This window comes from Lolium perenne, chromosome 6 (assembly GCF_019359855.2).
Source record: "Lolium perenne isolate Kyuss_39 chromosome 6, Kyuss_2.0, whole genome shotgun sequence".
NCBI lineage: Eukaryota > Viridiplantae > Streptophyta > Magnoliopsida > Poales > Poaceae > Lolium > Lolium perenne.
Genome location: NC_067249.2, coordinates 22,215,160 through 22,268,929, shown reverse-complemented (window position 1 = coordinate 22,268,929; position 53,770 = coordinate 22,215,160). Strand labels below are relative to the sequence as shown.

The window sequence follows — 53,770 nt, the reverse complement described above, 5'->3', positions numbered from 1 at the left end:
ATACACCTATGTCAGCCTGTCAATATTTAGAGTAGTACCATTTGGTTTCCCAGCTAACACGATGTTCTGGAACTGCACATACAAGCAAACAATTTGCTTTTACTTGCAAACAAATTATTTCTACACTTTCACAGTGCATGATATACTTACAAGGAATGATCTTGACTTGTTTGAATTTACCAATGATGTACTGCCAGTTTCATTACCGGAAGTGCACATGTTTGAATTACTGAAATTTTCTCAATGAACTGGACTAGTTTTCATTACTGGAATCAAATAGTTAATTGCCAAAATATAGAGTGCCAAAAATGAATTATTGCTGCATGTCTATTGTAATTCTCAGTTAGTGCTTTATCAATACTATCAATGTTGCAAATTATTTCTTCAAAGTACCAGAAGTCTGTTCACTATAATGATTAGTTTCTCCTTTAATTGCTCACATTACATGCTGCTGTTGTTTCTTCACCTTTTTACTTCTAACGAAAAGCTCGGTTTCTATGATGCAATGCTATAATTAAATCAATCCTGCAACCTCCAGTTGAAATGCAGCAAGGAATTTCAGTTGTATCACTAAACTTGGTTAATAGAGATTCTTGATAAATGTCGCACTTCATCAATGACGCCATACTCTGAGCACAATTTGGAGTCCATTAACCCTTCACTATTATCAAGGACGTTAGCATACGACAGTCCCAGGTTCAGAGTTGCAGTATGACAATCTTGTTTTCTTTGCAGAGGAGAAGAACTGATGCTGCTGAAGGGCAGAGGAGTTGTGCTGCTGATGGCAGGTGAGGTGCTGTTGGAGATCTTGAGGGAGATTTCCTCTCCGTCCTTGCTTCGGTAGAACAGCCGATTCGACTATTAGGAGAAGATTTCATACTAGTACATGATCTGATTCGAGTTTCTTTGTGCGCCAAGGGTTTCGCCATGGCCGGCAAGGGCAGCCTGGAGCGCCTCCAAAATTAGTGGTACTACGTGATCTGCAAGGTTAGCTTGCCATCTTGGTTCGATTCGGTGTGGTTCAATTCATTGATGTGGGGATAACGTCCTGATGCGTATCTCTTTGGTTTGCAGGAGCTGCCAATGCTGATTGTGGATCGCCCGCTTGCCCAGCAACATGTTGGGAGTGGTGTAGTAGGTAGTTTCCCACGATGATTTTGATATATTATACGCTTTTTTTCGACGTCGTACGCAAAAGTTCTTGCGGTTTTACCATTTTCCAAAACTTTTTTGCAAAAAAAGTGAAAATTCAAATTTGTTAATTTTCCCCAATACTAGGTTGCATAACATACAAGAATCTGAAAACATTTTATTTTTTTGAATTTTCTATCATTTTCATTTGTATTTTACAAAGCAAAAAAAGGCGATCCACGGGGGGGGGGGGGGTGGAGGTGCGTGGGGAGCAGGAAAAACCTTTAGTACCTTTAGTACCGGTATTAGGGTACCTTTAGTACCGGTTCCTGTCACGAACCGGTATTAAAGGTCTGTGCAGTGCAACCGTACTAATGCATTCCTTTAGTACCGGTTCGTAAGGAAACCGGTATTAAAGGGTTGGACGAAAGACCCCTTTTTCTACTAGTGAGCTTCTAGAGTTTGTGTAGCTGGAGTACTAGGTGAATTCATATGCTCTTGATTAGATCATAGGTATTATTCGTACAAGAAAGGAGTAACTCCAAGCTACTACATAGCTACTAGCCTAGTACACTACGTACGTGCAACGCCCCATGATTAAGGAATCACATATGATGATTTGTGTGTAGCATAGGAAAATTGCATGGATTAACAACATCTATTTTTTAACGTGATGATTAACGCTGAAGGGAAAACCCTAGCCGCCTCCGGGTCGCTCTCGGGCGACTCCGAGGCGACCCCCGCGCTGCCGCCAGAACCCCCTCCTCCACCTCGCCCCCTGCCCCCGCCATCGCCGGATGAGGCCGCCCCGCGGCGGACGGAGGCGGCGGGGAGCACCTCCCCTGTTTGTTTCCCCCAAAATCCAAATCCCACCGTGCTCTACTCCCTTCTGTGTGCCCTGTGCGCCGCCGGCTTCGGTCGTGCTCCGCATCGGCGCCCCTGCTCCTCCGCCCCTTGGCGGTGCTTCCTCCCCAGGCCTGCTGCCGCTGCGCACCAGGAGGCCTGCTGCCGCTGCTCACCATGCTGGTGCGCATGGCCCCTTCCGCGCCGGCGGCGGCTGGTCTTGCACGCCGTGGCCACTCCTTCGTCCTGGCTCGGCGCCCTGCTGGGAGGCGATTTTGGTCCTCCGCCCCGATGGATCTGGCCGTGAAGGCCACGGGTCTGGACCAGGGCCTGCCGGCTGCCCACCCGTCCAGGTTGGACCCTCGGTTCGTCGGCTGCTGCCTGTCCTTGTGGCCCGTGTCCACCCTCGTGCAGTGGTTTCCTGAGTGGGGGAGGTCGGCCTGTCGCGACGCTCTCGCGGCGGACAGCCGTGTCTCCTGCCCCCTCGCCGGCCCTTGGCTCGTGTCCTTCGGGGCGAGGTTGCTGTCATGGTGGCTCAAACTGAGCTGCCTAGACGTCCTGGGGTGGCCTTGGCTTGTGTTGCCCTTCGACCACGGGGTCGGCACACCGGTGTCGTCGCCCCAGTCTCGGCTATCCGACGCCCTTCGACTGAGCTTGGTCTCGGCGGCACAACGCCCCTCGGCTTCGCCGACGGCACACCGGTGTCGTCGCACGGTCTCGGCTATCCGATGCCCTTCGACCGTGCCAGGTGACGCTTCTTGGTGTGCTCATGTCTTGTGTCCACGTATTCTGCTACCTGTTCCTTTTGGCTGCTTGCCTTCGGTGCTGAGGCTCTCACCGGAGATCCTCCCCGGCTGTCGGCTCGAGGCCCTCGGAGTGGCGTCTTGTTGTGACCTTGCTCCGGTTCGAGCCTTGTGGCGCGACTCGACTCTGCATTGCCCGTCGACCACGGGGTCGGCACATCGGTGTCGTCGCCCCAGTCTCGGCTATCCGACGCCCTTTGACTATGCTTGGTCTCGGTTCTTCAGGTCTTTCGTCGTCGCCCGTAGCTCGCCTTGCCAAGTCACGGTGGTCGTCCTTTGAGATGCTGGCCTCCCGGGGGCTTCGGTTGGCTTCGGATGCTAACCTCCCCCCTCCTTTGCCTCCCTTGTTTCTAGTTGCTTTTTTTCTGTTGTTTTGTCTTCTACTCCCTTGTATCCCCCTGTAATTTCTTGGATCTGTTTGTAAGAACATGGGCCTGCCAGGCTACTTTCGATGGAATACAACAAGCGGTGGGGTTTTCCCCCCCCCCCCCCCCCGTCAACCTCGAAAAAAAAAAAACGTGATGATTAACAACATCCTTGAATGGCCAGCACGTATTGTGGCTGAAAACAGAATTCGTGAATTACTTTCCTCGCACACCTCCATTTTTTCAAAGTATAGCTAGGCAAATGAATTGAGAGTCCAGGCGGAGCGGGATCATTTTTGGGCTAAACAGAATTTCCGGGGTGATTAGTTAGGTATAATAATTAATGTTGGTTTCTCGTTTGAGCTGCAGAGATTCGTTTCAACAAATAATCCGTCTTTTCTCCATAATTTTAGGTATAGTAGCTATTATTGTTGGGAGGCAAAAGCAGTAGTCAATGCCGTACCATAATCACCGTGAGCCCTTTTGCATGGATCAAAAAATTTGCCAAAACACAGCCCGAGAAATTAGCGCGCGCATTCCTAGTCGGGAGTAAGTTGGGACGCTTCGTATGGTCTCGTTGCAGCCAATCACAATACAGGATTTGCCTCACCTGGATCGACGATCTGAACCGTCCAGGATGATCCAGCGTGCAGATATGTTCCAAAAAAACACAAGGCATTTACAGCCAACAAATTAAAACGAAAATCACGCCGCCTTCTCCATTTACAGCCAACAAATTAAAACGAAAATCCCATCGCGTCTCTACCTCCTCACTCTCCCTCGCATGCCATTCCCCAACCACCGCCCCGTCGCCGCCGGCAAGCGCCCTCCGCCGTCCCCGCGTCTCCCCCACCACCGGCCGCCGTCTCCTCTCCACTAGCCCCTTCTCCCCACCATCCCTCGGCTCGCCACCAGCTCGCCCGGCCTGGATCACATCGACGCTGGTCGCCGTCTCCCTCCCCCCTGCACCAGGTCGACATGCCGCCACCGGCTTCCCCCACCTCCCAAGCGCAGCCCCATCCTCGCAGACGAAAGAGGATGCGACGCGCAGCAGCCACAACGGCGGCGTGACTCGCCTGCTCGTCGACGCAGCCTGTGTCGACGATTCGACGGCGCGCGCGGCTCCGTCGATCATGCCGGTCCGCGGCGTGGTGCTGCACGCAGCCGCGGGGCGCCGGCGACCAGGAGGTCGACCTGCTCGTTCCGGAGACGCCGCCGTCCTGGGGCTTGTCGGCGTCGGCCTCAAAGGTAGCAGCTTCTAGACTCCCTCTCCGTCCTTTCTTAGGTAGAGCACCTGATTCGACTACTACATGATCTGATTGGAGTAAATTTGTGCGCCTAGGGTCCGCAAGTTGCCATGAATTCTTGGAAAAACATGCAAGATATAGTATTCTTGTGTTCTCATGTCTCGTGTTATAATGTCTGTGTACTTCACATGATTTGTAGGTTTGTTCATCTCGATATATTTTCTTCTTAATATGTTCTTAGGCTGGCTTCAGATTCTGTTGTTGTTAGTTGTTCACTTCGACGAGAATACAGAGTTGTTTCTTTGGATTCAGGGGCCAAGGAGATCACAGCCATCGTCACCAAGAGAGTGCACCGCGCCGGAGTGAAGTTTCTTGTCTATCTTGCAAGATCTAGCAACTAACCTTTCCATAGCACTATTGTATATAAGATTTGCTAAACCAATTCAGATGTAAGGTTGATTCTTCTCCTATGATTTTCACACATATATACAATTTGTCGTAACTGACCTACTGATCTTGGTGTCGTTTCGAACCATCAAACAATGATAATTAAGTTGCTGCAAAATGAAAGAATCAATTTAACATGAGATTCTGGATTCTGCTACTGCTAGCATGTATATCTTGGTTTAACAATACACCTATGTCAGCCTGTCAATATTTAGAGTAGTACCATTTGGTTTCCCAGCTAACACGATGTTCTGGAACTGCACATACAAGCAAACAATTTGCTTTTACTTGCAAACAAATTATTTCTACACTTTCACAGTGCATGATATACTTACAAGGAATGATCTTGACTTGTTTGAATTTACCAATGATGTACTGCCAGTTTCATTACCGGAAGTGCACATGTTTGAATTACTGAAATTTTCTCAATGAACTGGACTAGTTTTCATTACTGGAATCAAATAGTTAATTGCCAAAATATAGAGTGCCAAAAATGAATTATTGCTGCATGTCTATTGTAATTCTCAGTTAGTGCTTTATCAATACTATCAATGTTGCAAATTATTTCTTCAAAGTACCAGAAGTCTGTTCACTATAATGATTAGTTTCTCCTTTAATTGCTCACATTACATGCTGCTGTTGTTTCTTCACCTTTTTACTTCTAACGAAAAGCTCGGTTTCTATGATGCAATGCTATAATTAAATCAATCCTGCAACCTCCAGTTGAAATGCAGCAAGGAATTTCAGTTGTATCACTAAACTTGGTTAATAGAGATTCTTGATAAATGTCGCACTTCATCAATGACGCCATACTCTGAGCACAATTTGGAGTCCATTAACCCTTCACTATTATCAAGGACGTTAGCATACGACAGTCCCAGGTTCAGAGTTGCAGTATGACAATCTTGTTTTCTTTGCAGAGGAGAAGAACTGATGCTGCTGAAGGGCAGAGGAGTTGTGCTGCTGATGGCAGGTGAGGTGCTGTTGGAGATCTTGAGGGAGATTTCCTCTCCGTCCTTGCTTCGGTAGAACAGCCGATTCGACTATTAGGAGAAGATTTCATACTAGTACATGATCTGATTCGAGTTTCTTTGTGCGCCAAGGGTTTCGCCATGGCCGGCAAGGGCAGCCTGGAGCGCCTCCAAAATTAGTGGTACTACGTGATCTGCAAGGTTAGCTTGCCATCTTGGTTCGATTCGGTGTGGTTCAATTCATTGATGTGGGGATAACGTCCTGATGCGTATCTCTTTGGTTTGCAGGAGCTGCCAATGCTGATTGTGGATCGCCCGCTTGCCCAGCAACATGTTGGGAGTGGTGTAGTAGGTAGTTTCCCACGATGATTTTGATATATTATACGCTTTTTTTCGACGTCGTACGCAAAAGTTCTTGCGGTTTTACCATTTTCCAAAACTTTTTTGCAAAAAAGTGAAAATTCAAATTTGTTAATTTTCCCCAATACTAGGTTGCATAACATACAAGAATCTGAAAACATTTTATTTTTTTGAATTTTCTATCATTTTCATTTGTATTTTACAAAGCAAAAAAAGGCGATCCACGGGGGGGGTGGAGGTGCGTGGGGAGCAGGAAAAACCTTTAGTACCTTTAGTACCGGTATTAGGGTACCTTTAGTACCGGTTCCTGTCACGAACCGGTATTAAAGGTCTGTGCAGTGCAACCGGTACTAATGCACCTTTAGTACCGGTTCGTAAGGAAACCGGTATTAAAGGGTTGGACGAAAGACCCCTTTTCTACTAGTGAGCTTCTAGAGTTTGTGTAGCTGGAGTACTAGGTGAATTCATATGCTCTTGATTAGATCATAGGTATTATTCGTACAAGAAAGGAGTAACTCCAAGCTACTACATAGCTACTAGCCTAGTACACTACGTACGTGCAACGCCCCATGATTAAGGAATCACATATGATGATTTGTGTGTAGCATAGGAAAATTGCATGGATTAACAACATCTATTTTTTAACGTGATGATTAACGCTGAAGGGAAAACCCTAGCCGCCTCCGGGTCGCTCTCGGGCGACTCCGAGGCGACCCCGCGCTGCCGCCGAACCCCCTCCTCCACCTCGCCCCCTGCCCCCGCCATCGCCGGATGAGGCCGCCCGCGGCGGACGGAGGCGGCGGGAGCACCTCCCTGTTTGTTTCCCCCAAAATCCAAATCCCACCGTGCTCTACTCCCTTCATGTGCCCCTGTGCGCCGCCGGCCGGTCGTGCTCCGCATCGGCGCCCCTGCTCCTCCGCCCCTTGGCGGTGCTTCCTCCCCAGGCCTGCTGCCGCTGCGCACCAGGAGGCCTGCTGCCGCTGCTCACCATGCTGGTGCGCATGGCCCCTTCCGCGCCGGCGGCGGCTGGTCTTGCACGCCGTGGCCACTCCTTCGTCTGGCTCGGCGCCTGCTGGGAGGCGATTTTGGTCCTCCGCCCCGATGGATCTGGCCGTGAAGGCCACGGGTGCAGACCGGGGCCTGCCGGCTGCCCACCCGTCCGGGTTGGACCCTCGGTTCGTCGAGCTGCTGCTGTCCTTGTGGCCCGTGTCCACCCTCGTGCGGTGGTTTCTGAGTGGGGAGGTCGGCTGTCGCGACGCTCTCGCGGCGGACAGCCGTGTCTCCTGCCCCCTCGCCGGCCCTTGGCTCGTGTCCTTCGGGGCGAGGTTGCTGTCATGGTGGCTCAAACTGAGCTGCCTAGACGTCCTGGGGTGGCCTTGGCTTGTGTTGCCCTTCGACCACGGGGTCGGCACACCGGTGTCGTCGCGCGGTCTCGGCTATCCGACGCCCTTCGGCGAGCTTGGTCTCGGCGGCACAACGCCCTCGGCTTCGCCGACGGCACACCGGTGTCGTCGCACGGTCTCGGCTATCCGATGCCCTTCGACCGTGCCGTGTGACGCTTCTTGGTGTGCTCATGTCTTGTGTCCACGTGATTCTGCTACTGTTCCTTTTGGCTGCTTGCCTTCGGTGCTGAGGCTCTCACCGGAGATCCTCCCCGGCTGTCGGCTCGAGGCCCTCGGAGTGGCGTCTTGTTGTGACCTTGCTCCGGTTCGAGCCTTGTGGCGCGACTCGACTCTGCATTGCCCGTCGACCACGGGGTCGGCACATCGGTGTCGTCGCCCCAGTCTCGGCTATCCGACGCCCTTTGACTATGCTTGGTCTCGGTTCTTCAGGTCTTTCGTCGTCGCCCGTAGCTCGCCTTGCCAAGTCACGGTGGTCGTCCTTTGAGATGCTGGCCTCCCGGGGGCTTCGGTTGGCTTCGGATGCTAACCTCCCCCCTCCTTTGCCTCCCTTGTTTCTAGTTGCTTTTTTTCTGTTGTTTTGTCTTCTACTCCCTTGTATCCCCCTGTAATTTCTTGGATCTGTTTGTAAGAACATGGGCCTGCCAGGCTACTTTCGATGGAATACAACAAGCGGTGGGGATTTCCCCCCCCCCCCCCCCCCGTCAACCTCGAAAAAAAAAAAACGTGATGATTAACAACATCCTTGAATGGCCAGCACGTATTGTGGCTGAAAACAGAATTCGTGAATTACTTTCCTCGCACACCTCCATTTTTTCAAAGTATAGCTAGGCAAATGAATTGAGAGTCCAGGCGGAGCGGGATCATTTTTGGGCTAAACAGAATTTCCGGGGTGATTAGTTAGGTATAATAATTAATGTTGGTTTCTCGTTTGAGCTGCAGAGATTCGTTTCAACAAATAATCCGTCTTTTCTCCATAATTTTAGGTATAGTAGCTATTATTGTTGGGAGGCAAAAGCAGTAGTCAATGCCGTACCATAATCACCGTGAGCCCTTTTGCATGGATCAAAAAATTTGCCAAAACACAGCCCGAGAAATTAGCGCGCGCATTCCTAGTCGGGAGTAAGTTGGGACGCTTCGTATGGTCTCGTTGCAGCCAATCACAATACAGGATTTGCCTCACCTGGATCGACGATCTGAACCGTCCAGGATGATCCAGCGTGCAGATATGTTCCAAAAAAACACAAGGCATTTACAGCCAACAAATTAAAACGAAAATCACGCCGCCTTCTCCATTTACAGCCAACAAATTAAAACGAAAATCCCATCGCGTCTCTACCTCCTCACTCTCCCTCGCATGCCATTCCCCAACCACCGCCCCGTCGCCGCCGGCAAGCGCCCTCCGCCGTCCCCGCGTCTCCCCCACCACCGGCCGCCGTCTCCTCTCCACTAGCCCCTTCTCCCCACCATCCCTCGGCTCGCCACCAGCTCGCCCGGCCTGGATCACATCGACGCTGGTCGCCGTCTCCCTCCCCCCTGCACCAGGTCGACATGCCGCCACCGGCTTCCCCCACCTCCCAAGCGCAGCCCCATCCTCGCAGACGAAAGAGGATGCGACGCGCAGCAGCCACAACGGCGGCGTGACTCGCCTGCTCGTCGACGCAGCCTGTGTCGACGATTCGACGGCGCGCGCGGCTCCGTCGATCATGCCGGTCCGCGGCGTGGTGCTGCACGCAGCCGCGGGGCGCCGGCGACCAGGAGGTCGACCTGCTCGTTCCGGAGACGCCGCCGTCCTGGGGCTTGTCGGCGTCGGCCTCAAAGGTAGCAGCTTCTAGACTCCCTCTCCGTCCTTTCTTAGGTAGAGCACCTGATTCGACTACTACATGATCTGATTGGAGTAAATTTGTGCGCCTAGGGTCCGCAAGTTGCCATGAATTCTTGGAAAAACATGCAAGATATAGTATTCTTGTGTTCTCATGTCTCGTGTTATAATGTCTGTGTACTTCACATGATTTGTAGGTTTGTTCATCTCGATATATTTTCTTCTTAATATGTTCTTAGGCTGGCTTCAGATTCTGTTGTTGTTAGTTGTTCACTTCGACGAGAATACAGAGTTGTTTCTTTGGATTCAGGGGCCAAGGAGATCACAGCCATCGTCACCAAGAGAGTGCACCGCGCCGGAGTGAAGTTTCTTGTCTATCTTGCAAGATCTAGCAACTAACCTTTCCATAGCACTATTGTATATAAGATTTGCTAAACCAATTCAGATGTAAGGTTGATTCTTCTCCTATGATTTTCACACATATATACAATTTGTCGTAACTGACCTACTGATCTTGGTGTCGTTTTCGAACCATCAAACAATGATAATTAAGTTGCTGCAAAATGAAAGAATCAATTTAACATGAGATTCTGGATTCTGCTACTGCTAGCATGTATATCTTGGTTTAACAATACACCTATGTCAGCCTGTCAATATTTAGAGTAGTACCATTTGGTTTCCCAGCTAACACGATGTTCTGGAACTGCACATACAAGCAAACAATTTGCTTTTACTTGCAAACAAATTATTTCTACACTTTCACAGTGCATGATATACTTACAAGGAATGATCTTGACTTGTTTGAATTTACCAATGATGTACTGCCAGTTTCATTACCGGAAGTGCACATGTTTGAATTACTGAAATTTTCTCAATGAACTGGACTAGTTTTCATTACTGGAATCAAATAGTTAATTGCCAAAATATAGAGTGCCAAAAATGAATTATTGCTGCATGTCTATTGTAATTCTCAGTTAGTGCTTTATCAATACTATCAATGTTGCAAATTATTTCTTCAAAGTACCAGAAGTCTGTTCACTATAATGATTAGTTTCTCCTTTAATTGCTCACATTACATGCTGCTGTTGTTTCTTCACCTTTTTACTTCTAACGAAAAGCTCGGTTTCTATGATGCAATGCTATAATTAAATCAATCCTGCAACCTCCAGTTGAAATGCAGCAAGGAATTTCAGTTGTATCACTAAACTTGGTTAATAGAGATTCTTGATAAATGTCGCACTTCATCAATGACGCCATACTCTGAGCACAATTTGGAGTCCATTAACCCTTCACTATTATCAAGGACGTTAGCATACGACAGTCCCAGGTTCAGAGTTGCAGTATGACAATCTTGTTTTCTTTGCAGAGGAGAAGAACTGATGCTGCTGAAGGGCAGAGGAGTTGTGCTGCTGATGGCAGGTGAGGTGCTGTTGGAGATCTTGAGGGAGATTTCCTCTCCGTCCTTGCTTCGGTAGAACAGCCGATTCGACTATTAGGAGAAGATTTCATACTAGTACATGATCTGATTCGAGTTTCTTTGTGCGCCAAGGGTTTCGCCATGGCCGGCAAGGGCAGCCTGGAGCGCCTCCAAAATTAGTGGTACTACGTGATCTGCAAGGTTAGCTTGCCATCTTGGTTCGATTCGGTGTGGTTCAATTCATTGATGTGGGGATAACGTCCTGATGCGTATCTCTTTGGTTTGCAGGAGCTGCCAATGCTGATTGTGGATCGCCCGCTTGCCCAGCAACATGTTGGGAGTGGTGTAGTAGGTAGTTTCCCACGATGATTTTGATATATTATACGCTTTTTTTCGACGTCGTACGCAAAAGTTCTTGCGGTTTTACCATTTTCCAAAACTTTTTTGCAAAAAAAGTGAAAATTCAAATTTGTTAATTTTCCCCAATACTAGGTTGCATAACATACAAGAATCTGAAAACATTTTATTTTTTTGAATTTTCTATCATTTTCATTTGTATTTTACAAAGCAAAAAAAGGCGATCCACGGGGGGGGGGGTGGAGGTGCGTGGGGAGCAGGAAAAACCTTTAGTACCTTTAGTACCGGTATTAGGGTACCTTTAGTACCGGTTCCTGTCACGAACCGGTATTAAAGGTCTGTGCAGTGCAACCGGTACTAATGCACCCTTTAGTACCGGTTCGTAAGGAAACCGGTATTAAAGGGTTGGACGAAAGACCCCTTTTTCTACTAGTGAGCTTCTAGAGTTTGTGTAGCTGGAGTACTAGGTGAATTCATATGCTCTTGATTAGATCATAGGTATTATTCGTACAAGAAAGGAGTAACTCCAAGCTACTACATAGCTACTAGCCTAGTACACTACGTACGTGCAACGCCCCATGATTAAGGAATCACATATGATGATTTGTGTGTAGCATAGGAAAATTGCATGGATTAACAACATCTATTTTTTAACGTGATGATTAACGCTGAAGGAAAACCCTAGCCGCCTCCGGGTCGCTCTCGGGCGACTCCGAGGCGACCCCGCGCGCCGCCGCCAGAACCCCCTCCTCCACCTCGCTTTGCCCCGCCATCGCCGGATGAGGCCGCCCCGCGGCGGACGGAGGCGGCGGGGAGCACCTCCCCTGTTTGTTTCCCCCAAAATCCAAATCCCACCGTGCTCTACTCCCTTCTGTGTGCCCTGTGCGCCGCCGGCTTCGGTCGTGCTCCGCATCGGCGCCCCTGCTCCTCCGCCCCTTGGCGGTGCTTCCTCCCCAGGCCTGCTGCCGCTGCGCACCAGGAGGCCTGCTGCCGCTGCTCACCATGCTGGTGCGCACGGCCCCTTCCGCGCCGGCGGCGGCTGGTCTTGCACGCCGTGGCCACTCCTTCGTCCTGGCTCGGCGCCCTGCTGGGAGGCGATTTTGGTCCTCCGCCCCGATGGATCTGGCCGTGAAGGCCACGGGTCTGGACCAGGGCCTGCCGGCTGCCCACCCGTCCAGGTTGGACCCTCGGTTCGTCGGCTGCTGCCTGTCCTTGTGGCCCGTGTCCACCCTCGTGCAGTGGTTTCCTGAGTGGGGGAGGTCGGCCTGTCGCGACGCTCTCGCGGCGGACAGCCGTGTCTCCTGCCCCCTCGCCGGCCCTTGGCTCGTGTCCTTCGGGGCGAGGTTGCTGTCATGGTGGCTCAAACTGAGCTGCCTAGACGTCCTGGGGTGGCCTCGGCTTGTGTTGCCCTTCGACCACGGGGTCGGCACACCGGTGTCGTCGCCCCAGTCTCGGCTATCCGACGCCCTTCGACTGAGCTTGGTCTCGGCGGCACAACGCCCCTCGGCTTCGCCGACGGCACACCGGTGTCGTCGCACGGTCTCGGCTATCCGATGCCCTTCGACCGTGCCAGGTGACGCTTCTTGGTGTGCTCATGTCTTGTGTCCACGTATTCTGCTACCTGTTCCTTTTGGCTGCTTGCCTTCGGTGCTGAGGCTCTCACCGGAGATCCTCCCCGGCTGTCGGCTCGAGGCCCTCGGAGTGGCGTCTTGTTGTGACCTTGCTCCGGTTCGAGCCTTGTGGCGCGACTCGACTCTGCATTGCCCGTCGACCACGGGGTCGGCACATCGGTGTCGTCGCCCCAGTCTCGGCTATCCGACGCCCTTCGACTATGCTTGGTCTCGGTTCTTCAGGTCTTTCGTCGTCGCCCGTAGCTCGCCTTGCCAAGTCACGGTGGTCGTCCTTTGAGATGCTGGCCTCCCGGGGGCTTCGGTTGGCTTCGGATGCTAACCTCCCCCCTCCTTTGCCTCCCTTGTTTCTAGTTGCTTTTTTTCTGTTGTTTTGTCTTCTACTCCCTTGTATCCCCCTGTAATTTCTTGGATCTGTTTGTAAGAACATGGGCCTGCCAGGCTACTTTCAAGCGGTGGGGTTTTCCCCCCCCCCCCCCCCCGTCAACCTCGAAAAAAAAAAACGTGATGATTAACAACATCCTTGAATGGCCAGCACGTATTGTGGCTGAAAACAGAATTCGTGAATTACTGTCCTCGCATACCTCCATTTTTTCAAAGTATAGCTAGGCAAATGAATTGAGAGTCCAGGCGGAGCGGGATCATTTTTGGGCTAAACAGAATTTCCGGGGTGATTAGTTAGGTATAATAATTAATGTTGGTTTCTCGTTTGAGCTGCAGAGATTCGTTTCAACAAATAATCCGTCTTTTCTCCATAATTTTAGGTATAGTAGCTATTATTGTTGGGAGGCAAAAGCAGTAGTCAATGCCGTACCATAATCACCGTGAGCCCTTTTGCATGGATCAAAAAATTTGCCAAAACACAGCCCGAGAAATTAGCGCGCGCATTCCTAGTCGGGAGTAAGTTGGGACGCTTCGTATGGTCTCGTTGCAGCCAATCACAATACAGGATTTGCCTCACCTGGATCGACGATCTGAACCGTCCAGGATGATCCAGCGTGCAGATATGTTCCAAAAAAACACAAGGCATTTACAGCCAACAAATTAAAACGAAAATCACGCCGCCTTCTCCATTTACAGCCAACAAATTAAAACGAAAATCCCATCGCGTCTCTACCTCCTCACTCTCCCTCGCATGCCATTCCCCAACCACCGCCCCGTCGCCGCCGGCAAGCGCCCTCCGCCGTCCCCGCGTCTCCCCCACCACCGGCCGCCGTCTCCTCTCCACTAGCCCCTTCTCCCCACCATCCCTCGGCTCGCCACCAGCTCGCCCGGCCTGGATCACATCGACGCTGGTCGCCGTCTCCCTCCCCCCTGCACCAGGTCGACATGCCGCCACCGGCTTCCCCCACCTCCCAAGCGCAGCCCCATCCTCGCAGACGAAAGAGGATGCGACGCGCAGCAGCCACAACGGCGGCGTGACTCGCCTGCTCGTCGACGCAGCCTGTGTCGACGATTCGACGGCGCGCGCGGCTCCGTCGATCATGCCGGTCCGCGGCGTGGTGCTGCACGCAGCCGCGGGGCGCCGGCGACCAGGAGGTCGACCTGCTCGTTCCGGAGACGCCGCCGTCCTGGGGCTTGTCGGCGTCGGCCTCAAAGGTAGCAGCTTCTAGACTCCCTCTCCGTCCTTTCTTAGGTAGAGCACCTGATTCGACTACTACATGATCTGATTGGAGTAAATTTGTGCGCCTAGGGTCCGCAAGTTGCCATGAATTCTTGGAAAAACATGCAAGATATAGTATTCTTGTGTTCTCATGTCTCGTGTTATAATGTCTGTGTACTTCACATGATTTGTAGGTTTGTTCATCTCGATATATTTTCTTCTTAATATGTTCTTAGGCTGGCTTCAGATTCTGTTGTTGTTAGTTGTTCACTTCGACGAGAATACAGAGTTGTTTCTTTGGATTCAGGGGCCAAGGAGATCACAGCCATCGTCACCAAGAGAGTGCACCGCGCCGGAGTGAAGTTTCTTGTCTATCTTGCAAGATCTAGCAACTAACCTTTCCATAGCACTATTGTATATAAGATTTGCTAAACCAATTCAGATGTAAGGTTGATTCTTCTCCTATGATTTTCACACATATATACAATTTGTCGTAACTGACCTACTGATCTTGGTGTCGTTTTCGAACCATCAAACAATGATAATTAAGTTGCTGCAAAATGAAAGAATCAATTTAACATGAGATTCTGGATTCTGCTACTGCTAGCATGTATATCTTGGTTTAACAATACACCTATGTCAGCCTGTCAATATTTAGAGTAGTACCATTTGGTTTCCCAGCTAACACGATGTTCTGGAACTGCACATACAAGCAAACAATTTGCTTTTACTTGCAAACAAATTATTTCTACTCTTTCACAGTGCATGATATACTTACAAGGAATGATCTTGACTTGTTTGAATTTACCAATGATGTACTGCCAGTTTCATTACCGGAAGTGCACATGTTTGAATTACTGAAATTTTCTCAATGAACTGGACTAGTTTTCATTACTGGAATCAAATAGTTAATTGCCAAAATATAGAGTGCCAAAAATGAATTATTGCTGCATGTCTATTGTAATTCTCAGTTAGTGCTTTATCAATACTATCAATGTTGCAAATTATTTCTTCAAAGTACCAGAAGTCTGTTCACTATAATGATTAGTTTCTCCTTTAATTGCTCACATTACATGCTGCTGTTGTTTCTTCACCTTTTTACTTCTAACGAAAAGCTCGGTTTCTATGATGCAATGCTATAATTAAATCAATCCTGCAACCTCCAGTTGAAATGCAGCAAGGAATTTCAGTTGTATCACTAAACTTGGTTAATAGAGATTCTTGATAAATGTCGCACTTCATCAATGACGCCATACTCTGAGCACAATTTGGAGTCCATTAACCCTTCACTATTATCAAGGACGTTAGCATACGACAGTCCCAGGTTCAGAGTTGCAGTATGACAATCTTGTTTTCTTTGCAGAGGAGAAGAACTGATGCTGCTGAAGGGCAGAGGAGTTGTGCTGCTGATGGCAGGTGAGGTGCTGTTGGAGATCTTGAGGGAGATTTCCTCTCCGTCCTTGCTTCGGTAGAACAGCCGATTCGACTATTAGGAGAAGATTTCATACTAGTACATGATCTGATTCGAGTTTCTTTGTGCGCCAAGGGTTTCGCCATGGCCGGCAAGGGCAGCCTGGAGCGCCTCCAAAATTAGTGGTACTACGTGATCTGCAAGGTTAGCTTGCCATCTTGGTTCGATTCGGTGTGGTTCAATTCATTGATGTGGGGATAACGTCCTGATGCGTATCTCTTTGGTTTGCAGGAGCTGCCAATGCTGATTGTGGATCGCCCGCTTGCCCAGCAACATGTTGGGAGTGGTGTAGTAGGTAGTTTCCCACGATGATTTTGATATATTATACGCTTTTTTTCGACGTCGTACGCAAAAGTTCTTGCGGTTTTACCATTTTCCAAAACTTTTTTGCAAAAAAAGTGAAAATTCAAATTTGTTAATTTTCCCCAATACTAGGTTGCATAACATACAAGAATCTGAAAACATTTTATTTTTTTGAATTTTCTATCATTTTCATTTGTATTTTACAAAGCAAAAAAAGGCGATCCACGGGGGGGGTGGAGGTGCGTGGGGAGCAGGAAAAACCTTTAGTACCTTTAGTACCGGTATTAGGGTACCTTTAGTACCGGTTCCTGTCACGAACCGGTATTAAAGGTCTGTGCAGTGCAACCGGTACTAATGCACCCTTTAGTACCGGTTCGTAAGGAAACCGGTATTAAAGGGTTGGACGAAAGACCCCTTTTTCTACTAGTGAGCTTCTAGAGTTTGTGTAGCTGGAGTACTAGGTGAATTCATATGCTCTTGATTAGATCATAGGTATTATTCGTACAAGAAAGGAGTAACTCCAAGCTACTACATAGCTACTAGCCTAGTACACTACGTACGTGCAACGCCCCATGATTAAGGAATCACATATGATGATTTGTGTGTAGCATAGGAAAATTGCATGGATTAACAACATCTATTTTTTAACGTGATGATTAACGCTGAAGGGAAAACCCTAGCCGCCTCCGGGTCGCTCTCGGGCGACTCCGAGGCGACCCCCGCGCCGCCGCCAGAACCCCCTCCTCCACCTCGCCCCCTGCCCCCGCCATCGCCGGATGAGGCCGCCCCGCGGCGGACGGAGGCGGCGGGGAGCACCTCCCCTGTTTGTTTCCCCCAAAATCCAAATCCCACCGTGCTCTACTCCCTTCGTGTGCCCCGTGCGCCGCCGGCCCGGTCGTGCTCCGCATCGGCGCCCACTGCTCCTCCGCCCCTTGGCGGTGCTTCCTCCCTGTGCCCTGCCGCTGCGCGCACCAGGAGGCCTGTCGCCGTCGCTCACCATGCTGGTGCGCACGGCCCCTTCCGCGCCGGCGGCGGCTGGTCTTGCACGCCGTGGCCACTCCTTCGTCCTGGCTCGGCGCCCTGCTGGGAGGCGATTTTGGTCCTCCGCCCCGATGGATCTGGCCGTGAAGGCCACGGGTCTGGACCAGGGCCTGCCGGCTGCCCACCCGTCCAGGTTGGACCCTCGGTTCGTCGGCTGCTGCCTGTCCTTGTGGCCCGTGTCCACCCTCGTGCAGTGGTTTCCTGAGTGGGGAGGTCGGCTGTCGCGGCAGCTCTCGCGGCGGACAGCCGTGTCTCCTGCCCCCTCGCCGGCCCTTGGCTCGTGTCCTTCGGGGCGAGGTCGCTGTCATGGTGGCGCAGACTGAGCTGCCTAGACGTCATGGGGTGGCCTCGGCTTGTGTTGCCCTTCGACCACGGGGTCGGCACACCGGTGTCGTCGCCCCAGTCTCGGCTATCCGACGCCCTTCGACTGAGCTTGGTCTCGGCGGCACAACGCCCCTCGGCTTCGCCGACGGCACACCGGTGTCGTCGCACGGTCTCGACTATCCGATGCCCTTCGACCGTGCCAGGTGACGCTTCTTGGTGTGCTCATGTCTTGTGTCCACGTATTCTGCTACCTGTTCCTTTTGGCTGCTTGCCTTCGGTGCTGAGGCTCTCACCGGAGATCCTCCCCGGCTGTCGGCTCGAGGCCCTCGGAGTGGCGTCTTGTTGTGACCTTGCTCCGGTTCGAGCCTTGTGGCGCGACTCGACTCTGCATTGCCCGTCGACCACGGGGTCGGCACATCGGTGTCGTCGCCCCAGTCTCGGCTATCCGATGCCCTTCGACTATGCTTGGTCTCGGTTCTTCAGGTCTTTCGTCGTCGCCCGTAGCTCGCCTTGCCAAGTCACGGTGGTCGTCCTTTGAGATGCTGGCCTCCCGGGGGCTTCGGTTGGCTTCGGATGCTAACCTCCCCCCTCCTTTGCCTCCCTTGTTTCTAGTTGCTATATTTCTTTTGTTTGGTCTTCTACTCACTTGTATCCCCGTAATTTCTTGGTTCGTTTTTTAAGAACATGGGCCTGCCAGGCTACTTTCAAGCGGGGGGGTTTTCCCCCCCCCCCCCCCCCCGTCAACCTCGAAAAAAAAAAAACGTGATGATTAACAACATCCTTGAATGGCCAGCACGTATTGTGGCTGAAAACAGAATTCGTGAATTACTTTCCTCGCACACCTCCATTTTTTCAAAGTATAGCTAGGCAAATGAATTGAGAGTCCAGGCGGAGCGGGATCATTTTTGGGCTAAACAGAATTTCCGGGGTGATTAGTTAGGTATAATAATTAATGTTGGTTTCTCGTTTGAGCTGCAGAGATTCGTTTCAACAAATAATCCGTCTTTTCTCCATAATTTTAGGTATAGTAGCTATTATTGTTGGGAGGCAAAAGCAGTAGTCAATGCCGTACCATAATCACCGTGAGCCCTTTTGCATGGATCAAAAAATTTGCCAAAACACAGCCCGAGAAATTAGCGCGCGCATTCCTAGTCGGGAGTAAGTTGGGACGCTTCGTATGGTCTCGTTGCAGCCAATCACAATACAGGATTTGCCTCACCTGGATCGACGATCTGAACCGTCCAGGATGATCCAAATGCAGATATGTTCCAAAAAAACACAAGGCATTTACAGCCAACAAATTAAAACGAAAATCACGCCGCCTTCTCCATTTACAGCCAACAAATTAAAACGAAAATCCCATCGCGTCTCTACCTCCTCACTCTCCCTCGCATGCCATTCCCCAACCACCGCCCGTCGCCGCCGGCAAGCGCCCTCCGCCGTCCCCGCGTCTCCCCACCACCGGCCGCCGTCTCCTCTCCACTAGCCCCTTCTCCCCACCATCCCTCGGCTCGCCACCAGCTCGCCCGGCCTGGATCACATCGACGCTGGTCGCCGTCTCCCTCCCCTGCACCAGGTCGACATGCCGCCACCGGCTTCCCCCACCTCCCAAGCGCAGCCCCATCCTCGCAGACGAAAGAGGATGCGACGCGCAGCAGCCACAACGGCGGCGTGACTCGCCTGCTCGTCGACGCAGCCTGTGTCGACGATTCGACGGCGCGCGCGGCTCCGTCGATCATGCCGGTCCGCGGCGTGGTGCTGCACGCAGCCGCGGGGCGCCGGCGACCAGGAGGTCGACCTGCTCGTTCCGGAGACGCCGCCGTCCTGGGGCTTGTCGGCGTCGGCCTCAAAGGTAGCAGCTTCTAGACTCCCTCTCCGTCCTTTCTTAGGTAGAGCACCTGATTCGACTACTACATGATCTGATTGGAGTAAATTTGTGCGCCTAGGGTCCGCAAGTTGCCATGAATTCTTGGAAAAACATGCAAGATATAGTATTCTTGTGTTCTCATGTCTCGTGTTATAATGTCTGTGTACTTCACATGATTTGTAGGTTTGTTCATCTCGATATATTTTCTTCTTAATATGTTCTTAGGCTGGCTTCAGATTCTGTTGTTGTTAGTTGTTCACTTCGACGAGAATACAGAGTTGTTTCTTTGGATTCAGGGGCCAAGGAGATCACAGCCATCGTCACCAAGAGAGTGCACCGCGCCGGAGTGAAGTTTCTTGTCTATCTTGCAAGATCTAGCAACTAACCTTTCCATAGCACTATTGTATATAAGATTTGCTAAACCAATTCAGATGTAAGGTTGATTCTTCTCCTATGATTTTCACACATATATACAATTTGTCGTAACTGACCTACTGATCTTGGTTCTGCCCCTGGCCGGGGAACCTCAGCGACTTCGACAGCGACGACGATGACGCTGACGAGGAGGATGAGGACAACGAAGGCCCGGTCGGCGGCCACTGGAGCAGCGACGACGAGCCCACCGGGAGTAGCGCCGACAGCGGCGACGATGGCGATGACGAGGGCAGTGACGGCCCGTAGATAGGACTTCTAGCATAGGACCAGTAGTAGTAGATGGGGCAATGTATCCCCTAGTATTTCCTTTTGAGAGCAATCAGCTCTTTATGTAAGAAATCCTGCTTATCAACGAAGAACTTCTCCCAATTTGATTTTGCCGATTTCCTTTGAGCTTAATTTAGCCGATTTCCTCTCATACTGATCTTGCCGATTTGTCCCCTTAGCCAATGCGTAATGAGCCGATAGCAATGCATCGGTCCTTTAAAATTCACCCTTCAATTCTTCAACTGATGATTTTAAAATCTGGTGGATAATGTAGAGCCTTCAGGAAAGCCTTTGAATTCTTCCAACCAGACCTAATGATCATCCTAAGCAAGAAAATGCATAGACATCAATGCCTAGCCGATTAAGAAAATCCTCACAAAAGGGACGGCCAATCACTACTTTACCATGTAGTTCGGATTCATGCCACTCTCCAATCTTTGTTAAATGTTTCAATGTAAGCCATGGAATTTGTTCACCAGTGCTTGTATGATGCCCCACCGGGTTGATATAACCCCTTTTGGCTCCTCTTAATTTGCATTAGGATGTAATCCTTGTGGATGATCTTGCGCTCATCGAACTCCTTTCATCCTCTTCCAATAGGTGTCACTTTTTCATTGGCGTCAGTGATCGCGTTTATGCGTTTTTCAAGAGTTGCACAAACATTGATCTTCCAACGCCATCCACTTGGACCTCGTGTCTCGGCCACTTTATTCTTGTTCTTCTTCGTGCGGGGCGCTGGACTCTGCATTGACGACCTCCTCCTCTTCCTCCTCATCCTCCGCCTCGTCATCTTTCTCTTTATCATCCAACCACACACTTTTCTTCCGCAGAGTTATTCCGTTAGCAGAAATGATCTGATTTTTAACAAACAGGAGGGAACAAATTTTATGCAGGTTATTCGCAGAGCTTCACACTGGATTGAACAATGGGCTGACCTTCTCCCGGAGAACCAGTGCGAGGCTATGGATACTGGATGCAACCATCTGCTAACGGTTACTCGGGACTTCTATTTCCGGGCTACTGGGATACTAGTAGGCTTCATAATGGATAGCTATATGTTGCTTCTCATTTTAGAAGGGTTGATACATGTCTCAACCCTCATTGATTCATGATGTAAACTTTACATACTTTTAAATAAATGAAAAGGCCATGTGCATTGATTGATGCAGAGGCTGGGGTGTACCCCCATTTCGAAAAAGAACACTCTTCTTCCCTTGCATCACTGGCGCATCTGCCAGTCGTCGTCATTCTGTCGAATAGGTTGTTGGCGTCGGGCTCGATCTCGAGCGGACCCATCCTTTGCGGTTATGAGGACGTATGCCATGTGAAGAGAAGGCTTGTGTCTCCGTGTCGTGAATTTAATTGTTGACGCCACTTATCGGATATCGGGGAAAACATGGCATTGAGGTTGAACCCACCGTTCGACATGTTGTCGGTGTAATGTGGTGAGAACCTTGCCATCATGCTGGCCGCTTTGTGGAAGAAACCCGACATATACGGGAAGGCGACACCTGACATGTATGTGGTGCTACTCGCCTTACCACTCCATGGGCTTCCACCGGTGGCGCCGGTGCTAGTAGTCAGCATGGCGATGTGTGCCACATTGACAGTCGTGGTCTTCTTGACGTTAGCCTTCCCGCACCGGCCTTTCCACGCTATCGTCTCGTAGCGGTGGCGCACCACGCTATTTGTCCCAATCTTCTTGCGACCACGTCGCTGGCTCTAACTTCGCGGCAGCGCTTTGCATGGCTTGTTGAAGAGAGGCTTCGTGCGCTTCTTGCCAGCAGCCTTTGTTGTCGTCGTCTTTCGATCTTTCAGTGTTATGGCTGCTACAGCTCGGTACGCGATGGCGGCGACATCAAGGTTTGGGCGGGAAACAATAGCGACGAATCAAGAGAAATAAGAAAGTCAGTGGAAGAAATGAAAGACAGTTAAGAATTGTGAGGTATATAAACCAGCCGTTGTGCCAATGACACGGCTGGCTGGCCAATCGCCACATCGCCATCGCGGTGCGTCTGACGCGATTGCAAGGAGCCATATGTAGCGGGGCGACCTTCAAGTGCCGAACATGGTATTGAACCGTGCCGGACAGAAAAGCCCTTTGGAGCGTGGCTTTCTATTCGAAGTGTCTCAAAATCTGCTATGTGTGTGCTCATTCAAGACCTACATCATACAATTACATTGTGATTCATAGATATGAGTTGCAAGTTGAATTGTAACTAACAATTTAAATTGTAAGTATAGTTGCAACTCATTTTTTTAGTTTTTTTTCGATAAAGGGAATATATTAATATCAAAAGATACCAATTACACCCAGCCTCTGCAACAACGCTCCACCCTAATGGCAGTGCGGATGCACACAGCCAAAAAAGAGAAAATAAAACTAAGAAATAAAAGTCCCGCTACAGCCTTCCAGACCTAGCAACAGCAATACAACCACCACCGTGACAACACCTGAAGTACAGACTCTCCAAAAACGACGCCTCCAAGAAGGAAACAGTGCACCAGCACCGTCGTCGCCCGACCAAAGGTCTTAGGATTTCTCCCTGAAGATAGTCCCCACTCTCAAAACAATGCCTCCAACAAGAACATTGCCAGGCACAACCAGTTAAGGCCAGACCTTGGGTTTTCACCCTGAGAGGTAAGACTCCGGACTTCCCCTGTGCTGCCGCCCCCACATGCATACCACTGCTGCAAGCCCGGAACGCCAAGCAGATCCTTCAGCATCACGTTGACTCGAACCTCCTTTAGTCAGTCCACCAATCCGTCCTTCATGATATTCCTTCTTCTGACTTCACCATGGACCAAAAAGTCACCAGATGTCAACACAGAATATAGCTTCGCGGCGCTCCCTCCGGAACCAAACGGTCGGAATAAAAACATGGGTGCGCGCGACCGAATACCACCCGATCTAGCAAATTGCAGGCAAAATATGCACTGTTCCATTCGCCAGCGGAGCTTTCCGGAACTCATCTCTCCAGCCAGATCAAAGCAAACTGACTTCCGGTAGATCTTCATCTTCGCTTGCGAGAAACCCGAGGACCGCCACCAAAAACAAAGCAAGACCAGCAGCCCCCACGCCGCCAGTCCTTCCTGCCGGATCACCAGGGAAGAAGACGGCGGCGCGGATCATGCGTACCACCGCTGAACCGTCACCGGGGGCGGAGGCCGCCATCGCTCCACCGAATCCTCCATGCCTACCGACGGAGAGCATCAGGCCCCGGCCAAGTAGCCGTGCCGCCCGGCTTCCTCCACCGGTGCTTCATCACCTCCCATGGAACGCCACCGTGGAAACCCTCTCCTCCCCCTCGTCGTTCGACGGAAGGGGCGCCGCCACCGCTGTCGTGGCCGAGGCCGGGGCCGGGGCTGTGGCCGGGCTGGGGCCGAAGCCGGGGCCAAGGCCAAGGCCGGGGCCAGGGCAGGCAGCAGCGGCGATCCGGGGGCGGCTGCTCGGAGCGGGGCGGGTAGATCCTCCGCCGCCGCCCGGGAGGGGGGCGGGAGAGGAGGAGGCGACGGCTAGGTTAGGGAGAGGAGGCGGCCGTCTTTTAAAAATGGGGAGAATTTCACTTCCCGGCCTCTGCACCAACCAGGGATGCACACAGCCATTTGGCATGAGTACTAAGATTTTTAATCTTGGTTAAGATTAAAGCATAGTCCTCAAGATAAATTGCGTGAGTACCAGGTCTAGCCTGGGCCTCAAGTATAAATGGAAACCTAAATTCGCGTCCGTGAGGATTTGAACTCAGGTGCTGGGTTTGTTCATCCACTCCCCCAACCAGTTGCGTGAGGATTTGAACTTATTTTTTTAGTTGCGAGTTGGAACGCAACTAAGTTAAATTTAATTCGTGATTCCCGCTAGTCACGATTGCAACATGGGTTAGATGATGACATCATTTACTGAAAACGAAGTTAGTTGTCGCTGAAGATCTGGTCACACCTTTTTTAGCATATCAGGCTGCACGGTTACAAAGTAGCCAAAGTACTAGCAACAGCAAAGCAGCCCACTTATTTTCGGCGCAACTGGTGAAGCCACTTAGCACATCCATCACGAGGAAATTAATAAATCGCTACGTTACAAACCTTGGTCACCAGAATTGTTTCATAGCAACCAAAAAGAAAAGGAAAAAAATGCTGCATCAATCACTCGATCTTCTGCATCAAAAGCCGCATCTAAATCTCCTCCAGTCTCCCCGAGAAATAGTGTGTGCATTCACCACTGGATAAGCCGTCACTCTTCCTCCTCCGCTCTTTCAAGAGCTAGCACAGTTCTTGGGGAGAAAAGAGATACTCCATGGATACTACTACCAGAAATGAGCCGCAGCAGCAACCCCTGCGCATCCTCTTCCTCCCGTACTTCGCCCCTGGGCACCTCATTCCGGCGGCGGACATGGCCGCGGTATTCGCCGCCCGAGGCGCCAGGTGCACCATCCTCACCACGCCCGTCAACGCCGACATCATCCGTCCAGCCGTCGACCGGGCCAACAACGCAAACGACTCCGCCCCAGCCATACCGATCGACATCTCCGTCGTGCCTTTCCCCGACGTCGGGCTCCCGCCGGGCTTCGAGAACGTCAGGTACATGAACCAGTCCCACGGACCAGAGTACTACGGCAAGTTCCTCCATGCCGCGCTGCTTCTCCGGGAGCCCTTCGACCGGTTCCTGGCCGCCAGCCGCCCCCGTGTCGACGCCGTCGTGACAGACAGCTTCTTCACCTGGTCCCCGGACGCCGCCGCGGAGCACGGCGTCCCGCGGCTCGTGTTCCTCGGCATCAGCGTCTTCGCGCGGTCCTGCTTCGAAAGCACGCTGCGCAACAACCCGCTGGAGGCTTGCCCGGACGGCGACGAGGATCCGGACACCTTCGTTTTGCTGCCCGGGCTGCCGCACCGTATGGAGCTGAGGAGGCGGCAGATTTTGGATCCCCGGAAGCGGCCGTTGGAGTGGCAATTCTACGAGAGCGCCAGCGCGGCGGACCGGAGGAGCTTCGGCGAGGTGTTCAACAGCTTCCGCGAGCTCGAGCCGGACTACGTGGAGCACTTCCACGCCACGCTCGGTCGCCGCGGCTGGCTCGTCGGGCCCGTCGCGCTCGCCACCGACAGCAGAGATGTGGCCGCGACAGGAGGCATTAGTACCGACGGCGTCGCCAACAGCTGCCTCCGGTGGCTAGACGCGAAGCCGGCAGGCTCCGTGGTGTATGTCTCCTTCGGCACGTTGACCACTTTCTTGCCTGCCGAGCTGGTCGAGATCGCCCGCGGCCTCCTCGACCTTTCCGGCAAGAACTTCCTGTGGGTCATCAGTGGCACCGAATCGTCGGAGTGGATGCCTGAAGGCTTCGCGGAGCTGTTGGCGCGCGGTGACCGTGGCTTCGTCATCCGAGGCTGGGCTCCGCAGACGCTCATCCTGAAACACTCGGCGCTCGGCGGCTTCGTCACGCACTGCGGGTGGAACTCGGTGCTGGAGGCGGTGAGCGCCGGCGTGCCAATGGTCACGTGGCCGCGGTACGGGGACCAGTTCCACAACGAGAAGCTTGTGGTGGAGGTGCTCAAGGTCGGCATCAGCGTCGGTGCCAGGGACTCCGCCGCGGCCATCGATACCCATGAGGTGATCGGTGCCGAGATGATCACTGCGGCCGTCAAGAGATTGATGGACGATAGTGTGGAGGGCAATGCTTTGCGCAAGAAGGTTCGGGAGCTTCGTACAATGGCGACAAAGGCGTTGGAGAAGGGTGGATCTTCCTACAACGATGTTGGACGACTCATGGATGAGTTGATGGCTCGCCGGAGCTGTAACAGTGTAGAAGAAAACGTCCGGGCTAGCTGATGGATTCTGATCTGACGGTTCTGTTAAATTTTATGTGTTTTCGTACCTTTGAACTTTTTGTTTCGCTGGTTAGTTCGCTTGCGATCAGAAACTCAATTCGGCTCCCGGGTCCGTATGATCCCTCTACCATAAAAACATATTTCCAAGTGTTAAAAAATTTTGATAAAAAATTTTACATGTACATCTCCATAATATATGTGTATTCGTCAAGTTTCACGAAAAAATGATATTTTTTGTAGTCTAAACGAAAAAGAGAAAATTTATCTTGTGATAAGTCTTTGTTTCAGCACCGAATTTTGTCTTTTTTACACACGCCATATGACATGTCGATTTTTCATGAAACGACTTTGTGAGCGTGTAGCACATGAAGATGTACGTGCAAAATTTTTGTTTCAATTTTTTTGACATTTTAAAATGTGTCTAACATGTATTTCAAAATAAAGGGAGCATACGCTCCCATGTGCCAAAACATCACTCCCGCTTGCGATCACTTACTAAAACGAGTATTGGAGCTGGCAATTACAAAAAGAGTTCGCACAAAAGCGTATAACCAGCGGACCAGAGCAACTCCTTGGAAATAACAGCTCATGTGTTGCTCCCGAGCGGGCGACCTGGGAGGAACCCTAGCGCCGCCATCCTCAACCCCTCCTACCCTGCCGCCGCTAGAGGTCCCGCCGGCAAAGCCCCGGCGATGACAGCGATGGCGGGGCCTTCTCCCTTGCGCACATGCGGTTCTCTCCCTTGACGGCGGCAGCGCGTGGGTTATCCTGCCCAGTTTTTTAGTTTCTTTGAAGCTATCCTGAGTTCAATCTACCGAGTCCAATTTTTTATATATGAAAGCTATCATATGTCAATATGTGACTCTTTTTCTTTTGCGAAAAACAACATGCATCATTTCTTTTTTCCAAACACTGACCATTTTGTTTTTCCACTTACGATCTATTATGGAGATGTGTAACAAAAAAAAAGGTAACTTATTGATACATACCCTCTCTCAATACGAAGTGACTGCGAAGCAATATGTAGATACTATAATCAAATCAATGGCAAGAAAAGTTCTACTAGAAGATGGGTTTTATTTGAAGATATCATAATAGGAAATGGATATAAAGTAGTCTTTGAACATATCAAAGGAAAGGATAACTGTTTGCCTGATATATTCTCTCTTTCATCAATTTTGCAGAAATGAAGAGGGGAATGAACTTCAATGGAATTGAACAATTCTCATTCGGAGCTGAATAAACTTCGAATGTTCCTTCCAAATTCATACAAATTCAACCATGCATGCTGGAGATACTTACACAATTATGATTAGATTAAGATTAAGAATTTTATTATCATTAATATTATAATTTTTATATACATAAAAAAATTATGAATGTCAAAAAATTACCAAGCATTCGGGTATAGGTCCTCCTCGCCTGAATAAGATAGCAATATCAATTTAAACTGTGATTGGATGGATTTGGGCTGGTCCTCTGTGCCCGAATTATTGATAGACATATCAATATTATTGAATTGTTCAGGATGTTGGGAGTCTTCCATTGTTTCGTCTGTTTTATTTAGGAGCTGACCGAAGTAATCATACTCTTTCTTTATTTTATCAAATTCTTCTTTCACTTCTTCTTTAACCTCATTTAATATTTCTTGTTTTATTTCCATTTTCCATTGTGGGTATATTTGTTGAAGCTTTTCTTCAACCTTTATGGCAATATATTGGACGTCAAGAGGATCGTCTCCCTTGACCAAACATTCTTTGTATGTCTTTTTTTAATAATTTCCCTCTTCGTGGATGCCCCCGTGGTTCATCCCTGCATATTTCAAGAAGACTCAAGCATCTAAGCTTGGGGATGCCCAAGGCATCCCCTTCTTCATCAACAACTTATCAGGTCGCCTCTAGTGAAACTATATTTTTATTCCGTCACATCCTATGTGCTTTACTTGGAGCGTCTGTTTTCTTTTATTTATGTTTATGTTTGAATAAATTCGGATCCCAACAATTCTTGTGTTGGAGAGAGACACGCTCCGATTTTTCATTTGAACACTTGTGTTCTTCATCTTATTTTAATATTCATGGCGAAAGCTGAAAGCCGCAGCACTTGTTCTTATTGTTATTTGGTTGGAAACAGAAAATGCCTCATATTGTCTTGAATAATTTGATACTTGGCAATTGTTTTGAGCTCTCATAGATCATGTTTAACCTCTTGCATCATGTAGTTTAAATCTATTAGTGGAGAACTACCGTAGAGCTTGTTGAAATTGACAACCTCACTATTAAGTTGGGGCAAAGTATTTTGATTGTGTTGTGCAGGTTCCACGTTGGCACCGGAATCACTGGTGTTGCGCCGCACTACACTCCTTCACCAACAACCTTCACGTGGCCTTCATCTCCTACTGGTTCGATAAACCTTGGTTTCTTACTGAGGGAAAACTTGTTGCTGTACTCATCATACCTTCCTCTTGGGGTTCCCAACGGACGTGTGCTTTACCGTCACAAGGAGCTGCCTCACACGCCAGCAGCAGCGACGCGCTCGATGCCGTTCTCGTCACCCTCAGCGACGAGCAGCGCACGGAGGAGCGCTTCTTCCCGGACAACTACGCCGCCTGGAATGAGTTATTCCGGCGAAGGTATGAACGAGAACTCACTACGTACAACGGTCCTCCCCCTCCTCCTGCGTGCAACAAAGTTGCCGGCCGCCGCCGCTAGTGGAGCGCGCCGGGCCGCACCCTCGAGAATGTGCTTGCGCACATCGAGGGGCGGCAACTACCCCGTCCTGGGGATGCCGCCGGCGGCGGCGGTGCCTTCCGTGTCACGCCGACACAGAAGCTCGCGGATGCCTCACCGCAATGCGTCGTCATCCTCGTCGAGGTCGGCGACGAGGTCTGCGTTGCGTAGCTACGGATCCGCGCCTCCAGCGACGCCGAGGACGATGGTGAAGACGGAGCCGGCGTCGCCTCCGCCGACCAGAGGGCGCAGCAGCGGCGCCCTCGTCATTCGCGAGGGGGCGCGCGCCTCGTCATCACCAACGCGCGGGAGGAAGAGGAAGGCAAAGAAGGAGGGCGCAGCGATGGCTGCTGCCGCGTCTGACCTCGCCGCGGAGGAGGCCGCGCGGGCCGGGGAGGCGTCGGTGGCCGAGGCGATCGTGAGGTCCCTCCAAGACCTCGTAACCGCCGACAATGCCCTTCCCATGGACACGGCCCTCGCCTGGTCCAGGCAGGACCGGGAGAGGGAGGAGGCGGAGCAGCAACGGTAGCTGCTGGACCTGGCCGCCGCCGCGGCCGCACAACCCGCAAGAGGCGCGCCGCTCATCAAGCTGGAGGACTCCAGCGAGGATGAGTGGTACAAGCCAACGTCGTCGCCGCCACGCCTCGGCGACCCTGGGAAGGGGTCTAGCCGTTGGGCTCCCGGCGAGAGCAGCCAGCAAGCGCCGCCAACGCAGGACGGCGGCGACTCCAGCGACGACGACGACGACGACGGCGACTACACGGCGTTCTACCGCCATTTTGGCATGTAGAACGCCGTTTTTAAATTTTAGTCATTGTTTCCCTTTTTGAATTCAGCCTATATATGTACAAACTCGCATATATATATTAAATATCTCTAAATTTTGCCTAAGTTTCAATGTTTTTTCGTCTATTTCTATTTGAATTCAAACACATTCGGTCTTTCCCCTGGGCTTGCCACTAGGAAAATAGAACCTCCCCAGTCTAAGTTTTACATCCATCCGGCGCTAAATAGCGCCAGATTTCGGCATGAGAACCCAACAGCTGGAGGAGATGCTCTTCCGCTTGCTGGTTGGGAATAATTGTGAGGCAGAGAGAATCTGCCAAATAAGCCAAAAAAAAAAAACATATGTTCTGCTTGCATCTGAAGTCATCGAAAACCTGCAATAGCGCCGAAAGCAAATTTGGATCTGGTCGAGATGACCTGTCGCGTTCACTCCACGTCTCCACATGTCCCGGTCAGATCATGCCTCATCGAGTTTCTACCACACACGAAAAGTGAGAGCAAAATCAGAAACAACTGGAGCGCCCAACGACACGAGCGAGCGAGCTGCCTACCGGCAACAGCCATCCCCATCCATGGCTACGCACCATGAGCGGCAGCAGCAGCAACCGCTGCACATCCTCTTCCTCCCTTTCTTCGCGCCAGGGCACCTCCTTCCGGCCGCTGACGTGGCCGCGGTTTTCGCCGCCCGTGGCGCGAGGTGCACCATCCTCACCACGCCCGTCAACGCCGGCATCATCCGCCCGGCCGTCGACCGTGCCAACGACGCCTGTACTCTCCACGGCACCGGCTCCCCAACAATCGATATCGCCCTGATGCCGTTCCCCGACGTGGGGCTCCCGCCGGGCGTCGAGAACTACATGGCCCTTACCACGCTCCAGGTAGACTGCCGCGCCAAGTTCGTGCGAGCGGTGCAGCTGGTCCAAGAACCATTCCACCGCTTCCTGGCCGCCAACCGCCTCGACGCTGTCGTGTCCGACAGCTTCTTCAGTTGGTCCGTGGACGCCGCCGCGGAGCACGGCGTCCCGCGGCTCGTGTTCACTGGCACCAGCGTGTTCGCGCGGTCCTGCAACGAGAGCATGCTGCGCAACAACCCGTTGCAGACGACGACGACAAGTGAGGACGATCTTGAAGCTCTCGTTGCGCTCCCGAGGCTGCCGCACCGCGTCAAGCTGCGGCGGAGCCAGATGATGGACCCCCGGAAGCAGCCGGGGGCGTGGGCGTTCTACCAGAGCAACAACGCCGCCGACCAGAGGAGCTTCGGCGAGGTGTTCAACAGCTTCCACGAGCTGGAGCCGGACTACGTGGAGCACTTCCAGACGACGCTCGGCCGCCGCGCGTTTCTCGTGGGGCCGGTCGCCCTCGCCACCAAGGACATGGCTGCCAGCGGCGCCAACGTCAACGCCGAGGTTAACAAGGACAGCTGTCTGCGGTGGCTAGACACGAAGCCTGCCCGCTCAGTGGTGTACGTCTCCTTTGGCACGGCAACACGTTTCTCGCCGGCGGAGCTGCGCGAGATATCCCGTGGCCTCGACCTCTCAGGCAAGAACTTCGTGTGGGCCATGAGTGCCGGCGAAAGCACCGAATCATCAGAGTGGATGCCTGAAGGTTTCGCCGAGCTGACGGCAAACGTCGATGACAGCCGCGGCTTCATCATCCGGGGCTGGGCGCCGCAGACGCTCATCCTGAACCACCCTGCCCTCGGCGGGTTCGTGACGCATTGTGGCTGGAACTCTGTGATGGAGGCCGTGAGCGCCGGTGTACCGATGGTGACATGGCTGCGGTACGCCGACCAGTTCTTGTGCGGTTAGCGGTCGAACTTCTGCGAAAGCTTCAATGTCATCTATAATAGACGACAATCTATTCAAAGATGCATTATGGATAGACGTATCAGTTTCATAGAAGAAGAGGCCAAGGGGCCAAAATACAACACACCTCTGCACAACGCCACTGGTGCAACACCACGCCAAACCGAGAGGGTAGCACACACAGCTAAAGCAACTACTCGCGACATCTCCACTTTTCTACAGGCGCAAGCATGCCTCTAAACAGTCTAGCCGCTCGTCATAGCTCTGCATCCTCAGAGATCTTCTGAATCACCACGTCCTTGGAAGGAGCTGCACCTTCGAAGACCACGTCGTTTCGATGGCGCCAGAGACTCCAGCATATGAGCAGCATCGCCGTCCATAGGTCCCGATCGCCCCCCCCCCCCCCCCCTCTTCTCCTGCATCCAACTGACGAGAGTAGTGTCCGGCTCTGGCATCCAGTGGAGTTTACCCCACGGGCAACAGATCTTTCCCAGACCCTCTTGACCATGTAATGGAAACCTTCCCACTATAAGCATCCAAGTTTGAATTTGAACCAGCAAGTAGATGGCGGTCTAGGTATTCCAGTGGTCAACATGATGGGAGCATGGCCCGATAGACCTACAATATGTTATAAAACACGTACGATCATAGGAAATTTTGATTCCTAATGGGTATCCATCAGTACACGATTTAGCTTTTCGTATGTAGGTTCCGAAAAATTGTTTGCCTAAGTAAACTGTTTTTCAGTCATTGAAACTTCTCTTAGATCCAAGCTGTCTGCATTAACAAAAAGAGCCAATAATTAACAAACCTACCCCTCGTATGTACGTTCTAAAAAAATATTTGCCTAAATAGCTTCTCTTGGATCCAAGCTGTTGATTGCATTGAAAAAAAAGAGCCAATAATGCAACCGTACCGACTCCTGCTCTTCTCGACGGATAGATTGTGACGGCAGTGACCCGTTGGAGTGGCCTGGTCACGAGATCCCAACCTGTGGACCTTATTCACAATTCTGTTCTTTAGCAACTCCAATAATTCCTCACGCTCCAAGTCTTCCTCTTCAGCTCCTCCGAGACTCCTAGTTCAACGACCAGAAAAAGGCAGCAGATTATTTCTTCCAAAAGCAACATTCACCACAGGAGTAGAACACACTACGTGTGTTGTCAAGAAAGCATGGCTACCAGGGATGAGCCGCGGCAGCAACCGCTGCACATCCTTTTCTTCCCCTTCTTCGCGGCCGGACACCTCATCCCGGTGGCCGACATGGCCGCGCTATTCGCCGCTCGCGGCGCGAGGTGCATGTTAGAATACGTATAAGGACATAGAGATAGACTAGGACTCTAGAGATAACATCTTGTACTCCAAGTCTCCTCCCTCCTGTACTTCTATATATACCCCATGAGGGTCACCAGAATAAACAACGAAACAAAAACAAATATTAGGATTCTACAATTTTCTACATGGTATCAGAGCGGTTAGTCTCACGACGCCGATCCTAGGTCTTCCCACCACTTCCGCATCGCGCCACCCCCGGGGAGATCTCTCCTCGGGGCGCGGCACCCGATCTTGATCTAAGATCTGATCGGTTCCTAGTTTAGATTAAATTCGAGTAACTAGATTAGTTCCAGAATTTCGAAATTTCCAATTCTTAGATTAGATCCAACTAGCCAGAAAATAAATCCCTAAAACTCACGGCCGTTCCGGCGGCCATCTGTGCAAATTCGGTGGCGGCACTCTCTCAAATCCGGCATCGAGGGGCTGCACGATCGGGAAGGTGTGTTGCGAGCACGGGCTCTACATCGACACCTGCCACAGCTCGACCTCTGACTCCGGGCGTCTACATCGACAACACGCGCTCTAGCTTGAGTGTCAAGGCCACGCCATCGGCAGGCGCTGATCCGGCGACATGCACGCGTCCCGCGCGGCCGGGCAACCAACGGCAAGATCTGATCTGCCGGACGACACGCCTCACGCTGGACCTGGTGAAACACCGGCAGTAGAACATGCAGTCCAGCGTGCCGATCGGCAAGCAGCAGCAACAAGCTAGCAGATCAAGCCCAAGTCCCAAGCAAGACCAGGGCCTCTCCACGAGAGCATGTTTTCAACGACCAGGAGACACGCGCGTTCAACCACCAGACCCGGCCGGCGTCATCGACATCACATCGTAGGCGGGCGAAATCGCGCACGCCGACGTCTGGATCCGATCTGCTCCGAGCCTTCGCGCGGGCAAGAGATGTAGCGCCAGTATCCACGCACAAGAGCCACGCTCAAGAGCTGGGCACAAGGCAAAGCTCCTCCATGGCTCCATCGCAGCTGCATATATACGAGCCATGCACCAGGACGTGCGTGACACTAGGAGCAATCGCTGCAAGGGACGCCTTCAAGCGAAGATCATCATCGACACGCCTGCTGCTTCATCGCCGACATATCATCGCCAAGGTCTACATCACCGTGGTCATCATCGACATCGTCGTCAACACTACGCCGCCGCCGCACAACATCATCCACATGATGGACATGAAACTACAACGCCCTCTGACAGTACAACTGCAAGGCACGACGCCGGTATTGACCGCGTCCGACGGCTAAGACTGCATCGACACACCACAACCGCGCACATGGTTCTGGCAAAACCGTGTGTGCTTGGTGGGCTTCCTCCAGTCCTGGCAAAACTGGTGGTCTCACCTACGACCACGTCCTCTGACATCCGCAAGACGCCTGCGACGGTACCCCTCAGGGTGCAAAACGTCGCCCCCGACGGTACCTTTTAAGGTGCAAAACGTCGGCTCCGGTTGCAGCTCCGTCCAAATAAAAAAAACGAAGAAGAAACCCGCGCAATTTTTTTTTTTTTGCGCCTCCGGCGAAGGCGGCTACACCACATACGACGACTACATCATCGACCACGACTACCTCGACCACGGCTACATCACGATCGGCTACCTCGACATCGACATCAAGGCTACGTCTACAGTGACACATTGGCAACAACTCCAGTCGACAGCGTCCACGTCGTCACTTGCGTCTACGCCACTCCCGCTGTGACTGCGGGAGGGAAGAGAAGGAACCAGAAGGGGACGCCGATGATGACAAGGAGGAGAAGAGGACGAAAGCGCGGGACTTCAAATTCAGTCGCAATCGTCCGCTTCACTCCCGCTACGACTAAGGGGGAATGTTAGAATACGTATAAGGACATAGAGATAGACTAGGACTCTAGAGATAACATCTTGTACTCCAAGTCTCCTCCCTCCTGTACTTCTATATATACCACATGAGGGTCACCTAAACAACGAAACAAAAACAAATATTAGGATTCTACAATTTTCTACAGTGCACCATCCTCACCACGCCCGTCAACGCCGACACCATCCGTCCGGCTGTCGACCGCGCCAATCTCCACGGCGCCGACTCCACCTCGGCAGTCGAGATCTCCCTCATGCCTTTCCCCGACGTGGGGCTCCCGCCGGGCGTCGAGAATGTCTCGGCCTTGACGACGTTGCAGGTAGACTACAGCGCCAACTACATGCAGGCGGTGCAGCTGTTCCGCGAGCCCTTCTGCCGGTTCCTAGCCGACAACCACCCCGTCGACGCCGTCGTGTCCGACAGCTTCTTCACCTGGTCCGCGGACGTCCCGCGGCTCGTCTTCTTTGGTAGCAGCGTGTTCGCGCGGTCCTGCAACGAGAGCTTGCTTCGCAACAGCCCGCTGGAGACCACGACAACTTCCCCCGAAGACAACGACGGCGGACGGCTCGTCTCCCTGCCGGGGCTGCCGCACCGTGTCGAGCTGCGGCAGAGCCAGATGATGGACCCCGAGGATTACCTGTGGGAGTTCTTCGAGAGCAACAACGCAGCCGACCAGAGGAGCTTCGGCGAGGTGTTCAACAGCTTCCAGGAGCTGGAGCCGAACTACGTGGAGCACTTCCGCGCGACGCTCGGTCGCCGGGCGTGGCTCGTCGGGCCGGTCGCGCTCGGCACAATGGACACGGCTGCAAGCGGCACCAAGGGGAACGCACTCCCGCCAGGGGATGGCTGTCTCCGGTGGCTAGACACGAAGCCGGCCGGCTCGGTGGTATACGTCTCCTTCGGCACGATAAGCAGTTTCTCCCCTGCGGAGCTACGCGAGATCGCCCGCAGCCTTGTCATCTCGGGCAGGAACTTCGTGTGGGTTATCGGTGGTGGAGCGGCCATCGTCGACGACTGGATGCCTGAAGGCTTCGCCGAGCTGACGGCAGACGTCGACAACAGCCGCGGCTTCATCATCCGGGGCTGGGCGCCGCAGAGGCACATTCTGAACCACCCGGCCCTCGGCGGGTTCATCACGCACTGCGGCTGGAACTCGGTGCTGGAGGCCGTGAGCGCCGGCGTGCCCATGGTCACGTGGCCACGGTACGCGGACCAGTTCTTCAACGAGAAGCTGGTCGTGGAGGTGCTCAAGGTGGGTGTGAGCATCGGTGCCAAGGACTATGGCTCATCTCTGGAGGCCCATGAGGTGATCGCCAGCGAGCTGATCGCTCGATCCATCACGACGCTCATGGGCGACAACCAGGAGGGAGACGCTATACGGAAGAAGGCTAATGAACTCGGTGTCAAGGCGAGGAGCGCGGTGGAGAAGGGTGGGTCTTCATACGGCGATGTCGGACGGCTGATGGACGAGTTGATGGCCCGCCGGCGCCGCCGGTGCTCCGTCATGCTAGGAGAAGAGGTCCGGGCAGAAGATGGAGCTTCACCCGTCAGTTGAAAGTTGGCATTTTTTCGTCCGTTAGCTAGTGGCCCGTTCTTCGTCACAGTACCGACTACCGACCGATGCTGTTGTACCTTGAATGTCGCTAGCTATTTTTCCAGATCACGCTCGTGCCATGTTTCCAGCTAGGGTGCGTACCAATGTGACATGTCCATCAGTGATCAGTCTTAATTGCACCAGTATCGATCTTGGCATCTTGCACACATGTGACTCTTTCTTTATCTTCTGTGGTTATAGTGCCCGATGGTATACGTGTGTAAATGAGGAGACTTGAAGTGGAGCTTGGGTGGCTATGAGCAGAAATTCATTAGCCTCCCGGAAATGTATAGGTTCCCACCACCTAAAAAGCATACTTTTAATTATAAAATAATCAATAAAAAATTACATTTACATCTTGACAGTCTATTTCTGTTCGTACAGTTTCGTGAAAAGACGATACTTTATGTCGTTCATGTAAAAAAAACAAAACATGTCTTACAAAAAGCCTTATTTTTATCACCATAATTTATCTTTTTTACACGGTCCAAATGAAAATTCAATTTTCCATGGAAAGATTTTGTGCGCACCTAGCATGTGAAGATGTACTCGTGAACCGTTTTGAATTTTTTTTAATTTAAAAATATATCAAAATGTATTTCAAAATAAATGGAGCATAGGCACACCCAAGACCCAAAGCATCACTCATGCTATTGAGCCCTTTTTTATTCTAAAATTAATACATGTAAGTTTTTATCGAATGGGATGTTTTCAGATGTCATCTACACACACAAGACAAATATGAACACCAAAATCAAGTTTTTTTCTATTTAGAGTCACCCTTCTATGATTTATGTGTAGCCAAAAATATATAGGAACATATTATTCAACAAACTTTTACAAGTTTGTACAAAACATATGTATGTATATGTGAAAAACAATTCAAAACTGCTCGAAACTTTTAAATACCATCTTATAAGAAAGAAACGCAGAGCACTTGACTTCCAGGAGCTCGGTCTCTGAAACGCCAAAATCCGCTGAAATATATGTATCGCTATTCCACTTTTTTTTTCTCTGCTAGGAACCAGATTTGAAAGTCTGCACCTTCTTTAAATAAGTGGCTAGTTAGGATACATGTATTTTTTTGTGAACTGCATTACTGTAGGGGAAGACCTTACGGTGTAAAGGATACGTTGATTACGCCCTTAGCAGTGCAAACTTCAGGGAGGTCTAAAGAAAATAAAGACGCATTATATGCACTTGATGAAGCATTGTCGAGCTGGTACATAGACCCTTAAACAAGGTGCACCGAGAAGTGCCACTAGGGTTATCAAAATCGTAGAGGTCCATTGTGGTGGTCACATGGAGACCCTTTCTCTCGACGGACATCGTCTTGATATCCATGGTCTTTCGGGAGACGTCCTCTCGAGGAAACTGCCACAATAAGCGGCATCAGCGAGAGCACGATGACCAGGATCTCTGGTGACCCAGTCGAGGTGTACTCTGGCAAGCTGCTATAGGCACCACAAAGGACGAGGAGTGAGATCCAGGTAGCCAGAGAAGCACACATGATGTTGATGGTGCCTCGTCTACGTGGCTCTCTGTCTCTCCACACTGCTCTGAGGCCGCCATAGAGCACATCAAAGGCGTGCACCTCCCACTCGTATTGGACGTGTGCTTCCTCCCCCTTAATGTGAGCAATCATGTCGTGCAAGCACATGCTTCCCACCGTGATCCCGACCATCTACAAATCGACAACAATTAATTTGTTTATCTAGGAAAATTATTCACCCATTTGCTTTTCATAAGGCTTTATTTCTTTGATATTAGCAAGGGTTATAAATTAATTCTAATAAATCATATTGTTTATGCAACTCAATCAAACTAGATGCTTTCAAAATAGAACTAGACAGTTTTAAGTATGCAATACAAATACCATAAGAGGTATGAGTAGCTATTTTGAAATTTTGACTCTGGGTGGAGAACCTAAATTCAAAATGCCACATTTTTAGAAATGGAATAAATAATCAGAGAAAATAAATTGTATTATTGTAAGACGTACCAGAATTTGGGAGGTAGGTCTCGGCTGGCTGTATCGGCACGAGCACGTGGTAATACAACCCATGTATGTCTCCAAGTGGTGTGCGCCTGCCAGTAGATTCATTTGTTTACTGATGTTTTGCATCACTTAGGTGTTTTGATCTAGCAATATGCTTATAACTAAGACGTGCCTTTGAGTATTGAAAAAAAATCTATTCTCCAGTTTGGTTAACTAGGTTTTCTATTTATTTTGATGGCTAAGTTGCCACGACATATTTTTATTTCAAATAAGTCTACTTTATACAATCAAGAAAATGAAATTGAATTTTACTTCAGTTCATTCATAGATAATTTTCTTTGTTTTCTGGGTCTCCGTGTAACGTTGGAATTTTAATATTATCAACTATTTTTCGCAAAAAAATTGTGGTCCAAATTAATTTGATAACTTTTGGAAACACATTGTGTGTGTTCATTATAATATGCATGATTTCAACCTGGTACTTTCTCGGCGAGAATACCCCACCTAGGATAGAAACCTCCCACCAAAAAAGTGAGAAACAAAAAAATTGAATAATAAGTACTATCATATTTTCTCTGTTCACTATTATTCTGCGTTATGTGTTTAGTCAAAGTCAAACTTCGCGAAGTTTGACCAAATATATACAAAAATATGTTAACATCTAAAATATAAATCTATGGTATTAGGATCTTCATAAAATATATATTCATATCATATGTATTTGGTATTATAAATATTGATATTTTCCAATATATACAGCCAAACTTTACGAAATTTAACTTTGACTAAACGCAAAATTAGTATGGTAAATAAATACAAAAGGACCAGAAGAAATCAATAAGACATGCTCGATAATTAAGAGATGCTCACCTTGGTAAACTAAGACATGGTCTGTCAGATATTAAGCATCTTTAACCGGATGAGCTTTGGCTTATGGCGTGCTTCTCCTTCGTGCGTTAGGCAGTTTGAAGCGGATGGTATTTATACTGAGGCCACACTGATTGCCCAACAAACAGGTTGAAATTGTATATTGTACGTTGTTCACTAGCTTGATTGATTGATTACGTCATGTACATGCATGACCGTTGCACAAAATAAAATTGGTCGATTACTACTATACGTGATTTGGTGCTACACGACATGTGTGTCTTTGTGCAGAAATGTAGGAACTACCGAGACGTTTGCTAAGCTAGCTGGCCAGTTCCTTTTTTGTTTTTCACTGGACAGTGATAGATGAACTATGCAACCATCACCATGAGGTACAAAGCATACGTTCAACAAAGAAGAAAAAACGCGAATGTCAGTAATTTGAACAGGAGAAGGCATTCCTACTAGGGAAAAGGGACATTTTTCACGACGAAAATACTATGAAATTACTCTAAGATCCGAAAAAGGGTTTTGGATTATTATTCATGACAAGTTAATTAAAGGGGTGAACTAACCATTATTGCAAGTGTTACATGTTTTTAGCTCATATCTTTCTATTCTTAATAGGTGATCCTATTTTCCTGCACATGCAAGGTATCCACCTCATCAAGCATCACTAAGCAATCATAACCTGCCACCTAAGCAATTCTTCCACGTCATCATGTACATGACCCATGTAGCCATGTACTACTACCGTCATTTCCCCTTCCAAACCATGCATTGTGTCTTCCATCGTGATTCACCTTCCCCATTAGTACAATATTGATTCACCTCCACATTAGAGCAGCATTTAAACTTCCGTGTGATTAAGATCCCACTAATTCCTACAACTGAGAAGTTTATCCCCACTATCATATTTCTCTTAACATGCAGCTATACCACATCATCATGTGCCCACTAACTTGCCACCTCAGCAACAAAGAAAAACTGATGAGCAACATTCAGAAGTAACCCATTAATCCATATTAGTAGATGAATTCCATTATAGATTTATAGTAGCTTCATTGTGGCCCATTATTGACTTCTCTTCTCTCACGTTTACAGCACACCAGCTGCCACGGACCGTTTGGTGTGGCTTTGTGCGTTTGTGCTTCCTTTCCTCAGTTAATAATCTTTACGACGATGCACATACTCTGCGAGAAATAATAGCACATGAAACGGATGGAGGCATACCAGACATTTTGCGTATTTTCTCCCCATTTACCACTTGAACCCACGCTTGTGGCTGCATATATTCACCATTTCAGCAACCCACTTTTTCACTGCTCGCAACGGAACCAAAATCCACGCTCCTCCCTACTCTGCATCTCGCTCCTCCATGGCCGCAACGTCTGAGCATGATCTCCCATGCTAGCTGCTCCTTGCTTCGATCCCTTGGTGGGTCTGAGCTCTACCGCTCATCCTATCACCTCTCTGGAATATACGACATCTTCTCCTTTAAAAACTGGTTTGATGTGTTTCCCTGTTTCTAATTGCAGGATTCATCAATTCTTACTCGACATCCAACATCAGTGTGCGATGATCTCTACCTTTATGTTTACTATTTTCTACAAAATATTTAGTTATCTGCACATTTTGATTTGAGCTACTATTAGTACTACAATATGGATGAACGTTCCTAGCAGATTGCTGACATTAAGGATTGATCTGTTAGATTGTGAATTACAGATTTTTTCATTCAGATTTCCTACATCAACTACAACGTTTGTCTGGAGCTTCACCACAAGCCTTCTGGTCCTAGAAAATCGACGCCTCACCTAGATTGTCACCATGATTTCTAAGCCGAAGTGCGAAAGATCCTTCTAAGAAATTCATGGATCCAGGAGTTGGGCCAATCCGTATCATGTAGCGCCTTCCCCTCTTTTTTAAAATGCTACAGTTCCTCTTACTTTTCTGAGGCCTGTATTTTTTTCCTGGATCTGTTATGAGTATAGTCCTTTAAACCTTACAATAATCTTTTCTACTCACGCCTTTTCAACTTTTTAGATGACTGAAGATGGGGACTTTGAGAGTGCAAGAAGATATTCATGTAGACTTAAAGTATAACTCTCCCAGGTGTTTAATCGCGCACATTGATTTTAACATCCTTATTAAGTCCTGGCATTGTTACTATTAGTTTCTTTTCCAACAAAATATTTACTGGATTCAGATTCTAATAGTTTTTGACATTGTTTACTGAATTCAGATTGTAATTATTTATATATGTTTTTCTTTTTCAGTGTGATAAAAATCAAACCTTGGATGGTCAGCTTACACAAGTAAAGGATAATTTCACTTTGCAGAAGTAAAGTATTATTGCCAACAAGAGATTTTATTTGCCAAAAGCACCATGATATATGGAAGTAATGCAATGATTCATTGAAGATGGCTGATAACATGTACACTGCTACGTCTTATTGGAAGTTGGCACAACAATATGTTGAGCTAGAAAATCTCGAGTGTGTTTTGTAGGAATCAATGGTTATTTAAATATTTCTTGCAAAGCTATTAGGCATTAAATATTTCTCGCAAGGAAAATATACCTTAAAATAAACTTTTATAGCGTCATTTATTTGCTATTGTCTCCCAAGTTTGTACATGTCAAAAAAACTATACCGCATATTCCGCTGCAAAGCGCGGGCTATCATCTAGTTGTATAAGTGATCATGCCTGCCTTTAAAAAATATATGAAAGAGTATAGGCTTTCATGAAATGTAATTTTTTATTAGTCATATGTATGGAAATTCAATTTGGCTCCAGGGTATGTATGCTCCCTCTACCAAGAAAATATATTTCGAAGTGTCAAAAAAAATTTGATAAAAAATTCTACATGTACATCTTCATAATATATGTTCGTTCGGCAAGTTTCGAGATACATCGATATTTTTTGTGGTCTATGTAAAAAAAGAGAAAAATTATGTTGTGACAAGCCTTATTTTTAGAACAGAATTTTATCTTTTTTACACATGCCACCAGACAAGTCGAATTTTCATGAAACAACTTTGTGGACGTGTAGCACGTGAAGATGTATATGCAATTTTTTATTTTAAAATTTTTGATGTTTTAAAATGTAACTAAGATGCATTTCAAAATAATGGGATCATATGATCCCATGTGATAAAACACCACTCCCTATGTATGTTGCATTATCAAGACGTGCACTTGGCAAAGCAGGGAAAACATCCCTTACAGATTGTCACAAAGTTTCCCTCTTAAAATCTATTACTCATTTTCATCCATATTACTTGGCATGGATTAGTGCAAATTTGTACTAAATCACATGTGACAAGTGGTTTGGGTTGGAGGGAATATAAAATCTCCAATCTCTACTTTTCTTCTTTTCCGTAAGCTTGAAGTATGTCTGCCTCGTTTCTCGGTACCTTGACCTAATGAGATTGACAGACTAATGTGAATTCTCTCTATTTTCATTCGGCACTACCGAGTTTGGTATGCTGAAATTTTGGATAGGCTAGAAATTTGCTGGAAATGTGCATGCCTAAATCAATCCGTACCATATAAGGACTTATTGTTCGTTCGACCATTTTTCCTAGACTTGTCTAAAGAGGACGCAGGATAGCACCAACTATCCGAACCTCGGGATAAGTCCTCGTGTTTTCCATATTTATCCCTACTTTACTTACTTCCTTGCAATCTGATTTTCCGCCAATATATTTCTATAGAATTGTATACATAGGTTGTCTTACGAAACTAACTATGTCGATTAGTGATGTATATCATTGAAAATATCGTTACTTTGATCGAATAAACTATGCAAGTTGGAAACACAAAATGATAATGCACTTACATGCTATTAATACTTTGTGTTGGAATATTGTTGCGAGGGGATGCCATGTTCAATATGAGAACAACCCAACCGTTAGAACTCGGGGAGATTCATCTCAATTATTGCAATAGGGTTATTTCCAGACACCATGCGAGAGCACCCCTGTTAAGAGTAGTTAGTATCTTCTAGATCCTGGTCTGGTCCTGAATGATCGTAGGCGCGACTAGAGGGGGGTGAATAGGAGCTAACCAATTTTTATGTCTTTTTCAGCTTTATAGGCGGTGCAGAAGTAAAGGTGAAAGCTTTAGTAACTACGGTGAACCTAGGATGATGCTATGCAGTGCAACAAGTAAAGGAACCACAAAGGAGTATGAGAAAGGAGCGGGACAACCGGGGAACGAAGAGGAGACACGATGTGTTTCCCGCAGTTCCTCCCACAAGAGGGGAGTACGTCTGCGTTGAGGAGGTGTAGACCACGAAGGTCCAACGGCCACACAGGCCTCACCTTATTGCTCAAGAAAACCTCAGGAAGGAGCATTCCTTTCTCCATTAAGTAGTCGGTCGAGGCGGCGATTCCTTCACACATGTAAGGGAAGACAACCACTGTCTGCACGCATGTACTGGCCTGCACCACTCGGGCCCGCATGTCAGGTGCCGACACGACCCACCTGCATGGAGCCGCCCGTTCCGACAGCTTCCCAGCATGCGAATTGGACCAGAACTGTCAGTACCACCAACATGGGTTCCACATGTCAGTTGGCATGCCAATTTTTTTGCGCACGTGCTAGCACAAGTGTCTGCATGCCATCAATTTTGGACGCATGGCCCCGCAGGTCAGAGCTTGTTGGAACCCTTCTCTGAGAGTTTTGGTGGGTCCGGCATGCCAGAGATATGTGGGGGGCGCATTTCAGAGCTTGCTGGGCCCCGTCTCAGAGTTTTAGTGGGTCCGGCATGCTAGAGATCTGTGGGGCCGCATGTTAGAGCCTGCTGGGACCCCTCTCTGAGAGTTTTGGTGGGTCCGGCATGCTAGAGATCTGTGGGGGCCGCATGACCCTTCTCTGAGAGTTTTGGTGGGTTCGGTATGCCACAGATCTGTGGGGGGGCGCATGTCAGAGCCTGCTGGGACCCTTCTCTGAGAGTTTTGGTGGGTCCGGCATGCCAAAGATCTGTGGGGGCCGCATGTCAGAGCCTGCTGGGACCCATCTCTGAGAGTTTTGGTGGGTCCGGTATCGTGGATATACTTCATAGGTATACCATCGACATGGTCCGATTCCGGCAAGCCTGCGTGGCCCACATATGGTGGTGATGGCATATGCCCACCGGGCGGCCCAGTTGTTGTTGATCAAGATGGAAGATGTCCAACCCAGGAACAAGGAGCCGGATCCCAACCGACCTATGAGGTAGCCGGATCCGAACCGCCCTACGAAGGTAGCCGGATCCGAACCGCCCTATGAAGGTAGCCGGATCCGAACCGCCCTACGAAGGTAGCTGGATCCAAACCGACCTACAGAGGTACCCGGATCCGAACCGACCTACCGAGGTAGCTGGATCCATGAAGGCCCAAGGAGGTACCCGGATCTGAAGAGGTCTATGCCAGGAGTCAGATCCATGAAGGCCCATGAAGGAAGCCGGATCCATGACGACAAGTTAGGCATAGTTGGATCCTTGACGTACACGGCAATGTAATATTCCGTAGTTAGGCAACTTGTATTCTGGGTAGCACTCTCCATATAAACCCTAGACCCGGGAGCCTATATAAGCCGGATCCTGGGAGCCCTTAGGGCAGATCTCGAGCAAGAAGCGAGACAACTACAACTCATTGTAACAACGCGAAAGCGCCCAGATAATTCCAGACAAGGAGCAGTAGGCCCTGTCTTCGAGCAGGTGTTCCGAAGCTGGGTAAATCGCGTACCACCATCCTGAGTGCTCTCCGTTTTATGGCCCCTACTTCTTTTTCCCCTCGTGAGAATCCCTCCTCCGAGGTACCGTCGAGTAGGCAACGACAGTTAGCGCCCACCGTGGGGCCAGCGGCGTCTGGAGGCCGGAACCGGGAGGGTTCCACCATGGGAAGCTTTAACTTTCTGATCGTCCTTCTGTCGAATTCTGGATTCCGACTAGGATAGACCCCGTCAAGTTCTTCATCATCCCAGTCGGCGGGTTAAACATCTTGATCGGCGAGACCGTCGATTTTGACGGAAACGCACTGGTAAGTACTGCAGCTACGACCGCCACTGCGTTGGACGAAGCTGCAAAGATTCGATCTGAGTTGCTGGACCTTCCTAAGGAAGACTCTGCCTTAGATCTGAAAATTTTAAATCCTGGTTTTGGTAGTCGGATCCGCACCTATATTTTGGTAGCCGGATCCATACCTATTTTTCGTTGCCGGATCCGAGCCTACGTTTTTGGTAGTCGAATCCGCACCTATATTGTTGGTTGCCGGATCCGCGCCTACATTTTTGGTAGTCGGGTCCGCATCTAAATTTTTGGTTGCCGGATCCTAGCCTACGTTTTTGGTAGTCGGATCCACACCTATATTTTTGGTAGCCGAATCCATACCTATTTTTGGTAGTCGGATCCGCACCTATATTTTTGAAGCCGAATCCATACCAAAATTTTGGTAGTTGGATCCGCACCTAAATTTTTGAAGTTGGATCCACACCTAAATTTTGGTAGGTAGATCCGCACCTACAGGACCACCGCGACAATTAATCTCGCACCGGCTCGACGGAACACCGAAGAAAAACCGCCACGACCGACGTTGACTCCGCTCCAAACAGGTAAGTCCCTATTTATATTTAATATTTTAAAATTTTATGATCATGAGATTAAGATTGGTTCACTCATATCCTGAGTCTTTTACCGCTTTCACTGTTGGTCATATCTTTCCCACGATTTGCCTCGCGCTCGTGAAAAACTTTGTACTGTTTTTGCCACTTAAGGCTCCAGTACGCTGCAAAAATTCCGCTTTCGGGCGTTAGCTTAAGTTTTCTGGCCTACACGTTTTCTGTTGTTTTATGTGTGGATTCCTTAGTAGTGACATCTCGGTACTTAAAGCCGGCCTCTGTTTCTGAGGTTCTTGATTGTTTCACTAGTAAGCGCTATCGCCTCAGTAGATGTTCTGTGTTTAAAGTTTGCCGTCTCGTGAAAAGTCAAGCATATAAACCAGAAGAACGGATAAACCATCACTTGCTTAAAACATATAAATTACATTAATTGTTCAAGATAGTCGAGTTGTTTCCGCCTTGACAGTTTTATGTTGTTCAACTGCTGCATAGTTTCACCTTTAAAGCATTTATTCAAAGGCCGTTTTTGTTCCGCCTTACATTTTTTCGTTGAACATGATAAAAGAAACAATTTAATACAAATATTTTTTATGTTTATGTTTATGTATCATGTACATGACGCTTGGACCTTCAAAAGCCCTCGAACTAAGGTGTTTTCAAGCTGGCCTAGCACTTGCGCGAAGCCCAGGGGAAGCTAGCCGGATCCATATGAGAGAAGGTTAGGCGGATCTGTAGCATGCACAGGTGGAAAAGCAACTTGAGTCTTGATTCCACTATGCTTAGCCAGAACCAACGCTTGGGGGCTGCGATTCAATCTCAGGTGAAATGTGTGTTTCCTTTCGAGTATCAGTGCTGGAAATTTCCGCCTAGATGCTTGGGATTTATGCTATTCCTAAGTCACATAAAAAGATAAATCTACTCTAAGAGCTCCAAACCGGATTTTCAAGTAAATTCACCTTGGCGCTCGGGGGCTACATCGATGAAGTTCTCTTAGGAGCAACAAGCCGAAAAATTTCCACCTTGATGCTTGGGGGCTAAGTTTCTGAGCATCGAGTCTCCTTGGAGCAAGCCGACTCAACGCTCGGAGGCTACATATGGTTATGTCAAGAAAATTTAGAAGATGGCGAAAATACGGCTAACTAGTCGGATCCGCACCTGAATTTTGGGTTGCCAGATCCGAGCCAATATTTTTGGTAGTCGGATCCGCACCTGAATTTTGGTAGCTGGATCCACACCTATATTTTTGGCAGTCGGATCCGCACCTTGATTTTGGTAGCTGGATCCGCACCTGAATTTTGGTAGCCGGATCCACACCTCAATTTTTGGTAGCCAGATCCGCAACTATATTTTGGTAGCTGGATCTGCACCTACATTTTGGTAGTCGGATCCGCAACTATTTTTTGGTAGTCGGATCCGGACCTATATTTTGGCTAGTCAGATGCGAACCTACATTTTGCTAGTCGGATCCATACCGAAGATTACGTTGGATGGTATCTCCGAAGAATCTGACCATTGGATCATGAAGTTTCCGACCAATACTTGGTTCGAGATATGAAGTTTGGAGTCCTTCAAGATTCTCTATTATTCGTTTCAGCCAAAGGATGAAGATACATGCGCAAGCTGAGCTGGATGGAAGAATGGTGAATCTCGGAGAACTCCGGGGGCTATTGTTGTGGATATACTTCATAGGTATACCATCGACATGGTCCGATTCCGGCAAGCCCGGGTGGCCCACAGATGGTGGTGATGGCATATGGCCCACCGGGCGGCCCAGTTGTTGTTGATCAAGATGGAAGATGTCCAACCCAGGAACAAGGAGCCGGATCCCAACCGACCTATGAGGTAGCCGGATCCGAACCACCCTACGAAGGTAACCGGATCCGAACCGCCCTACGAAGGTAGCCGGATCCGAACCGCCCTACGAAGGTAGCCGGATCCAAACCGTCCTACGAAGGTAGCCGGATCCGAACCTACCTACAGAGGTACCCGGATCCGAACCGACCTACCGAGGTAGCCGGATCCATGAAGGCCCATGGAGGTACCCGGATCCAAAGAAGTCTATGCCAGGAGTCAGATCCATGAAGGCCCATGAAGGAAGCTGGATCCATGACGACAAGTTAGGCATAGTTGGATCCTTGACGTACACGGCAATGTAATATTCCGTAGTTAGGAAACTTGTATTCCGGGTAGGACTCTCCATAGAAACCCTAGACCCGGGCGCCTATATAAGCCGGATCCTGGGAGCCCTTAGGGCAGATCTCGAGCTAGAAGCGAGACAACTACAACTCATGTTCCGAAGCTGGGTAAATCGCGTACCACCATCCTGAGTGCTCTCCGTCTTATGGCCCCTACTTCTTTTTCCCCTCGTGAGATTCCCTCCTCTGACGTACCGTCGAGTAGGCAACGACAGTTGGCGCCCACCGTGGGGCCAGCGGCGTCTGGAGGCCGGAACCGGGAGGGTTCCACCATGGGAAGCTTTAACTTTCCGATCGTTCCTTCTGTCGAATTCTGGATTCCGACTAGGACAGACCCCGTCAAGTTCTTCATCATCCCAATCGGCGGGTTACACATCTTGATCGGCGAGACCGTCGATTTCGACGGAAACGCACTGGTAAGTACTGCAGCTATGACCGCCGCTGCGCTGGACGAAGCTGCAAAGATTCGATCTGAGTTGCTGGACCATCCTAAGGAAGACTCCACCTTAGATCTGAGCTCGTATGTCAGAGCTTGGTGGGTCCCTGGTCCCAACCCCGTCGGGCCCACATGTAGCCGTGGGACCTACTGGATTCACTATATGTCCCACCTATCAGCTGCACGTCATGGTGTCCTTGGGCCAGATTGGCTGACTAAAGGCCCAAGGCTTATTTATTCAGCTTGAACAAAGACACGCAGAGGAGCCCAGCTTATATCGTCTGTTGGACCGACTGTCCAGTTACACTCCGAGATTCCCTTACCTATATTCGGGAGAATAATAAATGAACAAAGACATGCAGAGGTCCCCAGCTTATATAGTTTGTTGCTCCGACTGGTCAGTTTTTTTTTGAGAAGTTAGCTCCAATTATATGTTCTACATTAAATGAAGGTGGACTTATATTTGGGGCCTCTGCCTTCTTGGGCCTAATATCCGAACAAACTGAACTTTCTGATAAATCCAAAAAAGTATCCAAGTTTATAATCCAACTAGTAACGCATATACAAAAAAAAGTTCGTAGTACTCCGTCATACAGAATCAGTCTCCGAAAAGCTTCTATGTAATTGTGAACACAGGGAGTACTCCCTCCGTCCCGGTGGATTGGGCTCACCTCCAAAATCTATTTATCCCAGTTTAACCATGGATTAAGGCTCAATTACTGTTCTCAGTTTAACCTACTCTTTTATTCTTTGGCTAGTCAATGTGCATGCGTGTATGCACTGGATGTCCTCCATCGGTTCCCATCCTCAAATCAATAATAGCTTCTCTAATGAATGTGGAGTATTATGATCTGCTCTAATGAATCCCAGCCCAGTAAATATAATCTTAGCACGGCCTATTTTAACATTACGATCTGCGGGCCCAGTAAGTGATATTAATTGGGCCACAATTTCTTTAATATTTATGGGCCTGATACGAGGAAACTTAATTGGGCCGGGTTTTTTATTAATATCTACGGGCCTTATGGAATAGATTTTAATTGGGCCGCATTCGTGTTTACACGTGTCGCACTTTCGTTGGCTCTGCTGGCATGTCCTAGTACCACGTGTCGCACTTTCATGGGCGGTGCAGGGACGTCCTTCTGCCACGTGTTGACTTTTCATTGGCCCAAGTACGCGCATGTTACTGGCCCATTTGGTAAGGAAAGTTGTGCCACGTGGCAGCCCTCAATACGCACATGTGTCCACATAGTAATCGCTGCAGTGTTAATGTGATTGGCCCATTTGGCTAATCTTGGTTCGTCCACGTTTTGGATGATGTCATCGTAAACGACAAAGGTGATGTCCCCCGATAGACCAGACACCTCAATCATTAGCCTGGTACACCTGACGCAATGGTCGCCAAACGAGGGAACCGACACCATGACGGAGTTTTAGTGTCACGACGATATGGGCCGGGCGGGCTCCGGGCTTAGGCGTGTCGTTACAGATTCATGATGGGATGCCTTAACCGTCTGTCTGTCCATCTGTGACGCGAGGTCTGCCACGGTCCTGTAAACCATCAGCATGATGCATCTGTGATGGATTTTGCACATTCGCTGACGAACTAAAATCGATATAGACTAGCCAAATGTTACTAGTGACATCTTCTCCCCCTTTGGCATCGGAACACCAAAAAGGGAAAAGAGGCATGCTAGCGTCCGATGGAGATCACTCGTCGTCATCTTCCTACTCATCATCCTCCTCGTCCTCATCATCATCCTCGTCATCTTCCTCCTCATCTTCCTCTTCATCCTCATCATCTTCAACTTGAGCCCTTCGATGAGGTGGCGGAGAAGCGCGGCCCCAACGATCCTCCTCGGGAATGGAGTCTTTAGAGCTTGTCCACTTGTGCTTGGACTTCCACTCCTTCGGAGGGGTGATGATGTTCTCAGAATCATCAGAGACGGGGATGTTCATATGGACCATCATGGCCTTTTGGCGTTGACGGATCTTCTTGCTTTGGTAGTGGGCATCATACATCCGGTCTTGGAGGTCTTCCTTGAACCAAAAGTACTTCTTGAGGCATGCGGTGAGCTTCTTGAACCACCCTTTTGTCTTAATTGATGGACTGTGGCACATAGTCATAATCATCACTATTGGCCTCCTCCTCATCCTCATCCTTGTCCTTGGAGGAACCGATGCCAAACCTTGGCTTGGAGTGATTCTTGATGATGGGGCTCCGCACATGGTGAGTGGTGATGAGGCTGCATTGGGTGAGGAGGTCTCCACATCCATCTTGTTCCCACTTGAGGCAAATCAACCACATGATGTAGGGTGCATATTGGGGAAGCTTGCGGAGGAAGGCACAATCACGCATATCATGCCATATGCAGTCCATGTAATCCAATTGGAGACCGCTTCCATGATTCTCTTGAGTGAGCACAAAAGGTTGACAAGGAACCCATGGACTTTATCTTGGTTGGTGTGCTTGGGGTTGATGGTGTTGCGGAAGATGCGGTTCATGATGTCATAAGTGGGAAGGAGGTTGTATGCACTGCCGCAAAGAGCTCTTCCGGGGATGTAGAGGTTGTTCATCTTGTTCTTTGACATTGGCTTGGAGTGGAGATGAACTCGGAAGGCACGGCAGTCATCATGAACAAGTTGATAGCCAAGACCATGCGCAAACTCTACCCACGTGGCCCTCATGACATGCTCCTTGGTCATCCAAGTGAGAGAGTGATCACCATTATCATTAACTTCAAACACCATAGTGGCATAGAATTGGCAAATAATCTCCTTATTGTAGGGGTGGTTGAAGGACATCAAAGGGACTAGTCCAAGCTCCTCACAAATGGCCTTAGCTTCTCCAAAGTACTCCGGTTCCGAGTCAAGCTTCTCCATGCTTATGGAGCATTGGGGGAAACAAGCAAACTCCTTTTGGACATAGATGTCATTGTAGATCCTCTCTTGATATTGGTGGTAGAAGTATGCATTGGGGCACATATGGGTGTTCTTGGCCACCAAGTATGGATTGACATTACAGACCTATATGAATTGGTTCTTGGAGAGCTTGTCCATAGTTTTGGTGGGTCCCGTGGTGGTGGTCTTCCTTGTTGCGGCTGCTCGTTGACACTTTGTAGTCCTTGGCGATACAATTTCATCTTCGTCTTCATGTGACGACGAGAGACGGGAAGGTTCCTTACTTTCGGACCACGAGGCTTTGACGAACCTGTGAACAACAGAGATTGTAGAGGGAATATGGGTTGAGTGCACAAGCCTTCGAGTTGCAAAGCATAGGACATTAACAAGAAACAAACATGGAAGTATTGCATAAGCGGTAGTACCTCAACCAGAGCCGGTAGTACCGATCAAAATGACCGGTACTACCGCTCGAGTACAACACATCTAGATCTAGATTTTGGTCCCCTGCATTGAGGTACAAACTTCACAAGATGTTGCTATCTAGTATTACTACACATGGAAAAGCCTTCTAGGATGATTCTCCACCACGAACTCCAACAAACCCTAGCCTATGCATCTAGGTAATCCAACAAACCTAGAGAGGGAGGATCGAGTTCATACCGGAAGCCATGGAGGAGAAGGAGGTGGGGAAGCTTCTCCACGGAGGAGATCGGGTCGGGGATGGCCGGAGGAGGAAATCGGGGCCGGCCTCCTCTAAAATCCATTAACTTCCTATTAGTTCACGGGAGATAAAACCCATCCGGATTTGAGAATATCTAAAAAAGTACGGCCTTAGTCGCGCATTGGTGTGAGCGAGGGGAAGGTAGAAGAAAGGCCTTAGAGTTCTTCAGGTCTTGGACGAAGCTTTGACTTGAGGTGGGTGGGGGGAAGTGATGGATTTGGGAGATCCTTCCCGTCCCGGTACCTTAAGTCAAAATAGGAAGCGGTAGTACCGGTTCTTCATGGTACCTAACCGGTATCTCAGGCGGTACTGCAGCCCTAGGTCAGAATTCTGACAATCGTTAGGATGCTGACTAGGAGCGGTAGTACCGGCCTGACCACCGGTAGTACCGGCCATCCAAGTTCAGGAACTCCAGATTTTGGTGTAGACTTGTGCTTTTAGACGGATTGGCCCAAAGGTAGGTGAATGGCTTGGGATTAGACAAAGGAACTGGTAAGGTACTACCAAACCAAGCTTGCAAGATATCAACACGAAAAGCCAGGCTTGGGTGAATCTCCCATAAGAACACGAGAAAGGAAAAACAAAACCAAACACAAGGAAAATCAAAAGAAGTTCAAAGAAAATCAAGAAGAACCAAAGAGAAACCCAAAATCTCCTCAGAGAGGAGGTTGGTGGCCAAAGCCACCGTGTAAGAGTATAATAGCGTGAGGTCGCGTAGATGTATCTAGGACTCACAACTAAGATTCAACAAGAAGCTCGTTTGTCACTTAGTTGACAAATCAAGTATGTTTTGGATTTCTTTATGCATAATGGGGGGAGGGATAGCTCAATAAGTTTAAACCGCACTCCCCCTATGTTCATGCGTGCAACTCAACAAGACACTAGTTAAAGAGTGGTATATGCGCACGACGGTCATCCAAAGTTCGATGGACCAATGATATTAAGCTCATGCCTCAATTCAATACATCTCTTCTCATCCAAAGGCTTCATGAAGATATCCGCCAATTGATCCTTGGTTCCCACAAATGATAAAAAAATGTCCCGTCGAGCAATGTGATCCCGAATGAAGTGATTCCTTATCTCAATATGCTTCGTCTTGCCCTGGAGGACCGGATTGTAGGCAATCTTGATTGCGCTCTCATTGTCACACAAAATAGGCACCTTTCTATACTCAATTCCATAATCCCGCAAGGTTTGCCTCATTCATAAAATCTGAGCACAACTACTAGTTGCGGCAACATTCTCGGCCTCGGCAGTAGATACAGAGAAGCGTGATGCTCACAAAAGTTTGCTAGTTGCCTCTAGGTAGACACCTTGCTCTTAAGATCTCCAAGAATGTTTTGCAAGGAATGAGACTTGAGGCGTAGATGGTACTAAGTCTTATCTTCACGGTGAGTGTTGGACTCATGGATAGGAACTTGAGAGGCCTCTTGATCTTCATCACGGTTCATGTCCTTGCCTTGACCTTCATTGTTGTTGTTGGGGAGAGCATCGTCATCATCATCTTGAGCGCCGGACAACTCGAGGTTCATAGGAGCGGTCGTCCCCGAGGATCCCGGTGAAAAACTTGTAGCTTGATCTTGATCACTTGGTGGTGGAGGTTGTTGATGAGCTTGCAGAAGAGCTGGTTGTGGTAGTTGGCTTGCACTTGGTTGTCTACTAGAAGAAGCTTTGCCTTGTGGTGTAGATGGCTCTACTTGAGTAGAACTTGGTCCTTCCCCGACACACAAAGGAGGGAGCTCTTTAGGTTGGTAGAAACCAACACCCATCCTCTCAATGGCTTCTAGGGAAATTGCATCTCCTTTCTCACAAGAAGCACTTCACCCTTCTAGAGAGACATCATCTTCATCAAAAGTCACATCACATGTTTCCACTACACGCCCATTTGACTTGTTGAATACCCTATATGCATGTGAATCCGTAGCATAGCTAACGAATATCCCTTCTTGAGCTTTCGAGTCGAACTTGGAGAGACGAGTATCCTTGATGAGCACATAACACTTGCAACCGAAGACCTTGAAATAGGAGACAT

The 53,770-nt window shown here is 49.3% G+C and overlaps 4 protein-coding genes across 4 annotated transcripts; all 4 read left to right on the top strand.

Annotated features, from left to right (window-relative positions):
• Nucleotides 1-12,165: 12,165 nt before the first annotated feature.
• LOC127310692 (uncharacterized) lies at nucleotides 12,166-19,896 on the top strand. The gene is made up of 6 exons (XM_051341342.2): nucleotides 12,166-12,645; nucleotides 14,023-14,390; nucleotides 15,758-15,810; nucleotides 15,941-16,009; nucleotides 16,097-16,160; nucleotides 19,697-19,896. The coding sequence occupies exons 1-6, from the start codon at nucleotides 12,166-12,168 to the stop codon at nucleotides 19,776-19,778; spliced, it is 1,116 nt and encodes a 371-aa protein (XP_051197302.2). The 3' UTR covers nucleotides 19,779-19,896.
• Nucleotides 19,897-24,087: 4,191 nt separating this feature from the next.
• Nucleotides 24,088-25,978, top strand: LOC127308630 (scopoletin glucosyltransferase-like). Its single transcript, XM_051339498.2, has one exon. It carries the CDS (start codon nucleotides 24,394-24,396, stop codon nucleotides 25,918-25,920), a length of 1,527 nt encoding a protein of 508 aa, XP_051195458.1. The 5' UTR covers nucleotides 24,088-24,393; the 3' UTR covers nucleotides 25,921-25,978.
• Nucleotides 25,979-29,934: 3,956 nt separating this feature from the next.
• On the top strand, nucleotides 29,935-31,289 carry LOC127310693 (UDP-glucose flavonoid 3-O-glucosyltransferase 7-like). Its single transcript, XM_051341343.2, has one exon. The coding sequence runs from the start codon at nucleotides 30,004-30,006 to the stop codon at nucleotides 31,237-31,239; it is 1,236 nt and encodes a 411-aa protein (XP_051197303.1). The 5' UTR covers nucleotides 29,935-30,003; the 3' UTR covers nucleotides 31,240-31,289.
• A 955-nt stretch (nucleotides 31,290-32,244) lies between these two features.
• On the top strand, nucleotides 32,245-36,177 carry LOC127308636 (scopoletin glucosyltransferase-like). The gene is made up of 2 exons (XM_051339504.2): nucleotides 32,245-32,547; nucleotides 34,565-36,177. Exons 1-2 carry the CDS (start codon nucleotides 32,410-32,412, stop codon nucleotides 35,969-35,971), a joined length of 1,545 nt encoding a protein of 514 aa, XP_051195464.1. The 5' UTR covers nucleotides 32,245-32,409; the 3' UTR covers nucleotides 35,972-36,177.
• The last annotated feature ends 17,593 nt before the right edge of the window (nucleotides 36,178-53,770 follow it).

Coding starts and splice junctions, on each gene's coding strand:
- LOC127310693 (XM_051341343.2), top strand. CDS start 30,004: ATGGCTACGCACCATGAGCGGCAGCAGCAGCAACCGCTGCACATCCTC.
- LOC127308636 (XM_051339504.2), top strand. CDS start 32,410: ATGGCTACCAGGGATGAGCCGCGGCAGCAACCGCTGCACATCCTTTTC. Junction 32,548..34,564: donor CGAGGTGCATGTTAGAATAC/GTATAAGGACAT, acceptor AATTTTCTACAG/TGCACCATCCTCACCACGCC.
- LOC127308630 (XM_051339498.2), top strand. CDS start 24,394: ATGGATACTACTACCAGAAATGAGCCGCAGCAGCAACCCCTGCGCATC.
- LOC127310692 (XM_051341342.2), top strand. CDS start 12,166: ATGCTGGTGCGCACGGCCCCTTCCGCGCCGGCGGCGGCTGGTCTTGCA. Junction 12,646..14,022: donor ACGCCCTTCGACTGAGCTTG/GTCTCGGCGGCA, acceptor CCTCTCCACTAG/CCCCTTCTCCCCACCATCCC. Junction 16,010..16,096: donor GGTACTACGTGATCTGCAAG/GTTAGCTTGCCA, acceptor TTTGGTTTGCAG/GAGCTGCCAATGCTGATTGT.